At 50.2% G+C, this 70255-nt stretch overlaps 4 protein-coding genes across 5 annotated transcripts in view; 2 read left to right on the top strand and 2 right to left on the bottom strand.

Moving 5' to 3' along the window:
• The window catches only part of TRIM40 (tripartite motif containing 40), a gene marked incomplete at both ends in the record, with an annotated part of 9283 nt that extends 2784 nt beyond the window's left edge, over positions 1-6499 (top strand). The window contains 4 exons of the mRNA XM_080710336.1: positions 3953-4045; positions 5086-5211; positions 6171-6193; positions 6475-6499. Coding sequence (XP_080566462.1) covers positions 3953-4045; positions 5086-5211; positions 6171-6193; positions 6475-6499 — 267 coding nt within the window. The remainder of the gene's footprint in view (positions 1-3952; positions 4046-5085; positions 5212-6170; positions 6194-6474) is intronic.
• A 4059-nt stretch (positions 6500-10558) lies between these two features.
• Positions 10559-22691, bottom strand: LOC308272915 (tripartite motif-containing protein 10-like; the record flags this gene model as incomplete). The annotated part of the gene is given in 8 exon segments (XM_080709954.1): positions 10559-10582; positions 10586-11100; positions 12369-12401; positions 16310-16425; positions 17407-17429; positions 18413-18643; positions 19947-20042; positions 22260-22691. Coding segments are annotated over 8 exon segments (1470 nt in total).
• A 651-nt stretch (positions 22692-23342) lies between these two features.
• TRIM15 (tripartite motif containing 15) lies at positions 23343-35153 on the top strand (the record flags this gene model as incomplete). Its single annotated transcript, XM_080710335.1, has 8 exons — positions 23343-23365; positions 26382-27015; positions 28443-28538; positions 29228-29458; positions 30769-30791; positions 32723-32838; positions 33452-33484; positions 35113-35153. 8 exons carry the CDS (start codon positions 23343-23345, stop codon positions 35151-35153), a joined length of 1197 nt encoding a protein of 398 aa, XP_080566461.1.
• Positions 35154-52060: 16907 nt separating this feature from the next.
• On the bottom strand, positions 52061-58925 carry LOC308272913 (tripartite motif-containing protein 26; the record flags this gene model as incomplete). Of its 2 annotated transcripts, XM_080709952.1 has the most annotated exons (8): positions 52061-52740; positions 53204-53236; positions 53636-53751; positions 54679-54701; positions 55828-55845; positions 56864-57094; positions 58290-58385; positions 58488-58925. In XM_080709952.1, 8 exons carry the CDS (start codon positions 58923-58925, stop codon positions 52061-52063), a joined length of 1635 nt encoding a protein of 544 aa, XP_080566078.1. The 2 variants fall into 2 exon arrangements, with proteins under 2 accessions (XP_080566078.1, XP_080566077.1); XM_080709951.1 differs by lacking the exon at positions 55828-55845.
• Positions 58926-70255: the final 11330 nt, after the last annotated feature.

Here is a 70255-nt window from a genome sequence, read left to right as displayed (position 1 = left end):
GGGTGACGGACAGAGGAGAATCAAAGGTGACCTCACGAGTTTCTGGCTTGAGAAACCGGAAGGGAGATGGGACAGATAAGCACTCGGGGAGAACAGGTTTGAATGAAACAGCACGAGTTTCACTTGGGACGTGTCGAGTCCAGGTTGAAACACAAAGAAGCAGGTTCTCAGAAGCCAGGCGCCATGGCACTCGCCTGCGATCCCAGTACTTGCAAGGCCGAGGCAGGAGGATCGCAGGTTTGAGGACAGCCTCAGCAACTTGGCGAGACCCTGTTTCCAAATAAATAAATATCCAGGCATGGTGGCTCACACCTGTAATCCCAGTACTTGGGAGGCCGAGACAGGAGGATCGCAGGTTCGCGGCCAGCCTCAGCTACTTAGTGAGGCCCTCCACAACTTACTGACACTCTGTTTCAAAATAAAAAATAAAAATATAGGACTAGGGGTATATCTCAGAGGTAGAATGCCCCTGGGTCCAATCCCCAGTTCCTCAAAAAAAGGGGCTCCCAGGTTCGATGCCAGTCTCTGCAACTATTAATGAGAACCTTATAGCAGCTGAGACCCTTTTTCAAAGTAAAAAATAAAGCAGGGTGTGGTGGTGCATGCCTTTAATCCCAGTACTTGGGAGGCTGAGATAGGGGCCACAGGTTCAAGGCTAGCCTTGGCATCTCAGTGAGGCCCTTAGCAATTTAACGAGATCCTGTTTCAAAACAAAAAATAAAAAGAGCTGCCCCCGGGCTTAATCTCCAGTATCAAAAACTTTTTTTAACTGAATAAAAATTTAAATGTATTTATTATTTATGGATTGAATCTGAGATTCTCCTATGTCAGCCTGCCAAGTATTAGGATTATAGGTATATACCCCCCATACCTGATCAAAAATTTTTTAATGTAAATATTAATAAGTAAGCATTTTTAAATTCAGAAAACCCTACCTTACCCATTCTGAGTATTGTAAAGGGTACGTTTGTATCACCTTCAGTCTTCCATTGTTTCCTACACTTATCTTTATTGCTATTATCTTTGCTTTTTTTCACTTACACAGTGTCAACAGTTGACTTTAAATGCTTTAATAAATTTTAAACTGCCAGAAGATAAGACACTGGCTTTTTGAACTGGACTTTAAGAATAGGCCAACCTGAGCTGGGCATGGTGATATACACCTATAATCCTAGTACTTGGGAGAAAGGCCAAGACAGGAAGATTGCAGGTTCAAGGCCAGCCTCAGCAACTTAGCTAAACCTTCAGCAATTTAGTGAGATCCCATTTTTTAAAATCCTTTTTAGAGCCAGGAGTGGTGGCGCACACTTATAATCCCAGCATTCAGGAGGCTGAAACCGGAGGATCGCGGTTCGCAGACAGCCTCAGCTACTTAGTGAGGTCCTTTGCAACTCAGTGAGACCTCTTTTCAAATAAAGAATAAAAAATAGGGATGGGGGTTTATTTTTCAAATAAAGAATAAAAAATAGGGATGGGGGTGTAGCTTGGAAGTAGAATGTCCCTAGGTTCCATCCCCAGTACCATAAAATAAAATAAAATAAAATAAAAATTCTTTTTAAAGGGCTGGAGTTGTAGCTTGGAGATAGAATGTCCCTGAGATCAACCCCCGGTAGCAGAAAGAAAAAAGAAAGAAAGAGAGAGAAAGGAAGGAAGTACAAGGAGAGAGAGAGAGAGAGGGAGAGAGAGAGAGAGAGAGAGAGAGAGAGAGAGAAAAGAGAAGAGAGAAAAGAGGGAAGAAAGAGAAAGAGAAAGAGAGTAAGCTGAAGACTCCAAACTGGAAAGCTAAGGAAATAGTCTGAGATAGAGGTTAAGGAGCCAGCCTGTAGGACTAGGTTCCTTTTTTATGGGAGAAATGTAGAATCAGCAATAGTGGTGGTGGGAGCAGGCAGGAAGGCCAGGGCTGGGCACGAGAGGAGAGTTACAGCCACAAAGAGGGGCCCTGAGAAGCCCCAGACTCGTCCCTGGACTTCCGGGCCGCCTTGGAGAGAGGCGTTCCCAGGTGCAGGGAGAAGCCGGGCCGTGGCTGAGGGCTGAGGTCGGTCAGGACTCAGGACCAGGAGGACAGACTGCGTCCTGACATTGCATGAGAGGACAGAAGACAGGCGATGGAAGAGAAATGGGGGCTGGCTCAGCCCCACAGCCCGCCCAGCCCGCCCATTGCCTGCCGCCCACTCCTTTGAGTTCTTAAACTTCTCTGCAGCTTGAGTGAGACCAGAGCAAACTAAAGGATGTGTCTGTGGCCAGGGGTTTGTGACGCCGCCACGCTTAGTCATGTGTGATAAACCCTGCTAAGTGAATATTAGATGATCCGGGGGCGAGATACTTAGCCTTTTTAATTATCATTTGCATTGTCTCTAAGATCATGATAATAGTATTTACTTTGCAGGTCTCTTGTGAAGGTATTATGAAATAGTTTATTAAAAAGATACTTGCCGCCGGGCGTCGTGGCGCACGCTTGTAATCCTAGCATTTGGGAGGCTGAGACAGGAGGATCGCGGTTTGCAGATGGCCTCAGCTACTTAGTGAGGCCCTTTGAGACCCTGTTTCAAAATAAAGAATAAAAGCCGGGCGTGGTGGCGCACGCTTGCAATCCCCGCGCTTGGGAGGCAGATACAGGAGGAGCGCGCAGGTTCGAAGCCAGCCGCGCGCACTGACTTAGGAGAACCTGTTTCCAAATAAAAATATAAAATAGGTCTGGGAGTGTTGCCCGGAGGTAGAAGGGCTACCAGGAACCCCAGTACCACCAAAAAAAAAAAAAAAAAAAAGAAGAATAAAAAATAGGGCTGGATGGAACTCAGAGGTAGCATGCACCTGGGTTTCATCGTCAGTACCAGACACACACACACAAAAACCTAAGTCAGTATCTAGAATCTTCTAAACGTTAGCTTCTTTTTTCTGTCTTTTTTTTTGTACTAGGAATTGAACCCAGGGCATTCTACCTCCAAGCCCTACCCCCACCAGGCCTTTTTTAAAATTTTTGAAACATGTTCTCCCACAGTTGCCAAGGGTCTCACTAAGCTGGTGAGGCTGGCCTTGAACCTCCGCTCTTCCTGGGTCTGCAATGATAGTCATGGTGAGTTTTGGTGTGATACAGACGCGCCCACGCGCAGCTCTGCTGATCTTCTCCCCACGCCCTCCCCCGTCTACCCCGCCCTCCCCCCTTCTACCCCGCCCCCCCCCCCCCCGCACCTGCTAATAAGACCAAGAGTAAGACCTTTATGTATCGTCAAGCCGGTCTCAGGAGGTCAGGGCTCATATGTTTTCTCTCGTATGTGAAAGCTAGAAAGAAAAATAGGAAATAAAAAGGACCGCAGATGAATGAGGAGAAGGAGTTGGAGGAGGGCGATGGAGGAGGAAGACGGAAAAAGGAAATAGTTTATATAACGTTAGGTCCATAAACAAAAGCATGGCTCCCCATCTCAGTGGCGCGCGTGAGGAGGAAGGGGTGCCGAGGGACTCACCACAGGAACTGTGCACGTCTGAATGCAGCGCACGCTCTCTCTCCCTCTCTCTCTCTCCCTCTCTCTCTCTCTCTCTCTCTCTCTCTCTCTCTCTCTCTCTCTTCCTCTTTCTCTCTCTCCTGTCTCCTCTCCCCTCTCCCCTCTCCCCTCTCCCCTCTCCCCTCTCCCCTCTCCCCTCTCCTCTCTCTCTCTCTCGTACTGGGGATGGAACCCAGGGGCATTCTACCTCTGAGCTGCACACCCAGCCCCCTTTTTTAAATCTCTATTTTGAAACAGGGTCTCACTAAGTTGCTGAGGGCCTCCTGTAATGGCTGAGGCTGACCTTGAACCTGCATCCTCCAGTCTCAGCCTCCCCAAGTACTGGGGTTACAGGTGTGCAGCACCACACTAGCCTCAGGCTGGAATCAGGGCCCCACCACGCCCCACGGAGCTTCCTCCGGTGGGTGCCGCCTCGCCCCCAGTCTGACCAGCAGATGCACCTGTCTCTTCAGGAAAGACTCAACCGCCGGAGCCGGAAGCTCCGGAAGGACCTTGGAGAACTTCAGCGGCTCAAGGCTCGGGAGGAGGAGCGGCAGGCCGTGCAGGTGGGGTGGTCAGAGTCGGCGGAAGGACTGCGTTGGGGTGTCCGCGGGGGGTCTCCTTTTGTTCTGGACATCTGCCTGTCTCCTGAACAAGCTGACGTGGAGGGAGGGTCACGGAGGCTGGTCCCTGGGTCCCTGGGTCTTGAGCGTGGCTAGGGCTCGCTAGTTGAGGGACCTGGGGCATGTTAAACCTGCTGACCTTCACGTGACTTATTTGTTAAAGTGGGATATAAAACCAATATCCCACTTTCCTTGGCTCATGTGACAATTAAAAGAGACAATTGAGCCAGACACAGCGGCCCAGGCTTGTAATCCCAGTATTTAGGAGGCAGAGACAGGAGGATCGCATGTTCGAGGCTCGCCTCAGCATCTTACTGACACCATGTTTTGAATTAAAAAGGGCTGGGGGTGTAGCTCAAAGGTAGAATGCCTCTGGGTTCAATCTTTTGTAGCAAAAAGAAATAGATAGATGATAGATAGATAGATAGATAAAGTCTCATCAACAGAAAATCACTAGACAAATTGACAATCCAGAGTGCCCATCTCTGTCCCTGACAGTCTACCTTTTTATTTCTCTTGCCCATTCGGGTGAACTCCTCTTCACCTGTGACCTGAAGGGAGTTAAAGCAGGCAGTGAAGGTCGAGGGTGGGGGCACACACACATCTGTAGTCCCAGTACTGGGGAGGCTGAGACAGGAGGACCGCAGGTTCAAGTGTGTGTGTGTGTATCTCTGTGTGTTACTGGGGACTGAACTCATGAGCGTCCTATCCCTGAGCTCCACTCCAGCCCTTTTTTATTTGAAAACAGGGTGGTCTCACTGATTCTCCCCCGAACTTGCACGCATCCCTGTGTGCTCCCACCACGGTGACTTGACACGTGCAGATGTGCGCAGGGGTGCGAGGTGGGAGGGGGAGGCGCCTCTGCCTTTAGACCCTGAGTCTTAGGGAGCCCTTTTCTACAGTTTCAGGTCGACCAGTTGGAGGCTGGGCTGCAGAGCCAGCGCCGAGCCAGGGCACAGCTGGCCGCCCTCCTTCCTCCGCAGCTGGACGGGCTGGAGGGCTGGCCAGCAGAGGCGGCCCAAAGCCTTGGCAAGGACATAGCGCAGCGCCTCATGCTGGCCGCTGACCTGGAGAATTTGGCCAAGGACCTGGACGCCAACACACTGAAGGTGCCTATCCAGGGGCTGCTCCCAGATGGTATTATTTATTTATTTATTTTTGGTGGTACTGGGGATGGAACCAAGGGCGTTCTCCAGGCTACACTCCCAGACCTATTTTTTATTTGGAAACAGAGTCTCTTAAGCCAGCAAGGCTGGCTTCGAACCTGCGTGATCCTCCTGTCTCCACCTCCCAAGTGCGGGGATTACGAGCGTGCACCACCACACCCGGCAAGATGCTGGGGTTCTTAGTGGATAGCGGGGAGCCCCCCTGCAGCGCCCCCGTGGGAAATACAAAGGAAGATGCTCGCGGGACATTTATGTGGTGGCGGCTTGTCTAAGCCACACGATGCCATAGCTGCAGAATGAGGTGCAGAAGAAGGGCGCTGTCCCTCCATTTCCCCAGGTGGCATCCCAGATGTCCCTTCAAGAACCGTGCCAGGCGTGGTGGCGCATGCTTGTAATCCCAGCATTTGGGAGGCTAAGACAGGAGGATTGTGGTTCAAAGACAGCCTCAGCTACTACTTAGTGAGGCCCTTTGCAACTCAATGAGACTCTGTTTCAAAATAAAATAAATAAAAAATAGGGCTAGAGGTAGAATGCCCCTGGGTTCCATCCATAGTACCAAAAAAAAAAAAAAAAAAAAGAAAAGAAAAAAAGAAAACCCACCAACAACAACAAACAAGTGAATTGGTGCTGGACACAGTGGCGCACTCCTGTAATCCCAGTACTTAGGAAGCTGAGACAGGAGGATTGCAGGTTCAAGGACAGCCTCAGCCATGTAGTGAGACTTTCAGCTACCTAATAAGACTCTTTCAAAATAAAATAATAATAAAATACAACTGGGAGTGTAGCTCAGAGACAGAACGTCCCTGGGTTCGATCCCCAGCACCCCACCCCCACAGAGTCGGGAAGGGACTTTGGAGGTGACGGCACCCGGGGGGCTCACTGTCATCTCTCTCTCTCCCCAGGAGGCTGCTGACTTATTAGAAAGGTACGAGCCTTCTCCCTCCCCTCACGTGCAGACATACAAACCCGCACCACATAGATGTGGCCTGGCTTCATCAAGCCGCCCCATACTGCTTGGCCGGTGGAAGATACGCTGTTGAGGACACGGGTATCCATGAATTTATGGAGGGTTTCTTTGTTTCTAGGAGTGCGCCACAGAAATTAGGCAGACTTCTCTCTGTCCTTCCTCCAACCGATCCAGATAGGTCTACCTGGTCTTCAGGCCTGCTGTCCCCTGAACACGCCCTTGTGACCTCATCCCCACAGCGGGGACCTGATTGATGATGCCTGACCCCTGGACGCAGTCTCCTTCCCGAACCGGGCTCATGCTGTGGCTCCCGCTGGGGCGGTCAGATCCAATCTGTCCAGGACCATTTGCACACTGTCCATTTGCCTATGAGCAGATGGAAGTGCCCACCACTCACAAGCTTGCACTAAAATAGGTGCATTCAGCTGGTCGTGGTGGCGCACGCTTGTAATCCCAGCATTTGGGAGGCTGAGACAGGAGGTTCACGGTTCAGGGACAGCCTCAGCTACTTAGTGAGGCCTGCGGCAACTCAGTGAGACCCTGTTTCAAAATAAAGAATAAAAAATTGGGCAAAGAGTGTCACTCAGAGGTATAGTGTCCCTGGGTTCCATCCTCAGTAACACACACACACACACACACACACACACACACACACACACACAAGGTATATTCACATGCATCGGGTGGCAGGAGCTCCCAGTGGTCATACAACCTCAGCACCTGGAGCCCCTAGGTCTGTGGGAGGAATATTCCTTCTGAGCCCCCCAGGACCTGGTGTCGATGCTACCCCATTGGCACCTAGTCATTATTGTTGTGGCAGACAGACTCACTAAGTTGTCAGGGTCTCTTTACAGGCCTGAGCCACCCTGTGCGGCTTCCATTAAATGGAGGCATGGGAGAATTCATAGAAAGTAGAACTTTATCCCCACATTATTGGCAACACAAAAGCGTTCAGAGGTGAAATAATTGAATTATAAGGGATATAATCAGCTGGGCGCGGTGGCGCACGCTGGTAATTCCTGCACTTGGGAGGCTGAGACAGGAGGATCGCACAGCTTCGAAGCCAGCCTCAGCTACTTAGTGAGGCTCTCAGCAACTTAGTGAGACCCTGTTTTCAAATAAAATATAAAATAGGTCTGGTAGTGTAGCCCAGAGGTAGAAAGCCCCTGGGTTCCACCCCCAGTACCACACACACACACAAAAAAAAAAAACCCAAAAAACAACAACAACAAAAACAAATAAGGGATATAATCTCATCCATACATAAATCTATGGGCAGATTAATCATTTGAGTGGGTTTATTGGGTGGTAACACTGGAAAGTGGGGTATGGCTGGAGGGGGCAGCCCTTGGTGACATGGTTTTGGGGATCATACGTGTGTGTGTGTGTGTCTGTCTGTCTGTATCTCCTTGGGCCACCTCTGGCTCCATCCCTCCCTCCCTCCCTCCTTCCAGTCTCCGTGATGGAAAAGCACCATCTCTCCACATACTCCGCTGCCACCACGGCCACTTATGCTGTGGGGCCGACCCGCTGACCCTACGGGCTGAAACCACTGAAACCATGAACACACTGAATCTTCCTTCCTCCAGGTGCTGTGCGGCAGGTATTGCCATGCTGCGCTGAGAACGCTGATGGGAACCGTCACATGATGACACTTTTTTTTTTTTTTTTTTTGGTGGTACTGGGGTTCCTGGAAGCCCTTCTACCTCCGGGCTACACTCCCAGACCTATTTTATTTTTGGAAACAGGGTCTCCTAACCAGCGCGGCTGGCTTCGAACCTGCGCGATCCTCCTGTCTCTGCCTCCCAAGCGTGGGGATTACAAGCGTGCGCCACCACGCCCGGCTGATGACACGTTTTATATGAAGCACTGAACACTCCCAGGGAAAGCCACTCCGTCCCCTCCAGTCCCGTCCTCCCCACCTGCTGAGCTGAGGACGAGCAAAGGACCCTTCCAGGGGAGGCCGAGCAGAGCCTGCTCGTGGTGCCCTTCCTCTGAGGCTGCGCCCTGGGCGTTCGGATCCATCCAGCCACCGGGAAGGGAGGTGTCAGAACATCATAGTTTATGTCCGAGCAGAGTAAACAGATCATGTGAAATAGACTATCCGCAGAGGTCACGTCTAAGCAGGATAAAACACAACACGAATAAGAACTAGAAAATAAGTCGCAATCACTCTTGGTGTAGTTCAGAAAATGCTTTTATTATGCATAGGAATTTCAATCCCACGCTGGGGGTGGTGAGGGAAATAATTTCCCAAGCCCTAGGCGGCCACGTGTGGGTGCCCATATCTGTCCCAGGATCAGTACCAGGCAGGGACATTTCTGGAATGACCAGACCCAGCTTCCCCGCACACCTGCCTGGCTCCACCCACACAGCTCTCCGCTCCTACTTGGGAGGCCAAGACAGGAGGCTCACGGGTCAGAAGGCAGCCCCAGCAATTGAGCAAGACCCTATTTCAAAAGGAAAAAAAAAAGAGCTGAGAGGGTAGCTTGGAGGTAGAATGTCCCTGGGTTCAATCCCCAGTATTTTAAAAAGAAAAAAAAAAAACAGGAAAAAGAAAAGAAACAAGGTAATGGAAGAGAATGGGCCAGAAAGAGCCCACCTATGGGAGCAGAAATAGTGCTCGGGTTACAAAGGTACACCACCACCACACTCGGTTTTTATTTATTTTTTGTTGTGGGTTTTTTTTTTTTTTTTTTTGGTACTGGGGATTGAATCCAGGGTCATTCTACCTCTGAGTGACACCCCCAGCCTTATTTATTTTTTTTATTTATTTATTTATTTATTTATTTATTTATTTATTTATTGGTACTGGGGGTGGAACCCAGGGGCTTTCTACCTCCAGGCTATATCCCCAGACCTATTTTATACTTTATTTGGAAACAGGGTCTCACTAAGTTGCTGAGAGCCTCACTAAGTAGCGGAGGCTGGCTTTGAACCTGTGTGATCCTCCTGTCTAAGCCTCTCGAATGCTGGGATTGCAAGTGTGCACCACCACACCCGGCTCCTTTTTTTATTTTTTATTTTTTATTTTTTATTTTTTTTTTTAGTGGTACTGGGGTTTCTGGAAACCCTACTAGCTCCCAGATCTATTTTTATACTTTTTTTTTTTTTTTGAAACAGGTTCTCTTAAGCCAGCGGGGCTGGCTTCAAACCTGCGTGATCCTCCTGTTTCTGTCTCCCAAGCATGGGGATTACAAGCGTGCGCCACCACGCCCAGCTCCTTATTTATTTTTTTAAAGTAGGGTCTCACTAAGTTGCTGGCCTTGAACCTGCAATCCTCCTGTCTCGACCTCCCAAGTACCGGAATCCCGGGGTGAGTCATGGCGCCATGGCATGGGGTGTGGTCTTTGGGTTAAGGTTTGTGGCTAAGCCTCCCCTGCCCCCTTCTTCCTAAGGCCCTGCACCTTCCTCTGTCAGAAGCCACATCACCAGGAAGAGAGGCAGTGAACGGTGTTGGGTGGGTGGCACTCGGGGGACATAGAGATGACCCCGTGTCCTGGGTCACCGGCCATCGCCTAGTTCTCTGCTAGGCCCTGTCTTCCTGAGCCCCGCTTCCCCTCTGTGCCTCAGGACAAGCATCCTTCAGACCCAGCCCCGCTTGCCCTCTCCCTCCAGACAGGGCCATGGCCCCTCCTAGGGCCTCCAGAAAGCCCAGGTGGAGCACTGTGCCAAAACATCCTTTTTATGCCTCAGTGTGTTCCCAGAGCTCCGCCAGATACAGGATGAGCTGGGTGTTTGTTTTGTTTTGTTTTGTTTGTTTGTTTCAAAGCACCAGTGGCTACCACACTGCTTGTTCATAGTTAGGGCACAATAAATATTCCTTGAGAACATGCATAAACCAACTTTAACATTTTTGTAAGAGGACATAGGGAGGGAGGCGCGGCTTCCTCCTGCAATCACACAATTGGTGGGTGGCGAGGCTTGGTCTAGAACCCAGGTGTTCGGCTCCAAATCCTCTCTCCTCTCCGCAGCTCCTTCGTGCAGAGGGGCGGTGGTGGCAAAGGCCGCTGGCAGCCACCGGGTCCCAGGTGCCCCGGGTCCCCTGACATCCCCTGGTGGGGGGAGCTTCCATCAGAGCACCGAAGGACATCTCGCCTTGTCCCTTACCAGCAGGCGCCATCATATCTTCTAAAGAAGTCTTTTTCTTTGGGGAGTAGAGTACTGTCGCCCTAGCTCTATTTTGAAACAAGGCTTGCTAAATCGCTGAGGCCGGACTCGAACCTGCAGCCCTCCTATCTCAGGATTACGGGGGTCTAGGGGACCCAGCCAGGGGGTAAGGGGGATCAAGTCCACACGGGGCCCTGGATCTGAGTCTGGTACTCAGAGGAGGGTAACCGCACCCTCTCAGTAGCTCAGGGAGAAACTGGACCCTCGGCCCCAGAGCCCGAAGAAGGGAAAGACCTCCTGCGCGAAGGACGCGGTGAAGGTGTAGATGTGCTCCTGCGTGGCGGCGTTGGCGAAGGTCACCCAGCCCACCTCGTAGTCCAGACACACCCGCACCTGCCGGGGCTGCTCCCTGAGCGCCAGGCGCGTGGGGAAGGAGCCCAGCGCCGAGACGAAGCCCCAGGCCAGGCGCACGGCCCACACGCCCTCCTCGGGGCGCAGCCGCAGCTCCCCCTTGCGCCGCACGCCCGCCGCCGCCACGCCCAGGGTGCAGCTGCCGCCGGGCGCCAGGTCCACGCGCACCAGCCAGGAGCGCCGGCCGCCCGCGCAGCCCGGCCGCGCCAGCACGCAGGTGGCCCGCTCGAAGCGCTCGGGGCTGTCCGGGGACGTCTGCCATTTGTAGGAGAAGCGAGCCCGCTGCTGGTCCTCGGACAGGAGGAGCTTGGGGTGGGCAGTCTGGGGGTCTAGAGTGACGCGGGCTGCGGGGCAGAAGCAAAGGAGACCAAGATGTCAGCAGACGGGTAACGACCTCCAAGGGCATCGCTTGGGGCCTCGCTAGAAATACGGACTCCTGCATCCGAGCCCGATGCCCAGGGGACGCGTGCTCTCCTTAAAGCCCCAGACGTCTGCCTGGGAGGGTCCACGGCCCTCGTTTGCTCCCTGCTGTTCGCTGGAACTCTGTTCTGCGCCCAGCGGGTGGCTGCTAGCGCCCCCATGGTGGTCCACGCAGCCTCCCCCACACCGCCTCCCACCCTCCAGTCTCTCCAGGAGTTAGGGACTCATTCTCCCCTGCTTTCCCCCAGGGCATAGTGCGCAGCCTTTGCTCCTGGCAGGCTCTCTGGCTCTCCCTCGGGTTACTTACTCAGCCCCAGTAATTTTTGGCACTGGGTAATTTTGAGACTGGCTGACTCTATTTTTTTTTTTTTTTTTTTTTGGTACTGGGGATTGAATCCAAAGGCTTTCTACATCTAAGATACACCTCCAGCCCTGTTTATTTTTTTAAATTTTTGGAACAGGATCTTGCTAGGTTGCTGAGAGTTTTGCTAAATTACTGAGGCTGGCCTTGAACCTGTGATCCTCCTGTATCAATCTCTCAAGTACTGGGATTACAGGAGTGAGCCACTGCGCCCTGTGCCCATTTAAACCATGTGCTCAAAACATACGGATCAGACAATGAGCTTCATGGGGGGGGGCTTTTCTTCATGGCTCTCCCTGGTGTCTTACAAAGACAGTTACACACACACACACACACACACACACACACACACACACACACACACCATCCCTAGTTATCAGTAGGGGATTGGTTCTAGAACCCCTATAGAGACCCAAATCTGCAAATACAACTTCCTGGACCTGTTAAGTCACCTCTAGATAACTTATAAATCATCTCTAGACTAGACAACTTGTAATACCTAATACAAAGTAAGTAATCATTATACTATATTGTTTAGGGAACAATGACAAAAAATAGTTCTGGCCATGTTTAGTCCAGGTACAATTGTTTTCCGAATATGTCCTTTCTGATTGTTGGTTGAATCCAGGGATACAAAGCCTGTGGATACTGAGGGCAAACTGTGTGTGTATACACACACACATGTATATAAGACATACATACACATATCTGTATGTGATGTGTGTGCGTGTGTATGTATGATCGCTGTAGTGCCCAGTGCAGACCCCTGCAAAATCGCCTCTCCTTTGCAGAGACGCCTCCCTCTCTCCCACCCTGATGTAGGCCGCTTACCTGGCTCATAGTCCAACTCAAAGCAGACTTTTTCTGTAAAAAAGAGAATAAAACAAAACGAGATATTTCATTAGTCTCACAACTAGAGAAGAGCCGGTGAGGAGGAGACTGAGGCCCAGAAGACAGAGGGGACAGAGGAGCTGAAAGCTGGATCCTCCAGCCGGAGCTCCTGACCCTGAGCTGCGGCCTCCGAATCGCCAGGGGGTTTGCGAACACACCTGCTTTCAGAGTCAGGTGCTTCTGGATGGGGCTGCAAACTGGCTTTTTGGTGAGGCCCGGGTCCCTCGAGCTGTTTGACAAGGCCCCAGAGAGAGGAGGGCTCCTTGCAGGAGGATAACGAATACTCACATTGACCTTGGTTTGTATTCTGAGTTCTGATTGGATTATTAATCAGTCACAAGATCTGGGTGGTCTCAGTGAGACATGCTGGTTTTTTTTTTTTGTTTTTTTTTTTTTTTTTTTAGTGCTGGGGATGGAACTCAGAGGCTTTCTACCTCTGGGCTGTACTCCTCATAGACCTATTTTATTTGGAAACAGGGTCTCACTAAGTTGCTGAGGAGCCTCACTAAGTAGCTGAGGCTGGCTTCAAACATGTGCGACCCTCTTGTCTCAGCCTCCCAAGTACTGGGATTACAAGCGTGCGCTACCACGCCCGGCAGACATGCTGTTCTTTGCATATGAAGGTGTTACAGGAAAAGGGGTATTAAGAGACCTGGGAATTGCTCAGAAATTCATAGTCTCAAATAGTAAGAACCTGGCTGGCTAGTAGAAACAGAAACAATTACAGTTGATTATAGATGCTGAGTCTTTTGAGGAAAAGCCTGACGTGGTCCCTGCAAAATTTATTGGGCCAGCTTATCTGATCAAAGAGCGTCCATGGCTGCCACTTCAGGGGGCCAGAGCTAATCAATACACGCCCCCCCCCTTTACAGGGATAATAAGGATGGAGAATGGATAGGAAGGGTTAAGGGAAGGGGGCTTGACGTCAGGACTCTGCCGTTCCTACAGAGGGTTGGGCAGGCAGGGACCCCCTTGGTGCCTGCTCTCCAAAGCACGCAAGGGTTCTCTTGGTAAACAACTTAATAGGTATTATAGAAAATTAGGTGTAGGCGTTGTATTTTGGAGAAATAGAATAAGTTCAGTGTGGGTTTGGTGGTTGAGTCAGAATAAGTTAATAGAATACCTAGTGGTCAAAATGGCAGATAAAATTAGCAGTTCATTGTAGAAGTGGTGATAGTAAGTTTAGCAGTTAAGAGAGAGGATAGGATAAAATTCAGTTAAAGTTTATCATGTGTGACGTAGAGCAGTAGTAAGTTTTGTAGGTCACCTCATTAAAAATTAATAAAAAACAAAACCAAAAATAACAGGCAGTCTCAACATATGCCTGCTACGTAGAATTCAGTTTAATGAAAAACAATGTACGTATAATATGGTTTTGAAAAACTAAATGAAAAACAAAATCCATATGATGTGGCTTGCTGTAATTTGTCAGATTCATGTATAAATAAAGTATATTCTAGGCACAGGCAGAGATGCCTTCCTCCTGCTACTAAGCACGGCGTCTCTCATTCCTCAATTTCGCCGACCTACATCTCCTTCAAGACCCCTGGACTGGCCAGTGCTGGGCCCCAGCAGCTTTTTTTTTTTTTTTTTTTTTTTTTCAGTTCTTGGGATAGAACCCAGGGACATTCTACCTCTGCGCGACACCCCAAGCCCTATTTTATATTTTATTTATTTATTTTTGCGGAACTGAAGATGGAACCCAGGAGCATTCTACCTCTGAGCTACACCTCCAGCCCTATTTTTTATTCTTTTATTTTGAAACAGGGTCACACTGAGTTGCAAAGGGCCTCACTATGGTAGCTGAGGCTGGCCACAAACCTGTGATCCTCCTGTCTGAGCCTCAAAAGAGCTGGGACTACAAGTGTGCACCACCGCACCCCACTTATATTTTATTTTCCAGACAGGGTCTCACTGGGTTGCTGAGGGCCTCAGGAAGTGGCGGAGGCTGGCCGCGAACCCGTGACCCTCCTGATGCTGCTGATCTCGAGCCTCGCACTGAGACCCGGTACCCCTGGTCTAAGCGGGCAGGGACCATGTCTGCTCTGCTTATCTCTGTGTCTGCAGAGCCCAGAATATAGTAGCTCCTCAGTAAATACCCGTTTAATGACTAGACAAGTGGGTTCATTTATTTACTGTCTGCTTAGAGATAGTTTTGGGGAAGTGAAACGTCAGTGTTTGATTAAATTTCCTTATGGCCAGTTCCTGGGGAGTATTGATAAGGAGAGGACTTATGAGAAAAGGCCTTCTAGGGAGACGCTTTTGCTGATGAGTCATTGGGAAACAGATGGCTTCGTCCATGATGTCATAGTTGGGGGGGCAGAAAACAACATTTCCTTCTTGACTTCCATTTTATTTACTTATTTATTTATTTGTGGTACTGGGGATGGAACCCAGGGGCATTCTACCTCTGAGCTATATACTCAGCCCTATTTTTTATTCTTTATTTTGAAACAGGGTCTCACTGAGCTGCAAAGGGCCTCACTAAGTAGCTGAGGCTGTCTGTGAACCGCCATCCTCCTGTCTCAGCCTCCCAGATGCTGGGATGACATTGACTCTCATTTTAAACTCTCCTCACCCTCCCCTACCACCACTCCTGTTCCAGAAAAGGGTGGGAACTGTTCCTACCAGGGAAGCCCAGCCAGAGAGCCACACCCACGGAGGGAGGCTGAGTCAGCGGGAGGGAAAAGGGTAAGTGCTGGCGCTGATGAGCAAGGGCCGCAGCGGAAACTGGCCATATATTACACACGCTGCTGCGAAGGTTCCGGTCATTGAGAATGAGGGTTGTCATTAGCCATTTCTCTTTTGGAGTGCTTAATGCCAACTGATCAAATCTGTATACTTAATTTTCAAATCAGTTGAAATTTTTCAGGAATTTTATTTTTATTTTTTAATATTTTTATTGGTGCATGCAGTCATACATCTTAATGGGATGCAAGATGGTGGGGACATCCGTGCACTCATCACCCAGTGGGCAATCTTCACTTTGAATCTCTCTATCTCTCTTCCTTGTCACATCAGAGGCGTAGACCTTCCTCCCTCCCTCCCTTCCTTCTTTCCTTTTCTTCCCTTCTCTTCCCTTCCTTTCCTCTCTTTCTTTCTTCCTTTCTTTCACTGTGGTCGAACCCAGGGGCCTTCTACTTCTAGGCTCTACCCACAGCCCTTTTAAAATTTTATTTATTTATTTATTTATTTATTTATTTATTTACTTACTTTTGTGGCTCTGGGGATGGAACCCAGTGCCATTCTACCTCCGAGCTACACCCCCAGCCCTATTTTTTCTTCTTTATTTTGAACAGGGTCTCACTGGGCTCACTAAGTAGCTGAGGCTGTCCAGGACCCGCGATCCTCCTGTCTCAGCCTCCCAAGTACTGGGATTACAAGCGTGCACCACCATGTTCGGCTCTCATTTTTTTAAAATCTGAAACAGTGTCTCACGAAGTTGCTGAAAGTCTTGCTAAGTTGTTGAGGCCGCCTCCAACCTGCAATCCTCCTGTCCCAGCTGCCCAAGTACTGGGATTTCAGGCATGGGCCACCCTCGGCCAAATTTTCTAAAGAGCTGCAAACCAGGCTTGGTGGATCATGTTTGGGAGACTGAGACAAGAGGATCACAGGTCCACAGCCAGCCTTAAGACCCTGTTTCAAAAAAAAAAAAAAAAATAGAATAGGGCTGGAGGTGTAGCTCAGAGGTAGAAGGTGTACACGCATGCGCGTGTGTGTACACGCACATGCACACACACGTCTGCAAATAAGAAAGTCAAGGCACTGAAAAGGCATAAGCCTCATCAAAATTCACTGCTGTTTTGGGAGTGGGGTGTGGGGCCACTGCTAAACCCAGGCTTCATGCCCACCTCTGCCGTGGAGGCCCCGAGCCCTCTTACCCAGAAACGTCTTCATCTCCCTCTGCAGCGGGAGGGCCTGCTGGGGGAAGTCGCGAATCCTCTGGCCCAGCTCTGGGGACACAGCCTCTGGTTTGCGGCACTTTCTGGTCTCGCATCTAGGGACACAGAAACGGTGGGGCCTGGGGATTCCCACGGACATACGTCATCTAGCACATACGTCATCTAGCGGGGAACCGCTCAGATACGCGAGGGTGTGTGTCTACAGCTGCCCGTGGGTACGTGCAAGTTTACAGTGAATGTTTTCCGTGTGTGTGTGTGTGTGTGTGTGTGTGTGTGTGTTACTAGGGATTGAACCCAAAAGTGTTATACCTCTGAGCTACAATCCCAGCCTTATTTTTTTATTATTATTATTATTATTATTAGTAGTAGTAGTAGTAGTAGTAGTTGTTGTTGTTGTTGTTGTTGTTTTTGTTGAAGTGGAGATGGAACCCAGGGGCATTCTACCTCTGGGCTACACCCAGCCCTACTTTTTTATTCTTTTTTTTTTTTTTTTTTTTTTACGGTGGTACTGGGTTCCTGGAAGCCCTTCTACCTCCAGGCTACACTCCCAGACCTATTTTATATTTTTTGAAACAGGGTCTCTTAAACCAGCGTGGCTGGCTAAGAACCAGCGCGATCCTCCTGTCTCAGCCTCCCAAGCGCAGGGATTATAAGCGTGCGCCACCACGCCCGGCTTATTCTTTATTTTGAAACAGCTTTTCACTGAGTTGCAAAGGACCTCACTAAGTAGCTGAGTCTGTCTGCAATCCCGGATTCTCCTCTCTCAGCCTCCCAGATGCTGGGATTACAAGCATACGCCACCACGCCCCGCTATCCCAGCCTTATTCTATGTTTTATTTTGAAACAGAGTCTCACTAAGTTGTGGAGGGCCTCGCTAAGTTGCTGGGGCTGGCCTTGAACCTGTGATCCTCCTGTCTCCGCCTCCCAAATACTGGGATCACAGGTGTGCGCCATGACACCTGGCTTTGATATATTCCTTATTGTGAGACTGTTGTATATTTTATGGCAATAACTAGGCATGCGGTGCATGTATAGGTGTTTATGTGGAAAAAGAGAAGAGAAGCGATACTGCTTACCTTATCAGAGTGCTTCTGATATCCTAGGAGAGAGAGAGAGAGAGAGAGAGAGAGAGAGAGAGAGAGAGAGAGAGAGAGGGAGAGAGAGAGAGCGGGGATTCAGCCTCCAGTTTTTCTTATTCAGCCTCCTTATTTCCTTATAACTACAAAAGACAAAATGTCACATTCCTAGCTCTGTACAGAAAAAGGCCACCAGACTCAGAGGCGCAGAGTGTTGGGGTTTACCAGGCTTTGGGGGTCAGAGCCCGAGGCCTTTATGTTATAGACCTAGATGGTGAAATGACCCGTCCCTGCTGGCCAGAGACAATGATGTGTACGTTGCACAGAAAGATCTGATTCTCAGCCCCCAAAGCAGGCTGCCTTCCTGATGTTTGATTGGAATCCCAATATCTTTTCTTTTGTTCAAGGAAGTGAAATAAACCAGGAAGAACCTTCTGGCTGATGGGAGGGGCATTCAGGTTATAATGAATGGTTTTGCCATGCATGGCGCCACATGCCTGGAATCCCGGGACTTGGGAGACTAAGACAGCGGGATTGTAGGTTGCAGGCTAGCCTCTGCAGCTTGGTGGGACCCTGTTTAAAAAAAAAAAAAAAAAAAAAAAAAAAAAAAAGCCAGGCGTGGTGGCACATGCTTGTAATCCCAGCATTTGGGAGGCTGAGACAGGGGGATGGTGGTTCGTGAACAGCCTCAGCTACTTAGTGAGGCCCTCTGCAACTCAGTGAGACCCTGTTTTAAAATAAAGAATAAAAAATAGGGCTGGAGATGTAGCTGGAGGTAGAATGCCCCTGGGTTCCATCCCCAATACAAATAAATAAATAAATAAATAAATTCTGGGGGTGTAGCTTGGATACAGAATGCCTCTGTGTTCAGTCTTGGTATAAAAAATAAAGAATGGTTTGCACTGGAAACAGCACCTGGCATTTGCATTTGTCTGCAGAGTCTCCATGCTTTTAATTAATAATTAATTAATTAATTAATTAAATTTGTTTATTTTTCGGGCCTCACCGTCAGGAGCTCCCTCGCCGGCCTCTCGTACTTCTCCTCCAGCTCTTCGATCAGGGCGCTAAACCGGCAGATCTCTCCAGCAACCAGGGAATCGAACTCTTCCTGTTGCTTCAAGATGTCCCCGTCCAGCCGCTCCAGTTGCTCCAGGAGGAGGCTCTGCTGTCCCTCCAGGAACTGGCTCAGATGCGCAAACTCGGAAATCACCTGTTGTCTCTTTGTGGCCACCTGGGTCTGCGGAGGCAGGACGAGAACCAAGGAGGGTGGGCTCCTCCTCCCTTCCCCCCTCCTTCTCCTTTCTTTCTCTCTCTCTCTCTCTCTCTCTCTTTTTTTTCCATCCCATCTCTCTCTTGGCCTGAATCCACACCCTCCAAGGCTTGGTGGTAAAATCATAACCCGGCCCCTGCAGCCCTGCCACCTCCCTGGTCCCCGAGACAGACTCCTTTCTGTCTGCCATCCTATTTCTGGGAGCTGGACCGCCCTGCCCTGCCTCGACACCGTCTGCTGGAACTCTGGAAGGCTCGGGGCTCAGAAGAGGCAGTAGGGACCCCTGGCCCCATCGTGTGTGTGTGTGTGTGTGTGTGTGTGTGTGTGTGTGTGTGTGTGAGTGTGTGTGTGGTGCTGGAGATGGAACCCAGGGTCATTCTACCTCTGAGCTACAGCCTTATTTTTTATTCTTTTTTTTTTTTCGGTAGTACTGGGGTTCCTGGAAACCCTTCTACCTCTGGGCCACACTCCCAGACACCTATTATATATATTATTTGGAAACAGGGTCTCTTAAGCCAGCGCGGCTGGCTTCGAACCTGCGTGATCCTCCTGTCTCTGCCTCCCAAGCACGGGGATTACAAGTGTGTGACACCACGCCCGGCTTCTTTCCTTCCTTCCTTCCTTCTTCCTTCCTTCCTTCCTTCCTTCCTTCCTTCCTTCCTTCCTTTCTTTTTTTAAATTTTTTTGCGAGTCTGGGGATGGATTCAACCTCCGAGCTGCAGCCTCCACCCTGTTTTTTCTTCTTTATTTTGAAACCAGGTCTCACTGAGTTGCAGAGGGCCTCACTAAGTAGCTGAGGCTGTCTGCGAACCGCGATCCTCTGGTCTCAGTTTCCCACATGCTGGGATGACAAGCGTGAGCCATCACACCCAGCTATTCTTTATTTTTGAAACAGAGTCTCGCTGAGTTGTGGAGGGCCTCACTAAGTAGCTGAGGCCTTCCGCGAACCCCGATCCTCCGGTCTCAGCCTCCTGCCGCCACACCGGCTTTAGCCTCCCTCTGACAGGAAGCGCGCGGTGGTGCCAGCACTGAACCACTCTGCGAACGCGAGCTCACCGCGTCTGTGCAGCAATTCCGGGGGGGGGGGCTTTTTCATCTTCATTTTACAGAAAGGAAGCCCAAGTCAGAGAGTTGCTGCGGTCGTGCAGTTAGTCAGCGCCAGGATTCAAACTCAGAGCCGCTTCAAAGCCCTGTGCTGTGTTGCCCTGGTTTTGGGGGAGACGCTGGACTCTGAGGAAGGGGAGAGGCCTGGGGACGGGTGAGCACCTACCAGGAGGACTTGTATCCTTTTATTTTCTCTTGACTGGATCTCTTGAATCTCTTCTCTCTCTTTTCTTAGACACGTGAGACACTTCTGTATTTGTTCCTGAAGCGAAGCATAAAGTACTACGATGGAAAATGTGGCTTATTAATCCCCACCCAACCCTCTGCCCCCAGGAATGAGGCGCCCCAGGAGAGGAGTCTGCTCTTGGCTGGCGTGCCCGAGCCTCCGGCACCCACTGCTCACTCTCTTTGGGTCTTGTTCCTCTTGCTCTGCGCAAGAGGCAATGGGGTGGAGCCCAGGGGCATTCTACCTCCAAGCTGTACTCCCAGCCCTATTTTTTATTCTTTACTTTGAAACCGGGTCTCACTGAGTTTCAAAGGGCCTCACTAAGTAGCTGAGGCTGTCCTCGAACCCTGATCCTCCTGTCTCAGCCTCCCAACTATTTTCTCCCCTGCATCTGATAAGCAGCCTCTAGGATCTCTCCTGATGTGCTTCAAACTTGACCTGCCATTCACTAAAATGATTCCAGAGTTTTGACACATGCCAGAGGGAACACGCACAAATAACAGCCCTCTCTTTTTATTGGACTTTGTTATCTACATAGGATTCCAGCGAGGAGAAAAAATTGGGGTAATGCAGAAAAAAATTGATGAATTGTTTTAAATATTGTTTGTTCTAGAACAGAGTTAGGAACAGGTTTACACACACATGTCCATATATTTATGTTAAAATACATTAAAAGAGTTGGGGTATAACTGCAGGTACATTTTTTTTATGTTTTTTTCTGTACTGGGGGTGGAACCCAGAGGTTTTCTACCTCCGGGCTATACTCCCAGACCTATTTTATATTTTATTTGGAAACAGGTCTCACTAAATTGCTAAGAGCCTCACTAAGTAGCTGAGGCTGGCTTTGAACCTGTGTGATCCTCCTGTCTCAGCCTCCCAAGCGTGGGGATTACAAACGTGCGCCACCACGCCCAGCTGCAGGTACATTTTAATGCAATGTAAAAACTACATTAAAAGAGTTGGAGGTGAGCCGGGTGTGGTGGCACACACTTGTAATCTCAGCATTTGGGAGGCTGAGACAGGAGGATCATGGTTCTTGGACAGCCTCAGTTATTTAGTGGGGCCCTCTGCAACTCAGTGAAACCTTGTTTCAAAATAAAGAATAAGAGCTGGGCTTGACTGTGCATGCTTGTAATCCCAGCATTTGGGAGGCTGAGAACAGAGGATCGGGATTTGCCCAAGCCTCAGCTACTTAATGAGGCCCTGTTTCAAAATAAAGAATAAAAAATAGGGCAGGGGATGTAGCTTGGAGATCAAATGCCCCTGGGTTCCATCCCCAAAACCGCAAAAAAAAAAAAAAAAAAAAAAACAACAACCCCACAAAAAAAAAAAAAAAGAATAAAAAATTGGGCTGTGGGTGTTGCTCAGAGGTAGAATACCTCTGGGTTCCATCCCCAGGATCGCAAAAAAAAAAAAAAAAAAAAAAAAAAAAAAAAAAAGAAGTAGAATGCTGAATGCCCCTGGGTTCAATCCCTACTACCAAAATTAATGATGATGATGATGATGATGATGATGAGGAGGAGGAGGAGGAGGAGGAGAAGAAGAAGAAGAAGAAGAAGAAGAAGGAGAAGGAGAAGGAGAAGGAGAAGGAGAAGGAGAAGGAGAAGGAGAAGGAGAAGGAGAAGGAGAAGGAGAAGGAGAAGAAGAAGAAGGAGAAGGAAGGAGAAGAAAAAAAACAGGGCTGGGAATGATGCCCCTGGGTTCAATTTCCAGTACTACACACTAAAAGATAAAGAACTCTCACCACTAACTAACTAAGACATCCATATCCACAAATACACACTTGTACTAAAACATCAACAACTAAACCCAGCACCTCCCATTTAAGACAGATAAAATTGCATACCACATATAATGACCCAACGTGTATAAATGTAAACGAATTCATTCACAAACACAGAAAGTTCCACTTACACACTCCCAGGCCTACTCAGACCCCCACCCGACGTCACCCTGTAAACACGCAGACATCAACACACGTGCACACTGTCTGTACAGTTATCCCGTCAAACGCCAGCCTCTCACACACCTGACCACGACGTGGCAGCCCTCACCTTGCCCAGCTCCTAGTAGCCGTGCTCCGCAAGTCAACAACCCAGAACATCCATCCGCTAAGTCACAAACCTCTGCTTTCCCCGGGGCCTGGGCACATCAGTAGGGAGAGAGAACTTGCCCGGGGGTGGCCCCGTCGCCCTCACCTCTGCTGACTCCTCTTGTCCCATCCTGCCCGGCCTGGGCCGCCCCCTCTCCTACCCTGTAGGGCCCCGCGGCATCCTCCAGGAAGCGGATGGTGTGCGCCCCGTGGGCCCCGGCCTCCCGGCACACCACACACAGCTGCGCCTCGTCGTCCTCACAGAAGAAGTAGACCTTCTCGCCGTGCTCCCCGCAGACGTCCTCCTCCTCGGGGCCGCGCGTGGCCACCAGCTTGAGGCGCTCGATGTTCTCCACCACGTTGGCCAGCTGCCAGTTGGGCCTGAAGCTCCCGGGGCGGAAGGGCTCCTTGCAGAGCGGGCAGGCCAGGGCCTCCTCGGCCTCGGGGCCCGGGACCTCGCAGTAGCGCGTGAGGCAGCCGCGACAGAAGTTGTGGCCGCAGTCGATGGTGACCGGCTCCCTCAGGGTGCCCTGGCAGATGGGGCAGTTGACCTCGTCCACCAGGCTGGTCACAGAGGCCGCGGCGGCGGCCATGCTCGGTGCTGCTGGGCCGGGTCACCCGGAGAGCGATGTCTGAGACTCACAACATACACTCACACACCACGTGTGCGCAGGGCCGCACACACGCATGGTTGCACACGCTCGGCTAGGCCCCCGTGAGCATCTTTGCTGTGGGATCCCTCTCTCCTGCTCTCTCAGGAGTAGCCATGCACCTGCCGTCAGCAGAGATGCAGAAATGGCAGTGCAGAGGGCCCGAGGGGCTCGCAGCTCTGCAGAGACAGCCTCAGGCCTCTAGACCAGCGCCCACGGCCCCGGCTCCCGTTCCTTCCCATCCACCCAGAGACACTCTCCCTAGAGGGAGAGCGCGGGCATCTCAGCCGCCCACTGGCGAAAGAGATGCGTCTTCTCTGGGGGGTGCAGGAGGGAGACCAGGTCCCCGGGCGGTGATGTTACCTCAGCCTCTGTGTGCGACCGGCTGTCTCCAGGGAGATTGGAGGTATCAGCCAGCCCAGGGCTGCCAGTCTGCGGGCGGGGAGCGTGGGGACCCAGATAAGGTCCTTGTGCTTGGGTGTACGCGGCACAGGCGGCTTCACTGGCAATGCCTCAACCGCCTGCCACAGGCTTCAGAATCTACTCTGCGTGGGGGAGGGGGAAGGAAAACAGGCAGGCCTGCGCGGCTTTAGGATGACTCTACATCTCACACTGATGTAAGCACTTGAAACAGACACAGCGTCGTATTTATTCCACCTGTCTGCTACCTGTGCAGGTAGGCTCTCCCCTTTGTAAAGCAGAAAGCTGGGGCTGAGCCTGGTTCCCTCGGCTTGTAGCAAGGCCACGGTTTGTAGTCAGCGGTGTGGTTTCCAAGCAATGCTGTCCAACAGAAATACAATGCAATGGCTGGCCGTGGAGCACACACCAAATCCCAGTACTTAGGAGGCCGAGACAGGAGGATTGCAGGTTAGGGAGGCAATTTAGGGAGGTCCTTTGCAACTTAGGGAGACCCTGTTTCAAAATAAAAAAAATTAAATAGGGCTGGGGGCGTAGCTCAGCGGTGGAAGGTCCCTGGGTTCTATCTCCAGTGCCCCCCCCACATACATAAAATTAAAAAATTAAAAATAGCCGGGCGTGGTGGCGCACGCTTGTAATCCCCCGCGCTTGGGAGGCAGAGACAGGAGGATCGCGCAGGTTCAAAGCCAGCCGCGCACGCTGGCTTAGGAGATGCTGTTTCCAAATAAAAAGGTAAAAATAGGTCTGGGAGTGTAGCCCGGAGGTAGAAGGGCTTCCAGGAACCCCAGTACCACCAAAAAAAATAATAATAATAAAAATAAAATCAAGCTAGGAGTATAGCTTGGAAGTAGAATGCCCCTGGGTACAATCTCAAGCACCACAAAATAAATAAATAAATAAATAAATAAATAAATAAATAAATAAAAAGCTTCAGGTGTAGCTTGGAGATAGAATGCCCTTGGGTTCAGTCCCTAGTACAAAATAGAAAAGAAATACAATGCATGCCATGCACGCAATTTAAAACTTTCTAGTGCTCATTTAAAAAGTAAACAGAGTGGGGCGTGGTGGTGCATGCCTGTAATCCCAGCACTTGGGAGGCTGAGATAGGAGGATAGCAGGTTCGCAGCCAGCCTCAGCAACTTAGTGAGACTCTCAGCAACCTGGTGAGACCCCGTTTCCAAATAAGAAATAAAATCGGGCTAGAGATGTAGCTCAGAGATAGAATGCCTCTGGATTCAATCCCCAGTTCCAAAAAAAGTAAACAGAAACATAAAATTAATTTCTGTGTGTAGGGGGCTGAGGATTGAATCTAGGGGCATTTTACCTCCAAGCTACACCCCAGCCCTTTTTATCTTTTATTTGAAAACAGGGTCTCAGATGCTGAAAGTCTCACCAGAATGCTGAAGTTACCGTCAAATCTGCAATCCTGTCTCAGCCTCCCAAGTGCTAGGATTGCAGGCGTGTGCTTTGGCCATGAAATTACTTTTTTTTTTTTTTTTTTTTGGTGGTGGTACTGGAAGCCCTTCTACCTCCCCCCAGACCTATTTTATCCTTTTTTTTTTTTTCTGAAACAGGGTCTCTAAAGCCAGTGAGGCTAGCTTCGAACCTGTGTTATCCTCCTGTCTCTGCCTCCCAAGCGCAGGGATTACAAGCGTGTGCCACCATGCCCGGCATGAAATTACTTTTAATGACATGTCTTATTTAGCCCAATATGTCCCAAATATCATGATTTCAATATGTCATCAGTACAACGCACTGGTAATGAGATAGCTTGCATTTCTTTTATTTACACTAAGTCTTTGAAACCCAAACCCAGGATGCATTTGGCTCACCCAGCAATCTCCATGCTCTTGGGTGCTTGGTAGCCACAGGTGGCCGGCAGCTCAAGTACTGGACAGGGCGGCTCCAGGGCTGCGCTCCTCCGAGCAAGGTGTGCAGGCGGGGGAGGGGAGGGGATGTACAAAGTAGCAGGGGTGGGAAAGGAGCGAACAAGGGTGCTGGGGGCCCATTCAGTGGGAGAATGGAAGAGGGCCTGGTTTAATCCTCAGATGCAGGAAAGTGGGGACACTCAGCTGGCTGCTTGAGCATTTTTTTTTTTTTTTCAGTAATGGGGATGGAACCCAGGGGCTTTGTACCTCCGAGCTACACTCCCAGCCCTAGTTTTTAGTATTTTTTTTTTTTTGAAATAGGTCTCACTGAGTTCTGAAAGGCCTCGCTAAGTAGCTGAGGCTGTCTGTGAACCACGATCCTCCGGTCTCAGCCTCCCAAATGCTGGGATTACAAGCCTGAGCCACCACGCCCGGGGCTTCGCTGCTTGATCTTTGTGTTGACTTAGAATGCAGAAAGAGCAGGACTTAGAGCCTGGAGACTGGGCCTGGAGGCTGTCACTGTTACCTTCCTGTTTTATCTCCTCTGAAAATGAAAGTAACAAGCCCTGTCCCAAAGGGTTGTTATCTGAAAAATCAGTCGACCTGACTCTTAATAATAGGAAAATAGTCAAACCTAGGCGAATGTGGCAAAATCTGCTTCTCTCTTTGACTCATTGAGTTTTCTAGTTTGTGTATCAATCAATCATTTATATTTCAGTTTCCTGCCTTTTCCCACTGGCAGTGAAAATCAAGGCAGCCCAGGCCTGTACAAATCCCAGTACTTGGAGGTTGAGACAGGAGGATTCAAGGTTTGCAGCCAGCCTCAGCAACTGAGCAAGGCTGGCAACTTATTGAGAGCCTGTTTCAAATTAATAAATAAATAAATTAAATAAATAAATATAGAAATAAACTTAAATACCCGGCTGTGGTGGTGCATGCTTGTAACCCCAGTACTTAGGAGGCTGAGACAGGAGGATTGCAGGATCACAGTTAGGCTCAGCTACTTAGTGAGGTTCTGTTTCAAAATAAAGAATAAAAAATAAAAAATAGGGCTGAGGGGTAGCTCAGAGGTAGAATGCCCCTGGGTACCATCTCCAGTACGGGGAAAAAAAAAAAAATCCAGTGCTATCCACACTCCGGGGGGCTGGTGGTGCTCAGTGGTGGGGGATTCAGGGGTACAGGACACAGCAGCGGCAGATGAGCTGCAGACAGGCGCGGGAGGGGAGCCGGGAGTGGGCCTGCGGCCTGAGCAGAGTCCCCGGAGTCTGGGGAGTCGGTCACCTCCCGTCCCAGCCTGGACTTTGCCGCCTCAGGGCACAGGTTTATGGCCCACCTGTTCCTCCGCCAGGAAGCGGCTCCTCCCAGCTCTCCCCGCCCTGCAGGTGGATTCCGGGAACCGCATCTCCCGTGGCCTCCGGGTGCGCTCTGCTCCCACCCCGGCGCAGGTGCTGCAGCCAGGCCGCTGGAGTTTGGACCCGCTTCGCCGCTGGGCTGGGAGCAGGAGGCGGGCCAGGTGCTTCCCTTGTCGCCGGACATTCCTGCCTTCTCTCTCAGCCTTCCTCTCCCTGGGTGAGGCCTTTAAAAGCGACCCTCGCGTGGGCAGAGGCCGAGGCCAGCGCGTGATGCCCGCCACCCCCTGCCCGCCCTGTCCCGCCTGCCAGGGGCCCCCGCGGGATGCGGTGACCGCCGCCTGCGGACACGCCTGCTGCCGGCCCTGCCTCCCCCGGCCTGCGCACATGGGGGCCCGGTCCTCGGGCAGGGTGCTGCTGTGCCCGATGTGCCAGGAGGAGCCGCAGGCCTCGGGCCCCCCGGCCCCGGTGCCCCTGGGCCCCCTGGGGGAGACCTACTGCCAGGAGCACGGCGAGAAGGTCTACTACCTGTGCCAGAAGGACGCCGAGCTGCTCTGCGTGTTCTGCCGCGAGGGACCCGTCCACCAGGCGCACACTGTGGGCATCCTGGACGAGGCCCTCCGGCCCTACCGGGTAAGGAGCGCGCAGGGCCTGTAATCCCAGCACTTGGGAGGCTGAGACAGGAGGATGGTGGGTCACGGACAGCCTCAGCTACTTAGTGAGGCCCTTTGCAGCTCAGTGAGACCCTGTTTCAAAATAAAGAATAAAAAATAAGGCTGGGGGTGTCACTCAAAGGTAGAATGCCCCTGGGTTCCATCCCCAGTACCACACACACAAAAATTTTTTTTTAAGGGCTGGGGTGCAGGGCATGGTAGCTCACGCTTGTAATCCCAGTGCTTGGGAGGCTGAGACAGGAGGATCCCAAGTTCAAAGCCAGCCTCAGCATCTTAGCGAGGCTTTCAGCAACCTAGTGAGACCCTGTTTCCAAATAAGAAATAAAATTGGGCCAGGCATGCTGGCGCATGCTCGTAGTCCCAGAGCTTGGGAGGCTGAGACAGGAGGATGGCAGGCTTGAGGCCAAACTCAGCTCCTTAGTGGGGTCCTTGCAACTTAGTGAGACCCTGTTGCAAAATAAGGAATAGAAAATAAGGCTGGGGGTGTAGCTTGGAGGTAGAATGCCTCTGGGTTTCATCCCCAGTACCACACACAAAAAATTAAGTTGTGCTGGGGAGGTCAATTTCCAGTACTAAATATATCTATGTATAAATATATATGAATATATAAATATATATGCATACATATGAATGTATATGCACTAGAGTAAAAATGTCCCATTGATAGTGAAGGCAAAAGGAAAAAATATATAATTGTCTTACAATTTGAAAGGCCATTATTGCCGGGCGTGGTGGCACATGCTTGTAATCTCAGCATTCAAGAGACTGAAACAGGAGGATCGCAGGTTCACAGACAGCCTCAGCTACTTAGTGAGGCCCTTTGCAACTCAGTGAGACCCTGTTTCAAAATAAGGAATAAAAAATAGGGCTGGGGGTGTAGCTCGGAGGTAGAATGCTCCTGGGTTCCATCCCCAGTACCACAATAAATAAGAAAATAGCCATTATAGCTGGGCGCAGTGGCGCACGCCTTTAATCCCAGTATTTCAGAGGCTGAGACAGGAGGATCACAGATTCCAGGAAAGCCTAAACAATTTAATGAGACTCTGTTTCAAAAAAAAAAAAAAATTAGGCTGGGGGTGTAGCTGAGAGGTAGAGTGCCCTGGGCTCCAATCCCAGGTCTACAAAGCAAGTCAGTACAGCCTCCTGCGGCAGAGCCCTCTCCAATCTCCAAAAGCCCACGCCACTACTGCATTGTCTACCTTCTAATCGCTGGGGACGGACTCCTGCCCTACATGGCCATCTCTTTAGGGACAAGGACCGAGCCTCTGTCACCGCCGAGTCCCCTCAGCATCAGCACTGTGCCGGGGACGTGCGCGGCTGGCGATATTTGTGAGCTGAATTGTTATTGATCGAGCCACTTCCTTCTGCCCCTTCTCCTCCGTACAGGATCGTCTCAAAAGTCGGCTGGAAGCTCTGAGCTCGGAGAGGGACAAGATGGAAGATGACAAGTGTCGAGAAGACCAGAAGCTCCAGGTGCTTCTGGTAAAGCCACTCCCCTCCCCACGGCCACCGGCTTCTCTTTTTCTTCCTTCTTTCTTTTCCTTCTCCTCCTCCTCCTCCTCCTCCTCCTCCTCCTCCTCCTCCTCCTCCTCCTCTTCTTCTTCCTCTTCTTCTTCTTCTTCTTCTTCTCCTCCTCCTCCTCCTCCTCCTCCTCCTCCTCCTCCTCCTCCTCCTTTTTTTCCTCTTTTCGTGGTACTGGGGATGGAACCCAGGGACATTCGACCTCCAAGCTACACCCCAGCCCTATTTTTTATTCTTTATTTTGAAACAGGGTCTCACTAAGTTGCAGAGGGCCTCACTGAGTGGCTGAGGCTGGCTGTGAATCCAGATCCTCCTGTCTCAGCCTTTCAAATGCTGGGATTACAAGCAAGAGCTGCCATGCCCAGCTAACCCCAGGCCTTTGTTTTGAAACAGAATCTCACTAAGTTGCTGAGGCTGGCCTCAAACCTATAACCCGCCTGTTTCAGCCTCCCAAGTACTGGGATTACAAGCCTGTGCCACCATACCCATGTCAGACCTCTCTGCCTCCATCATCCTATAATTGGAGGGAGAAGTCCTGGAACTGCTTACTCTCTATTTCTCTCAATCTATTATAAATACATGGACGATCCTTCTGGAAGCCAGCTCGGAGATCCACGCCCTAATCCCATCCATCTTTCTATCCCTGGCAGACGCAGATTGAAACCAAGAAACAACAGGTAGACACGGCCTTCGAGAGGCTCCAGCAAGTGCTGGGGGAGCAGCGGCATCTCCTGCTGGCCAGGCTGGGGGAGCTGGAGCAGCAGGTCTGGACGGAGAGGGACAAATACATCAGCAAGGTCTCCGAGGAGGTCGCCCGGCTGGGAGTCCAGGTCGCGGAGCTGCAGGAGAAGTGTGGGCAGCCGGCAAGTGAGCTTCTGCAAGTGAGAGCTGCAGAAGGGGCGCCATGTCGTGGGCGGGAGATGCAGGAGAGAGACAGGAAAGGGAAGCGGACGTTATCTCTTAACGGAGGGGGGTGTCTGGTCCCCTAGTCCAGAGGCTGGGACAATTTAGTGAGACCCTCAGCAACTTATCAAGACCCTGTTTAAAAAAAAATAAAAATAGAAAGGTCAGGGAGTGTAGCTCGGAGGTAGAATGCCCCTGGGTTCAATCTGCAGTACCAAGAGAAAAAAGAAAAAAGGGCTGGGAATGTAACTTGGCGGTAGAATATGCCTGGGTTCAATCCCTAGTACCAAAGAGATTTTAGGGTCAGATAGTCTTGGGTTTGCTTGTTGGTACTTTTAATTTTATCATTTGAGCAAGTCTCTTAACCTTTCTATGCCTGGGTATAAATGGTAGCACTTCCTCCACGGGGCTGTTGCAAACATGATAAGAAACAATCCCTGTGGAAGGCCCAGGATGGGCCCTGGCTCACAGGGAGAGCTCTGGAAACGGTGTTTGTTGTGGTTATCAAGGCCCTGTTTCATTATAAGGACCAGCTGGGAACTGGAGGCTGGCCCCTGCTCCTCTGTATCCTCTGTATCTACTCCTATCTCTCCCCCTCTCCACCCGGGGCATTCTGCCTCTGAGCTACACCCCCAGCCCTACTTTTATTTTGAACAGGCTGGTCCCTGCTCTCTGCCATTCCTCTCTCTCTCTCTCTCTCTCTCTCTCTCTCTCTCTCTCTCTCTCTCTCTCTCTCTCTCTCTCTGGATTGAACCCAGGGGCATTCTACCTCCAAGCTACACTTCCATCCCCCCTTTTTTCCCCTGCGGTATTGAGGCTGTCAGCAAACCACGATCCTCTGGTCTCAGCCTCCCGAATGCTGTGATTACAAGTGTGGGCCAGCACGCCTGGCTCTCCATGCCTATTTTTATTTTGTAACAGGGTCTCACTAGGTTGCTGAGGCTGTCCTTGAACCTTTGATCCTCCTGTCTCAGCCTCTTGGGTACTGGGATTACAGGCCTGCGCCACCACCTCCGGCTTCTCCACTGTCTCTTAATCTTTGGAGGCAGAACTCACCCTCAGGATGAGGTGGAGACAGAACAATTAGCACAGAAGGCTTGACAACAAAGTCCACATTAGCAAAGAAACATGATGTAACAGGACAGTTTAATGAGTAGGTAATTAAGGAGATACCCCTCTCTGGGGGAGGAGCGTTTGAGCGGATATTTTAAAGCAGAAAGGACATACAGAATCTCTGGGGGGGAGCACAGGTGGAAACTAAGAGCATGTTCTTGTCTTTCTCTTGTAGGATGCCAGAGGCAGCCCCAGCAGGTAGGACCCGCTGCCTCCTTTGTGTGCGTCTCCAGACACTGCCGCCACCTCCCCCTGGTGGACAGCCCCCCCCCCCAGCAAAAGCTCGACAAATGCAAGCACTATTCACGCACTGACAGCCCCAACTCACTAAAGGATCACCTTTGGCCAGGCATGGTGGCACACACCTGTAATCCCAGTACCTGGGAGGTGGAGACAGGAGGATTGCAGGTTCAAGGCCAGCCTCAGCAATTTAGTGAGACCCTTTTTCCAAATAAAATATAAAATAGGTCCAGGAGTGTAGCCTGAAGATAGAAGGTCCCAGGGTTCCACCCCCAGTACCACAAAAATAAAATAAAATAAAATAAAATAAAATAAAATAAAAATAAAACAACAACAACAAAAAGGGCTGCGGGTAGCATAGCACCCCTGGGTTCAATAGAAAGAGAGAGAGAGAAAAGAGAGAAGAAAGGAGGGAGGGAGGGAAAAGGAAGGGAGAAAAAAGAAAAGGAAAGAAAGGTTCACACACACACATATATGTATATATGTATATATGTGTATATATGTATATATATGTTATATATACACACATATTATATATATATATATATATATATATATATATATATATATATATATATTTTTTTTTTTTTTTTTCTTGCGGTACTGGGGATGGAACCCAGGGACATTCTATCTCCGAGCTACACACCCAGCCCTATATTTTATTCTTTATTTTGAAACAGGGCCTCACTAAGTAGCTGAGGCTGGCCGGGAACCACGATCCTCCTGTCTCAGCCTCCCGAATGCTGGCATTACTAGCTGCGCCCCGCTCCGGCTCTGTATGAGCCTTTCTTCCCCCCTGCCCCTGCATCAGCAATCTCTGCTCAGAGAAGCGGGGCCTTGCTGACCAGGGGACGCCTGTCACTTGCCGCGTGCGCCTGCACCGGGGCAGAGGCGATGACCCAGGTGCCCACGAGTCAGGCAGAGTCTCCAGACACACTTCGCAGCCTGTCAGAGACGGGTCCCAAGGGCCTCGGAGCGGCTGAGGCCCAGCGAGGGCAGGGCTCGCACAAGGTCGCACAGCCAGTGGCTGACTAGCCGGACTGCGCTGGGACCAGAATATATCTTTCCTTCCATCTCCCGTCTTCTTTCCTCCTAACCTCTTTCCCTTTATTTTTTATTATTTTTTGATGCCACTTCTTTATTGATTAAAGCGGGAGCCCTTTTCCCTTGATAAAGGATCAGTACACAGTTTATGGCCGGTTTTCAGATGGCACCGCACTGCCCTCTAGAGGCCAATAGGGGTAATGATCCCTCCTGTTTCAGCCCTGACATCCCCCAGTCTCGCTACTCTTCTCTTCTCCTCTCTTCTCTCTCTTCTCTTCTCCTCTCCTCCCTTCCCTTTCCTTCCCTTCTCTTCCCTCTCTCCCCCTTGCTCCAGGTACTTAGTGAGGCCCTTTGCAACTCACTGAGACCCTGTTTCAAAATAAAAAAAAATAATAAAAATAGTGCTGGGGTGTAACTCGGAGGTAGAATGCCCCTGGGTTCATTCCCTGCTACCTCGAAACAAACAAACAAATAAATAAACAAGGTCTCACTAAGTTGCTGAGGCCACCCTCAAACCTGAGATTCTCCTGTCCCAGCCTCCCCAGTACTGAGATTAAAAGCCTGTGCCACGACCCCCCCCACACACACACATTCTCTTAAAGAGCCACCTCTCCCATTCCGGAGAAGCAGTTACCATGATTAGCTCCGTTAGGCCTGACTGAAAGGCCGCGGCTTTGGTAATGATACATTTCGAGCCAAGGGGAAGAAGTGATGCTAAACCCAATTATTCAACAGAGGCAGGAAGACCGTCCTGCCGTCCTGCCGCGTGATTGGCGGTCCCCCTTGATTAGCCTCACACCAGCCCTTTTGGAATTTGGACCTAACCTGTTGCAACCTGTCTGCAGGTGTGAGCCGAGGCCTTTCGGGAGCCCAGAGGTCATTTCTCCTGACCTTGCCAAGAAGATCCGCGACCTTCACAGGAAAATACTCCCCCTCCCAGAGATGATGAGGACGTTTTCAGGTGAAAGGGGAGGGGCTGTGACACGGCCTCCCCGCTAGTTGCCCTTCTGCTTCCCCCCAAACTCCATCTTTCCCACCTCCAAAACCTGGCTCAGGCCGGGCATGGTGGCATAGGCCTGTCATCCCAGTACTTGGGAGGCTGGGACAGGAGGCTCACAGGCTCGAGGCCAGCCTCAGCAACTTAGTGAGACCCCCCACAACCTAGTGAGACCCTGTTTTAAGATAAAAAGTAAAATAGGGCTAGGGGTTTGGCTCAGAGGTAGAATGCCCCTGGGTTCAATTTCCAGTACAGAGAGAGAGAGAGAGAGAAGGGGAGAGAGAGAGAGAGAAGGGGAGAGAGAGCACGTGAGCACACACGCCAGCGGGCTCAAGGTCTTCCTTCCCCACACCTTCCCGTGGTGACCCCAGCCCACCCCCGGGGCCTCCCGATCTCTCCTCCCCTCCCCGAGGCCGGGCACTGGCCTGAAGGCCGAGGAGTGCGCCCATCTCTCCCACTGGACCCCCGCAGAAGCCCGTCTTCTGACCCTGTCCCCACCAAGCAGCCAGGCCGCCCTGCCCTTGGGTGCCTGTAAGAAACACTGAGTCACGGATCTTCCTGTCTCTGCTTCCTGCAGAAAACTTGGTGCTTCACCTGGAAACCGATTCAGGTAACGTCTAGAGGCTGGGGACGGGTCCGCTCCTGTTCCTCACTCCCTCCATGGCCGCACACAGAGCGAGCCTCCTGCAGCCCGGTTGCTGGGCTTCTCTGGTCTCGCTCTTGGCTAGGGGACACTGGACAGGTTATAATGAAGCCTCCTCACCCCACAGTCTCTTCATCTATAAAATGGAAATAATACTGATAATACCTTAAAAACAATGTAAGTAGCTTGTGGATTAAGTAACTGAATCCAGAGAACTTAGTTTAGTACCTGGTACATAGTAAATATCCAATTAATGTTACTTGTACAGATATTATTCATTCAAAACTATTTATCAAGTTGTTGGTTTTTGTGGGGCATTTGTTAGAGTCTCTGTAGATTTAAACACTATTGTACAATCTTCAAAAGATATCATTTACGTGTGTGTGTGTGTGTGTGTGTGTGTGCGTTACTAGAGATTGAGGTGAGGGGCATTCTATATCCAAGCTACTTGCCCAGCCCCCCTTATTTTTTGCAGTACTGGGGATGCAACCCAGGGCCATTCGACCTCCAAGCTACACCCCCAGCCCTATTTTTATTCTTTATTTTGAAACCGGGTTTCACTGAGTTGCAAAGATCCTCACTAAGTAGCTGAGGCTGTCTGTGAACCGAGGTCCTCCTGCCTCAGCCTCCCAAGTGCTGGGATGACAAGCGTGCCCACCACGCCCGGCTTTGTTTTTTGATTTTGAAACAAGGAAGGCCTCACTAGGAGAGTCTCGCTCCATTGCTGAGGCTGATCCTCCTGTCACAGCCTTCCAAGGACTGGGATTACAGGTGTGGCGGGTGCGTTTATTCATTAAGTTGATGCTTAATTTAGAAATGGTCTCTGCAAGCATCACCTCATTATAGATTGGTGTTTCTTAATAAGAATTGATCACTGCACAATAATAATAATTAATGTGTAGAGAGATCACCCAAGGATATTTTTTAAAATGCAAATTTTGAAGCCGGGCATGGTGGCGCACGCTTGTAATCCCTGCGCTTGAAAGGCTGAGACAGGAGGATCGCACAGGTTCGAAGCCAGCCTCGGCTACTAAGTGAGACCCTGTTTTCAAATAAAATATATTTAAAAAAATAGGTCTGGGAGTATAGCCTGGAGGTAGAAAGTCTCTGGGTTCCACCCCCAGTACCACCAAAGCAAACAAACAAACAAACAAACAAACCTGCAATTTTTGGCTTAGTTAGCATGGGATGGGGCCCAAGGTACCGTTTCTAACAAGCTCCAGGCAATGCTACTGCTACCCAGGGAACAGCTGTGAAATTTAGAGAAGCGAGCACTGCCCTTCAGCAGGTAGAGGACCTGCCTTGATCTGTGCTCATGGAGCAGAAGGGGGACTGAGGTTGACAGAGGTTGGCTAATGGCAGGCCGTTATTCTGCCTTCAGCCCTGTTGATTTCCGTACTCCATTTATCTCTCTATCTCTAACTATCTATCATCTGTCTCTGTACTGGGGATTGAACCCTTTTGTACCTCTGAGCCGCACCCCATCCCTATTTTATATTTTATTTTTTGAAACAGGATCTCCCTAAATTGCGAAGGCTGGCCTCGAACCTGCGATCTTCCCGTCTCAGCCTCCCCATGCGCTCTCCTTCCTCTAGGACTGGTCACTCTGGACCCTCAGACAGCCAGCGGGAGCTGATGCTTTCGGAGGCCAGGAGGTCAGTGAGGTTCAGGCGGAAGAAGCGGCCCAGGAGGCGATGTGGAGGAGCTTGGCCTGAGCCCCGGGAGGGTCTGGCCGCGATCCTGTCGGCAGCAGTGCTGGGCCAGCACCTGCCCGGACACCGCCCTGTGACCAGCCAGACCCTGCACCCTGGACCACGAGGCGGGTGGGCCACCCTCCTGGACGCAGACACTGTCTTCACCTTCTCCAGCAGGGTCTTCCCTTTGTGGTGTGGAAAAAAGGTTCCTGCCTTAACTTTGAAAGGCTGAGGTGGAGCCACCCAGCTCTGGCTGCACATCTGCAGTCTAGAACCGTGGCCGGTCGCTGTCCTCATCCTCCCTCCGGATGGAGAATCGGAGGCAGGCTCCATTGTCCTAGGACAGACAGCCAAGCCAAGTGTGTGTGTGTGTGTGTGTGTGTGTGTGTGTGTGTGTGTGTGTGTGTGTGTTAAACCCAGGGGCGTTCTACCTCCAAACTGCACCCCCAGCCCTTTTTATTTTATGTTTTTATCTGGAAACAGGGTCTCACTAAGTTGCTGAGGGTCTTAACTAAGTTGCTGGGAGAACCTGTGATCCTCCTGTCTCAGCTTCCCAAATCCTGGAATTGCAGGCACGCACCGCTGTGCCCATTGAAGTCAAATTTTAAAAGGTTCAAAACAATTGTCGTGGGAAAGCCAGGACTTCATCTGGCCTGCAGTAATCTCTGCAGCGGGCTTCTTATTTCGACACACATCTCGAGATGCCTCCGCCCTCAGAGCTCGGCCCCTCTTCAGCGGCCCTGGGCGGCCGAGGCCCTTCACTCCAGCTCCCTCCTCTTGACCTGTAGAGGACGTTTGAATAAAGCCTGAGACCCACAGACTCGCACTTCCTGCGTCTGATCTGTGGGTGGGGCTGGGGAGGGGTCCACAGTTTGGGTGGTGACTGCCCCCAAAGGCTCATGTCTTATAGGTGTGGTCCCCACCGTGGTACCACTGGTAGGTGCTGAAACCTTTAGGAAGCGGCCCGGTGGGTGTCTTCAGGTCATGGGGCGCCTTGGGAGGGGAAGGGGGTGTGCGATCCTTCCACCTGAGGGGCAGCGAGGGTCCTGCTTCCCCACATGAACCGACAACTGGTGCGACAACTGGTGCTATGGAACTCGCAATTGCTGAGAGCCTGATGACTATAAAGTGATGCGGGCTACCGTTTGATTGTTGCCATTTTCTCATTGCCTTCTCTTCTGGAATTTTCTATTGATAACGTTGGCCCACTTTTTAGTCTTCTGTCTGCCTCTCACTGGCTTCTAAGAATTTCTTTCATACCATAGACCCTTTATTTTAGACTTGAAAATATTTATTAACATTGACTATGATGTTATTCATCAAACAGAAATCTTGAATTTTTATAATTTAATGAAATTTTCACTTCATTATTTATGTATTTATGTATGTATTTGTATATGTATGTATTTATTTATTTTGCATTACTGGGGATGGAACCCAGGGGCATTCTACCTCTGAGCAATACCCCCAGCCCTATTTTTGATTCTTTCTTTTGAGACAAGGTCTCACTAAGTTGCGGAGGGTCTCACTAAGTAGCTGAGGCTGGCCTCGAACCTGTGATCCTCCTGTCTCAGCTTGTCAAGTATTCGAATTACACACATGCTCCACCTCCCTCAGCCCAGAGCCACTTCTTTTTTTTTTTTTTTTTGGTGGTACTGGTGTTCCTGGAAGCCCTTCTACCTCCGGGCTACACTCCCAGACCTATTTTATATATCTGAAACAGGGTCTCTTAACGCCAGCGAGGCTGGCTTCGAACCTGCGCGATCCTCCTGTCTCCGCCTCCCAAGCGCGGGGATTACAAGCGTGGGGATTACAAGCGTGCGCCACCACGCCCGGCAAGAGCCACTTCTAATCCATCAAATCCTTGCGAATTCAGGAGCTGTTTCCGAGGTTTCTATTCTCTTGATTTCCATCCTTCCTGAACCAGGATGTCTTGTCTGAATTGCTGCAACTGGGTAGTTCACCTTAATGTCCAATAGGGCTTTTCCCTTTTTTGCTTCTTTTTAAAAATTTATCACAGCTGTTCGTAAACCTTTGTGCTTCCATATACATTTAAAATCAATTTGCCAGTCTGTCTAAAAACCTTGCCGCTCTTTTAACCAAAATGTTGACATTGGCAGAAGTTTTATTGCATTTGGGAAGGGCTGGAGGAAATTAGTTTGGAGAATGTGGACGTTATCATCTTATCCATAAAAGTCTTTTTCTCTTTTTCTCAATCTAGTTTTATGTACTTTAATTTTGAAATTTGAACATAAAATATTTAAAAATTTTTTTTAATTTTAGCCGGGCATGGTGGCGCACGCTTGTAATCCCTGTGCTTGGGAGGCTGAGACAGGAGAATCACACAGGTTCGAAGCCAGCCTCAGCTACTTAGTGAGGCTCTCAGCAACTTAGTGAGACCCTGTTTCCAAATAAAATATAAAAAAAAAGGTCTGGGAGTATAGCCTGGAGGTAGAAAGCCTCTGGGTTCCACCCCCAGTACCACCAAAAAAAAATAATAATAATTTTGAAAATATGAAAATATTTTCTTCATAGAACAATTTGGCCATATCTAGCAAGATGCAAATCCTCTGGCCCAGTAATTCTTCCTCTGGAGGATGCCCACACGTGTGTGCAGTGAGACACGTTGAAAACAGTTCGTGGTCACAGAGCTCCAGCTACAGGATGGATGATAAATGGTAGCGTATCCGTAAACACTACTGTGCAACACCTGAAAGAATGCATCACAGCTACAGGAAGCTGCATAAATTTTAAAACTTACGCAACTTGTACAACCATAAAGGCAAGTTAAAATATGGATTCATAAGCCAGGCATGGTGGCGCACACTTGTAATCCCAGCATTTGGGAGGCTGAGACAGGAGGATCACGGTTCACAGACAGCCTCAGCTAGTGCCTGGAGGTAGAAAAGTCCCTGGGTCCCATTCCCAGTACTGAAAAAAAAATTTATGTATTTATATATTTTTATTTTTAAAGTTTTACTTTTTGGTGGTACTAGGGGTGGAACCCAGGGGCTTTCTATATCTGGGCTAAACTCCCAGACCTATTTTCCTATTTTACATTTTATTTGGAAACAGGGTCTCACTAAGTTGCTGAGAGCCTCACTAAGTAGCTGAGGCTGGCTGGCTTCGAAACTGTGCGATCCTCCTGTCTCAGCCTCCCAAGTACTGAGATTAAAAGCGTGCACCGCCACGCTCGACTCGTGTTCTTTCTCTCTCTCTCTCTCTCTCTCTCTCTCTCTCTCTCTCTCTCTCTCTCTATATATATATATATATATATATATATATAATTTTTTTTTCTTTTTGTGTGGTACTGGGGTTTCTGGAAACCCTTCTACCTCTAGGCTACACTCCCAGACCTATTTTATACTTTTTATTTGGAAACAGGGTCTCTTAAGCCAGTGCGGCGGGTTTTGAACCTGCGCCATCCTCCTGTCTCCTCTTCATATATTTTTAAAAGTTTGAAAGCATTCAGCCAGGCACAGTGGCACACGTCTGTAATCCCAGAACTTGGGAGGCTGAGTCAGAGGATCGCAGGTTCAGGACCAGCCTTAGCAATTTAGCGAGATTCTCAGCAATCTAGTGAGACTCTGTTTCAAAAAAAAAAAGGCTGCCAGAATACCTCTGGGTTCAATCTCCAACAGCATGCTTGTGCACGCGCGCGCGCGCGCGCACACACACACACACACACACACACACACACACACACACACCATTCTTGGGTGATGCTGGTGGCGCTGACGTTGGACCATACTCTAGCAACGCTCACCCTCAGCTCCCACTCTGCAGCTCCAAAGTCCAAGTTCCCAAGAAAGGCTTTTTCCAGAATGCAAGTCATGGCAAGAGCGTGGGGAAGGCCGCGATAAGCTGTCTCCTCGGGCCAATCGGCGTGGCCCGTGCACCTGTGTGACGGGCCCCGCCCATCAGCCAGTAAGTCCGAGAGCTAAGATGGCGCTGAGCGGAAATCTTCCCCAGAGCACTTAGGTGGTAAACAGCTTTCAGGAAGTGACGACAAGAGCATGAGATACACGGGAACACCGCATGCCATAGGGCAACAGCCAATGGACTGGCTGTTGCCATGAGTTGTGCACGTGAACAGTCTGCTGATTGGCTGTTGGGCTCTATATAAGGGGAAGATTTCTGGGGGGAAAGAGAGAGAAGAGAAGATTTACGGGAAGAAGATTTGCGGGAACTGTACAAGAACCTGGGGTAATAAAACTGCTTGAGGAAGATCGTGTAAGAGTCGTCACTGCGCGCGACAAGTGGTTGGCCCGTACGGGGACCTTCGCTTTGATCAGAACCTCGGCAGTCCAGGGCAGCCGGCTGGTAAGTACTCCTTGACTCCGAAAAGGGAGGAGGAGGCTCCGTTTACGGAGGGTTATTTTCCCCGATCAAAGGGGGCTCCATTAAGGAGGATATTTAGTAAATAAGGCTCGCGGATAAGCGAGGCTCGCGGAAAAGCGAGGAACAGCGCTGTATTTTCCCCGATCAAAGGGGGCTCCATTAAGGAGGATATTTTTTAGTGTAAGTAAGTTAGAGAATCGGGCTGGTCCTGATTCGACAAGATGGGAAATAGTCCATCTCACCCATTGCATAAAGCATTGAAAGCTTTGTTGAAAAGTAGAGGCCTAAAGCTTAGGGACAAGACAATACAAGATTTTCTCGAACAAATAGATAGGGTAGCGCCATGGTTTACAGTATCAGGGAATCTTTCTTTAGCAAGCTGGGATAAATTGGGAAGAGACGTAGAACGCGCCGAAGAACAAGGTATTGTCACAGGAGGGACTCGGCCGCTTTGTCGGCTGATTCGTGCCTGTTTGGAAGAAAGGCGCTTTAGAAGATTTGTGCAGGAGGGCCAGGCAGCTTTAGACGGTGTAAAAGAGGAACGTTCAACTTCCTCTAAAGTGGCCAGTGAGGAGGATTCAGAGTCAGAGGGGGAAGATGACTCTGAGGAGGAATTAGAGGCCATTGGTAAACAAGTGAAAGCTTTTGAACTGATTAAAGAGGAAATTTCGCCTCCTCCGTATAACCCTTCTGCGCCCGGAGCAGGAGAAGGTGTCTCTTTTAGTAGTCAGATGTGGAGAGATGCGGGAATTTTTCTAGCAAATCAAGCTTTCCCAGTTTTCCAGCTGCAGGAGGGGGGAAATCGTTATCATGAGCCTTTGGACTTTAAAATAGTTAAGCATCTCGCAGAGTCAGTTCGCACATATGGGTCGTCAGCTGCTTTCACTATAGCAATAATAGAGAGTTTACATCGCTATGCCATGACCCCAGGAGACTGGCAAAATTTAGTTAGGGCCACCTTAAATCCTGGCCAATACTTGGATTGGAAAGCTTATTATATAGAATATGCCACTGAACAAGCTGCATGTAATCGAGCAGCAGGAAATTCAGCCTGGGATATAGACATGCTGATGGGCCAAGGACGATTTGCTAATCAACAGCTTGGGTATCCACAACAGGTGTATGAACAAATCAACAGACTCGCTACCCAGGCCTGGAAGGCCCTCCCTAACAAAGGAGAGGTATCTGGTAACCTTACAAAGATTACTCAAGGATTGACTGAACCCTTTTCAGACTTCGTTGCCCGTCTAGTAGAGGCTGCGGGAAGAATTTTTGGGGATTCTGACGCGGCCATGCCGCTCATTAAACAATTGGTCTATGAGCAATGCACTAAAGAATGCAGACAGGCCATCACTCCTTACAAACATAAAGGCCTAGAGGTGTGGATGAAGGTGTGCAGGGAACTCGGAGGACCCTTAACCAATTCAGGACTTGCTGCAGCCATTATACAGGCCTCCGGACAACAAAGTAAGAATAGTACCAAAAATGGCAATTGTTTTTCCTGTGGAGCGACAGGACACTTAAAACGAGATTGTCCTAAGTGTAGGGCGTCCCAATCTTATCCTTCTCCTCCTGAGTATTGTCGTCGATGTAGAAAAGGAAGGCATCCTACTTTTGAGTGCCGTTCGGTTAAAGATATCGATGGCAACCCCTTGCCCTATACTGGAAAGCAATCATCAAATACTCAGACAAAAAACGGGAGGGCGGGCCCTCGTTCCCAGGGCCCACAAAAATATGGGAACCCTCAGGTGTATGGGGCCATGGAGACACAGCCACCTCAGTGGCCCAATTTACAGCCTCCGGAACAGTCCGGCGAGCCACTCCAGGTTCGGCAGGATTGGACCTCTGTGCCACCTCCAGGCTGGTATTAACGCCACAAATGGGGGTTCAAATTATTGAAACAGATTTTCAAGGTCCTCTGCCACCTAATTCTGTTGGCTTACTTTTTGGAAGGTCTTCCTCTACCATGAAAGGACTTGTAGTCCATCCGGGGGTTATAGATGAGGATTATACCGGTATCATCAAAGTGATGGTTTCAGCGCCCCGGGGTATCGTTGCCATTTCCCCTGGGGATAGAGTGGCACAGTTACTTTTGCTTCCCAGTCTACATGGTATGTTTCCTTCAGCAGAGGGACGACGCGGTATTGGTGGGTTCGGTTCTTCAGGAAATGAGTTAATATCTCTTGCCTTTGATATGGGAACTCGTCCCTTGATAACCTTGGACGTGGAAGGCAAGCAAATCCTAGGACTTTTAGATACTGGGGCAGATAAAAGTGTCATCGCCTGTAAAGATTGGTCATCTTCATGGCCCACTCAAAAGGCTACCGGAGAACTTAGAGGTTTGGGTTATGCTAAAACCCCTGACCTCAGTGCTAGGGCTTTACATTGGAAAGATCAGGAGGGACGTAAGGGGCAGTTTGAACCCTATGTGCTGGAGCTGCCAGTTTCCCTCTGGGGAAGAGATTTATTAGTGGACATGGGATATTCCTTACAAAATACATCTTATTTCCCCCAAGCCCATAATATTCTCCTTCGCCAGGGCTACCACCCTTCCTACGGGCTGGGAAAACACCTCCAGGGACGTAAAAGCCCAATTCCTACTAAAGAAAAGAGTGGTCGCGAGGAACTGGGTTTTGTGCAGTAGCCACTGAGGAGGCAATTCCCATTACCTGGAAGACGGGAGATCCAGTATGGGTTCCTCAGTGGCCTCTCTCCCGTGAAAAGCTTGAAGTAACAAGGAAATTAGTACAAGAGCAATTACAGTTAGGCCATATCCGGCCATCCACCTCTCCTTGGAATACCCCGATTTTTGTGATAAAGAAAAAATCTGGAAAATGGAGGTTATTACACGACCTCCGAGCCATAAATAGCCAAATGCAGATTATGGGGCCAGTCCAACGAGGGCTTCCACTCCTCTCTGCTATTCCGAAGGAGTGGCCACTTATCAGCATAGATATAAAAGATTGTTTTTTCTCCATCCCTTTAAATCCTGCGGATACTCCTCGTTTTGCTTTTACTGTTCCCTCTATTAATCAAGAGGAAATTGACAGTAGATATGAATGGGTGGTCCTCCCACAAGGAATGGCCAATAGCCCTACCCTCTGTCAATTATATGTAAATAGTGCTCTTGAGCCCGTAAAAACCAAATTTCCAGAAATTCGGTGTATTCATTACATGGATGACATTTTGTTAACCACAAAAAATCCCTCCATACTTGAGGAGGCTTATTGTCACCTTGTAAAGATTTTGGAAACTCATCAATTATTCATCGCCTCAGAAAAGGTACAAAGAGGAGAAAATATACACTTTCTTGGCAACATTGTTCTCCCCCATGCAGTCCTGCCTCAAAAATTAATCATCCGCACTGATCAATTAAAAACCCTCAATGATTTCCAAAAACTGTTGGGAGACATTAATTGGGTTCGACCCTTTTTACAAATTCCTAACCATGCCTTGAAACCTTTATGTAATCTGCTCGTAGGCAATCCTCAATTAGATTCTCCTCGCGTCCTTACCGATGAGGCCCGCCATGCGTTACAATTAGTAGAACAAGCACTTACGAAAGCGTCTCTCCGTCGAGTGACCCCTGGACAGCCATTATGGGCTTGTATCCTGGCCACTGAAAAACAGCCTACTAGTGTTCTTTGGCAACAAGGACCCCTTCTTTGGATTCACCCCAAAGTCTCCCCTCAAAAGGTAGTTGAATATTATCCCACCAGTGTAGCAAGCCTTGCCCTTAAAGCCATTCAGCAGTGCATCCAACACTTTGGCAGAATGCCCGATAAGTTGGTGGTACCGTACACTGCTCTGCAAGTACAAACGCTGGTAGCCACTATTGATGATTGGGCTATACTTATGTGCTCTTTCAGTGGTGAAATAGACAATCATCTTCCCAAAGATCCATTGTTACATTTTGTTCTGGAACATCCTCTCATTTTCCCATTGGTCACTAAAAACAAACCTGTAGCTAATGCAATTAACATTTTTACTGATGGATCCAAAACTGGTGTGGGGGCCTACCTAATAGAGGGAAGCGATCCTGTTGTCATCCAATATTCACATACCTCTCCACAACTGGTTGAATTAAATATTGTTTTAGAAATTTTTAAGAGAGTTTCTTCTCCTTTCAATTTATTATCAGATTCACAATATGTGGTTAATCTGGTTAGATCGCTTGAATGCGCGGGTCAACTCTCTTTACATACTCCTATTCATTCTATGGCTAGCCAAATCCAGATTTATATACATTTAAGAAAGACACCATTCTTTATCCAGCACGTTAGGGCACATACTGGATTACCTGGCCCTATTACATATGGAAATGATCTAGTAGATAAACTCACCAAGATACATATGATTTTTTCTCTTACTCAAATGCAACAGGCACAGGCATTTCACCGTCAATATCATGTAAATTCTAAAACATTACAACAGCGATTTAAAATCCCTCGACATCAGGCTCGGGAAATTGTAAAAACCTGTAATGCCTGTGCCCCTTTTTTACACCCCTCACATGTGGGCATTTGCCCACGAGGCTTGCTCCCTCTACATCTCTGGCAAATGGATGTAACTCACATATCTGAATTTGGAAAATTGAAATATATCCATGTTTCCATAGATACTGTCTCTGGAATTATTCATGCATCTGCTCATGCCGGGGAAAAGGCACATGATGTCGTCAATCATTGCCTTGAGGCCTGGGCAGCATGGAATATGCCTAAAGAAATAAAAACTGATAATGGCCCGGCTTATACTTCCCAAAAATTCACATCTTTTTGTTCACAGATGGGAATAACTCTAAAGCATGGCCTTCCGTACAACCCTCAGGGACAGGGTATTGTGGAACGCGCCCATCGTACTCTTAAAGAATGCTTGATAAAACAAAAAGAGGGAATTGGAACCAATATGAAACCGAAGCAGCGCCTATCCTTAGCCCTTTTTACTTTGAATTTTTTGCAATTAGATGTCAATGGCAAGACTGCTGCCGATCGTCATTTTGCCCCCTCGGGTACGAGCCAGGGTTTCGTGCGTTGGAAGGATGCCCTCACAGGGCAATGGAGGGGACCTGACCCAGTGCTCACATGGGCCAGAGGCTCTGTTTGTGTGTTTCCACAGAACGGCGCCGATCCTGTCTGGGTTCCAGAGCGGCTGACTCGTCTGGTGAAACAAAAGGATGATGAGCCATCGACTGATTCTTTTGGGGACCATGATACTGTGGAATTCCAAGGATAGGAAGTGATCCACAATGGGGGCTTTTGACTGCTTTTTCTTTTCTATTGCCTTTGAGTCATTCTGCTCAAGTTCTTCCCCGCTTAATCCTTTTACCTTTTCCCCTTAAAATTGGCACAGGAGCAAATTCTACTTTTGCAGGTTATAATTTTACTTATTAGAGCCTGACCATGGCCTTTCATTCTAACCTATTTGATCTGTGGCTTCTTTGTGGGATAAATGGCAGTTGCACGGATTTAGCTCCCCTTGTCATGATTAATGATAATGCGTTTATTGCCGCTAATCTTTCTTGCGAGCTTTCTGCATATCCTACAGATAACCGGTCATCGAAATTTGACAATTTGACAAGACGGTTGCGGTTGGAGATCATCAAAACCAATACTACTCAAGTTGACCCGGTGATGGCCCGCACCTTGATGTCCTGGATCCAACAAGCAGCTCGTCATTTAAAAGAGTGGGCTGGACTGGGTGCTCTTGGTCTTTGTCTGGTCTTACTGTGTATCTTATGTCTCTACTGTCTTAGAAAACTAATCCGTCAGCGCGCTACAGATCAAGTGCTCATAGCTCAGGCATTTGCAGCCATGGAGTTGGGACAATCCCCTCAAATATGGCTTGCGGCGATGGGAAAGTCTTAATGACAGGATGCCAGCTAGGACTGCACTCGGGACCCCGGGAGGGTGCATCCCGAGGAGGGCATGCTCAACTGCATACGGGTTGCCACTGATTCTTGTCCCGTCCCTGGCAAAAGGTGGTGGGCCTAGAAGCCCCTTCCAAACATACAGGGGTTGAGTCCTCTGTCCTCTCCTGTCTGAAAAAACAAAAAAGGGGGAACTGTGACGGGCCCCGCCCATCAGCCAGTAAGTCCGAGAGCTAAGATGGCGCTGAGCGGAAATCTTCCCCAGAGCACTTAGGTGGTAAACAGCTTTCAGGAAGTGACGACAAGAGCATGAGATACACGGGAACACCGCATGCCATAGGGCAACAGCCAATGGACTGGCTGTTGCCATGAGTTGTGCACGTGAACAGTCTGCTGATTGGCTGTTGGGCTCTATATAAGGGGAAGATTTCTGGGGGGAAAGAGAGAGAAGAGAAGATTTACGGGAAGAAGATTTGCGGGAACTGTACAAGAACCTGGGGTAATAAAACTGCTTGAGGAAGATCGTGTAAGAGTCGTCACTGCGCGCGACACACCTGCCACAGGTCATAGCCCTTTGCCTTGGTTAATAAAAGCCCAAACTGCAGCTCTGTCAGAGGCAGGTTGCTTAATGCCTTTGACGTTTGGTCTTCTCCTGTGAAAGACATAGGAAGTGCCTGCTCTGTGGGATCATATGAGACTTAAGTGGGTTAGTACAGTGACAGGCTGGACGTGGTGCTTGGCATTTGGCAAGCGCCATGCTGGTGTGTAGTAACCGTGCTGGAGGCGGGCAGGCTTTCTAAGCCTATTCTGTCCCGTCATTCCAGATGTGGAACACCTCCAAATACTTAAACGTATTATATGCGGGCAGGCTTTCTAAGCCTATTCTGTCCCGTCATTCCAGATGTGGAACACCTCCAAATACTTAAACGTATTATATGTAATTATATAGTAAGGTGAGTATATTATAGTGTGATAATCATAACATATTTATATAATATATATAACTTTTTTTTTTTGGTGGTACTGGGGTTCCTAGAAGCCCTTCTACCTCCGGGCTACACTCCCAGACCTATTTTTTATACTTTTTTATTTGGAAACAGGGTCTCATAAGCCAGCGCGCGCGGCTGGCTTCGAACCTGCGCGATCCTCCTGTCTCTGCCTCCCAAGCGCGGGGATTACAAGCGTGCGCCACCACGCCCGGCATAATATATATAACTTTAGATTATTATTTTCAACCTATTTTAAATGCACCCATGTCAATTTGGTTGAAGTATTCAAGGAACTGAAGCCTTGGGATTATTTATTTATTTGTTTGTTTTCCCCCTACTGGGGATGGAACCCAGGGTCATTCTACCTCCGAGCTACACCCCCAGGCCTATTTTTTTTATTATTTATTTTGAAACAGAGTCTCTCTGGATTGCAAAAGGCCTCACTAAGTAGCTAAAGCTGTCTGCGACCAGCGATCCTCCTTTCTCAGCCTCCCAAATGCTGGGATTACAAGGGTGCGCCACCATGCCCAGCATGCCTTGGGATTTAACGGGTTAAATGAGACCATGGCAGGAGGCTCAGCAGTTGGCATCTCTCTTGTGCTTGGTGTACAGAGACTGAATGGAACGGGTGTGAGCCACGTGTGTGGGCGCCAACTAGAACCTAGCTAGGAGCACAACGATCCTCGCCCGTCCATTCTTTTTTTTATCTATTTATTTATAATTTATTTTTCTGGTGATAGAGATCAAACCCAGGGGCATCCTACCTCCAAGCTACACCCTCAGTCCTATTTTATTTTGAAACAGGATCTTGCTAAGTTGCTGACACTCTACGTGTTGAGGCTGACCTCAAACCTGTGATTCTCCTGTCCCCGCCTCCCAAGTACTGGGATTACAGGTGTGTATCACCATGCTAAACTTATAACTATTCATTAAAAATCAAATTAGTCATGTGTAGTGGTTTTAGTACTTGGGAGGCTGAGACAGGGGAAATGCAGATTCATGGCCAGCCTCAGCAACTGAGTGAGACCTTGTTTCAAAATAGAAAATTTAAAAAATAGAGCTAGGGGTGTAGTCTGGAGATAGAATGACCCTGGGTTCAATCTCCAGCACCAAAAAAGTAAATAAATAAAATCAGAGCTGGGCATGGTTGTACAATCTCAGTATTAGGGAGGCCAAGAGATAGAATGCCCTTAGGCTTGATCCTCAGTAGCACAAAGAAAAAGAATTTTTTTGTGGTACTGGGCATTGAACCCAAAGTGATATTCTATCTTCAAACTACACCCCCAGACCAATTTTATTTTTATTTTTTGTGGTACTGGGGACTGAACCCAGGGACATTCTACCTCTGAGCTACATCCCCTGCACTATTTTTAATTTTTATTTAGAAACGGTCTCACTAAATTGCGGATTGCCTCACTAAGGAGCTGAGGCTGCCCTCGGACCTGCAATCATCTTGTCTCAGCCTCCCATTAGAATTACAAGCATGCGCCACCACGCCTGGCTTTTATTTTATTTTTAATTAATTTATTTTTTTGTGTGGTACCAGTGTTGGAACCCAGAGGCTTTCTACCTCCGGGCTATACTCCCAGACCTATTTTTCTCTTTTATTTGGAAACAGGGTCTTACTAAGTTGCTGAGATCCTCACTAAGTAGCTGTGGCTGGCTTCGAACCTGTGCAATCCTCCTGTCTCAGCCTCCCAAGTGCGAGGATTACAAGCGTGCGCCACCAGGCCCAGCCTGATTTTATTTTTTATTTTGAAACAGGGTCTCTCACTAGGTTGATGAGAGTTTCACTACTTGTTAAGGCTGTCTTTGAACCTGAAATCCTAATGGGATTATAGGCAAGTGCCACTGCACCCAGCTAGGAATATTATTGTTGTTATTATTATTATTGTTATTATTACTTGTGGTACTGGGGGTGGAACCCAGGAGTTTTTCTACCTCCAGGATATACTCTCAGACCTTTTTTAAAAAAATATATAAATATATTTTATTTGGAAACAGGGTCTCACTAAGTTGCTGAGAGCCTCACTCAGTAGCTGCAGCTGGCTTTGAACCTGTGCGATCCTCCTGTCTCAGCCTCCCAAGAGCGGGGATTACCACCATGCCCGGCTTAGGAAAATTATTTTCAATCAAGAAAGCTATACTCAGCGAATTCTTCCTAAGTGTGAAAGTGGGATAAAGGTATTTCCAGATATTCAAGATTTTAAAAATCCAGCTTCCATCGCCATTTCTCAGGAAGCTACTGGACGCTGCTTCCCTGAAGTGATGTTAGGATGGGAAACAAGACAGGGAACCAAGCCGGCCCGCCGTGGTGTGGGAAGCTGTGCAGCCAGCGGCTTCAGAGCCGAGGCCCAGAGGCTCAGCAGACACAGCAGGACAGTATCGCTAAGCGCACCCGCTGGTGAGCGTCTTGGTTTTGGAGAGGTGGGAAAGGGCTTGGGGTTCAATTAGTAATAATACTGTAAGAAATGAAAGAACAAAAGAATTGAAAGGGCAGTTATTAACTCCAGGAAAGACAAACAGTTGTGCCGGAACCCCAGGGCAAACGGCTTTTACACAGAAAAACGGACCCACTACTCAGCCTCCACTTACTTTTCCGATGTTAAGACCACATTGAAGGGTGAGGACAGGTGGGGAGTGCGTATGTGCTGAGGGACAGGGACAGCAGTGGAAAATCCTCCTTAAGATGTGAAACCAGGAATGCCACCTCAAACTCAAGTTATTTAGAAAAAGTGAACAAAAACACCCAGCATCTGCTAAAAAGGATGGGTAGTGTTTCCTGAGGGGAATGAAGCAGGGAGGGCAATGCTCTTTTTGTGATAAACACTGCAGAAATAGTTGGCTATATGTGCAGGGGTAGTTCATTAAAAGTAAAATTATAAACATTAAAAACAAAAAAGGGGCTAGGCGTGGTGATACATACCTGTAATCCTAGTACTTGAGAGGCTGAGACAGGAGGATCCCGACCAAGTTCAGACTCAGCAACATAGCAAGACCTTGTTTTAAAACAAAAAGGGGGCCGGGCATGGTGGCGCACGCTTGTAATCCCCGTGCTTGGGAGGTGGAGACAGGAAGATAACGCAGGTTCGAAGCCAGCCGCGTTGTCTTTAAGAGACCCTGTTTCCAAAAATAAAATAGGTGAACCACAGTACCACAAAAAAGGGGGGGCTGGGACTGTAGATTAGAGGTAGAATGTTTCTGGGTTTAATCTCCAGTAAGTACCAAGTAAATAAAAAAAAGTAAAAATAAAAAACAAGAAGGATAAATTTGAGTTCACTAAAGGGAGTTCAGAGAGAAAATATGCCCTTTGTCACCAGTGTAGAGGTAGTTAAGAGATAATCCTCCCCTTTTCCATCTTTTAATTTTTGGTACTAGAAATAAAATCTAAGGGCATTCTACCTCCAAGGTATACCTTCAGACCTTTTTATTTTGAAACAGGGTCTTGCTAAGTAGCTGAGGGTCTTGCTAAATTATTGAGGCTGGTCTCAAGCCTGTGATCCTCCTGTCTTAGGCTGCCTGTGTTGGGACTACAGGCATGCATTACCATGCCCAGCTCTCTTTCCCAAATGGCAATTTTTAAAGTCAGAACAGGTGCGTGCAGTGGCGCATACTTGTAATCTCAGTACTGGGGAGGCTGAGATGGGAAGATCACAGGTTCCATACCAGACTCAGCAACTTAGCAAGACTGTTTCAATATTAAAAACAAAAAGGGCTGGGGGTATAGAAGGCTGCTGAGGTCCATCCTAAGTACCACCAAATAATTTTTAAAAACCCAGAACAGACGAGATGGTTAAGCAGTTGGCTGTGTTAGGAGACAAGACTGGAATGTCGGGAGATGACATTTCCTCTGGGGCACAGGTGTGTCTACTGGGATTGAGCCCAGGGGCATTCGCCTCCAAACTACACCCCAGCCCTGTTTTTTTTTTTTTTTAATTTTGAAACTGGGTCTTGTAAGGTTGATGAGTCTCACTCTTTGTTGAGGCTTTCCTTGAACCTACAATCCTCCTGTTTCAGCCTCCCAAGTACCTGATTACAAAGGTGCGCCGCCACGCTCGGCTGGCGCATGGCTTGTTTCCCAGGGAAGGCACAGGGCACGCCCGCTGCTGACACCGTTCTCAGCAGGTCATCATCGCTTCTCAGGTGCTGAACAAAGTGGGGCCACAGTGGCAGCTAACCCACGTGCATGGGGAGCTCTTCCTGGGGACTTCCAGAAAGGGCAGCATGCTGCCAAGAGAACACAGAAGCAGTCAGAACCCTAGACAGGCAAACCCTGGGCTACAGGGACCAAGGGACGCTCTCTGCTGCCAGACTGAGGCCTGGTGACACCCAAGTTACAATAAAGACATCTCCAGGCAGTTCATTCAACAAGTCTTTATTGAGCACCTCTTTGTGCCCAGCACTGCACTAGGTGCCACAGAGAATATAAGTATTAAGAGACGGTATCTGCCCTCCAAGAGCTTACAAAACTAGGGGCAGAATTAACATGTACGTGTGACGCAGGCAGCAGGTGATATATACAAAGTGGGCAACTCTGGGACAACGCGCTGGCTAAGGGACCACTCAGAACGAGCGTGGCTGGCAGCTGTCCCACAGGAGTCGACACCTGGATAAGCAAAGGACGGGCAGGACGAAAACAAGGACATTGCTTTGGCTGGAGCTGGGAGTGCATGTCAAACTGTGGGCACCGAGGTGCCGGGGTCCGGGTGGGCCACAGGCAGTGAGACACCCCTGTCTCTCTCCCGATGTGAAGACCTGGGGTGCACCCCTCAGTCTTTCTTCCTGGGAAATGAGGCTGGACACTGAGGAAGGTCAGGCACACAAGCCTAATATCTCCTGCAGAGGTTGGCAAGAGTCCCTGTGGCAGGGGCTTTGCTCTCCTGGGCACTTGCCCTGGTGTTTTTAGATGCATGGACCAAGAGCAAGGCATTCTGGGTTAAGAACTCCCCTCAACAAGGACCAATTCACAGAGGCCCACCGATTGCTGATCGCAGTTGTTACCTCAGTAATGTGCCCAGATGCCTCGCTCGACCACAGGTGGCTCTGGGGGCCACCTTCCCAGGTGTGGGAGCCTCTTCTGTTCAGCCCTGATTTAGGAGCAGCACAGGCTCCGCGCTGAACTTGAGGAGGAAATGCCCACCTGCACCCCGGCGGCCGACCTGGAAGCCACATGGGCTTTGATGACGCACACTTCCAGCATCTAATGTGTTTAACTCTGAGCCGGGGTGGAGCAGGTCTGTTTAAGATGTCAGGGTGGGTGACTGGCAGAGTGAACTGGGGAAATGGGAACTCATGAGGGATGAGGACAAGTGAATGTCTCAGGTGTAATTGGCGATCTTCCCCAACCCCAGCTGGCATAGGTGGCCACATTGGCCTCAGCCCCTTATTCAACAAAGAACACAGAGTTGGGGCAAGGGTGGACGAACACGAAGGGACCCTGGTCCTCAGGTCAGGAGATGCCACAGGGAACCAGCAAGGGGCGGGACAGGAGCCGCTGGGGCGGTACGGGTAGAGACAGAGCCGAGGTCTTGGGGGCCGCTGCGGCAGGGAGGCAAGTGGCAGTGGGGTGGGCCCTTCCTGTTCCAGGGGCTCTGCCCAGCACCCTCCCATCACAGAGTCCTGAATCCAGAGGTGAAGCATCATGGGCGCGGGCTCAGGGTCGTAGCAGGAGGCGCGTGCCAGGCCACTTGAGCCACAGGAAGGGGACCAGGCGGCCCGTGAAGGAGGTGGAGAAGGTGTAGATGAGTTCCTGCGACTCTGCGTTGGTGAAAGTCACGGTGCCCCCTTCATAATCCAGGGCGATGCCCACTTTGCGCGGCCGCAGTGATGGGAAGAGCTCGGTCTCGGGGCTGGTGTTGGCCCAGATGCTGGAGGAGGAGAGGCGCAGCGCCCACACCCCGTCCTCCGGCTGCAGGGAGAGGTCTCCCTTCCTCTTCACAGAGTCCCGGGCCAGGCCCACCATGCAGCTTTCCAGAACCTCCTCCTCTTCCTCCTCCTCTTCTTCCTCATCCCCCAGCGACTCCTCGTCCTCGTCCGTTTCCCAGTCGTACCCATCCCCGTAGCCCACCGCCTCCTCCTCCTCTTCCTCCTCTTCTCCCTCCTCCTCCTCTTCCCCCTCCTCCTCCTCCTCAGACCAGCCTTCCCTCTCCACCTCTACCTCCCAGTACACCTTGCCCCAGGTGAAGCCCTTGCTGCCCAGCACCCCCGGCTCACAGTCGAACTGCTGGGGGTGCAGGTAGGCGCACTGGTACAGGTTGGTGTAGGTCACACACTTCCAGTCCTCTGACAGCTGCAGGTACCCACTGGCCGACTGCGGGTCCAGAGTGACACTGACTGTGGGGACAGGGAAGGAGAACAGGGTCACGGTTGGGCCAGAGAGGGGCCGCAGGCTCCATGGTAGGGCTGCCACGCTGCACAACCCAGGGGCTGCCCACAGTATGCTCTACGAGAGCTGTGTCCTTGGAGGGGCCTGGGGCGCCTGGCAGCAGGGCTGAAAGGGCAGCAGTGGCCTGGGCTGCCAGTGGCTGCTGTCTGCTCCAGATGCTGAGGCACATGGTGAGGCTGATGGGGAGGCTCAGCCACCAGGAGAGGACGGTGGGGAGACCCGCTTACAAAGTAACAAACTCCAGAAGACAAGGGCCCTCCATCAAGCAGGGCCTGTACCCAGACACGAGGGGAGATCATCAGAAAACACAAGGAGGGCAGGGCTACCCGGGACACTAGGAGGGTCCAAACTTCTATCACGGGAGTTTTCTTTACTTCAGGTAAATCTGGGAACAAGGCTCTCTACACTTACCTGTCTTATATTCCAGGTCTCTCAGCAGCTTCCCTGGGGAGATAGAAAGGACAGTAGTGACCTTTAAGCCCAGCAAATTATGGACCCATTTCTTACTTGGGTAGCATTATGTGATGGGCTCCATGCCCAGGAGGAAAGCCAGGTATAGTGGCGCACACCTGTAATCCCAGTATGTGGGAGGCTGAAACAGGATTCCAGGTTTGAGGCCAGCCTCAGCAACTTAGCAAGACCCTCCTTCAAAATAAAAACTAAAAAGGGCTGGGGGTGTAGATGGGGGTAGAATGCCCCTGAAATCAAATCTCAGTACCAAAAAAAGAAAAAAGCAAATAGGGGCTGCTCAGGGATACGAGGCTGAAGAGTATGGCGAGAACCAGGGGACCCCTACCAAGTGCTGGCCTCCTTACTCCTACCTGGTGCTCTCCCCAACCTTACCTTGGAACTGCCTCAGGCCTCGCTGTAGAGAGAGGAGTTTATCTGAAAATTCTCCAGTTTTTCTTTTAACCACGTGAGAGATGGGCTTCCCACTCCAGAACTTCTTCCGTGGGTATCTGAGAGGACGGCGACACAATGAGCTGTTACTACGCTCTTCTTGCTTTTCCTTCATTGATTTTTGTTTGTTTTTGGTGTTTTGTTTGGTAGTAGGGTTGAACTCACGGACGTTTCTACCTCTGAGCTACACTTTCAACCCTATTGTTTTTTATTTTGAAAACAGGGTTTTGCTAAGTTGTTGAGAATCTCACTAAGTTGCTGAGGCTGGCTTTGAACCCTCGATCCTCCTGTGTCAGCCTCCCAAGTACTGGGATTCCAGGCATGTGCCCCCAGACCCAGCTAAGTTTCTCTCAATCTTCATGACAATTAAGAAGGGAGCAACAAAGTTTTGATTATCCCCAAGCAAAAGACCAAAGCCAGGCATGATGGCACACGCCTGCGATACCAGTATTTGGGAGGCTGAGACAAAAGGCAGGGGGATGCAGGAAGACAGCCTTAGTAATATAAAAGGACTCTCAGTAACCTAGTAAGACCCTGTCGCAAAACAAAAATAGAGGTGGGAGTATAGCTTGGAGGTAGAATGCCCTTGGTTCAATCCTCAGTATAACCAAAAGAAAAAAAAAAAAAAAAAGAAAAAGAAAAAAAAAAGAAAAGGAAAAGAAAAGAAAAGAAAAAGCCAAAATGAAGACATCAAATGGGAAATGGGGCCAGAGATAGCAGCAGAGCAGGCGTGTGGCATCAGCAGAGTCCAGGTGCCAGGGCCTCCGCTGCTCAGTGGGTTCCACCCGACCCCCACCGCCTCACTCAGCCCAGGCGGGGTTGTGGGAGGCAAGGAGCTGGGGGTTGTCTCCAAGCCCCAGGGACCCATGAATGTGCTCCTGCTTCCCAGACGCCCACCACTCCCCGCTGGCTCGCGTGGACGTGGAGGAGGAAGAGAGGAGGGGACAGAGGCCCAGGGCAATGAGGGCGGTGGAAGGTCAATTTACCTGTTCACGAAGTCTCTGGTGTCCTGGAAGGGAAAAAGCACAGGAATCAGTGTGAACGGAATCAGGCTCCATTCCCACGTGCCCAACGCTAGCAGAGGCGGGGACACATCTGTGAGCCCTTCCGTAAGGGGCTGACATTCCAGTGGGGTACTCGATACAACAAGAAAACAAAATCATCACGACAGAAGCAAACCGGGGTGGTGCACAACAAGGCCAACCGCTACAAGGAGACGCTTGAGATCAAGTTTGAGGAATGAGGGAGCATTGGCGGTGGAGACTGTACAGGGACAGGAAAGGCCTTGGAGAAGGCCGGCCAGGTCACGGGGCTGGTATGGACGGCGGGATTTGTGTTGTCCCATGCACAGTGGAAAGCCGCCCAGGGGTTTGAGCAGAGGAACGCCGTGCCTGATCTGCTCTACCTTAGACTGCCAAGTACTCTCCAGGAACCATCGCCCCTTCTTCATTCTAATAACACAACTGCTGGAGCTACAGATTGGCACAGGACCATCCAGGAAACTACATTTACCAGATTTCCTGCAACCAGGCCAGACTAATTTGAAGCTACTGAGATGTGAAAAAAAGCAATGACTATAATTTCTGGATGTTGTCATTAATTTAAATTAACATACTAATTGTGTGTGTGTGGTGCTAGGACATGGTACCGCGTGGACATCTCTAGACCCTCCACCTCTGAGCTGCTACTGAGACACAGATGAACCTCTGTGCAGCACTAGCCAGATCCCTAAGTGCCCTTTCCCTGGCTGCCCGTGAGAACGGAGTCAGGAGGCGCTGCGAGCGCGGGAGGCCAGCATGAAGGCAGCAAACACAGGACAGAAGCCACACGTCCTGGAATGCTCTGGAGACAGACTCAAGTGGACACACTGGCCAAGGACCAGGAGGACAGGGCCATGGCGTGAACAGAGGGGCCGGGGGCGCAGTGGGTGTGAGGGAGCACAGGCAGGCCGAGGCGGTGAGCCGGACGGGCTCCTGTGAGATGCTCTTGGCTCCTCTCAGCGCCCCCCGGGCTGTGCTAACTGATGCTGCCTTCCCTTCACTCATTCCACAAACCTCTCTTAAGTGCTTCCTGTGTACCGGGCACAGACCGCGAAGCTGGGGAAGCAGCAGTAGAAGAAAAAGACAAATTCCTACCTGGGTGGAGTTCACATCCTAGCGGGGGAAGCAGACAACAAACAATCAACACAAATATAAAGTCAAATTATGTTGCCAAGTGATGAGCAAAGAGAAGAGCCCGGAGCAGGGGCGGGAGGGGCAGACCGGCTTCGAGGGCAGCGCGTCCCGGTCCACAAAGCGCACTGAGCGCCTCCGGGTGCAGACCGCGTGCCGGGAGGGCAGAGCGCACGCCTGCTCTCTGCAAGGCGCCGAGGGCCAGCTGGGGACGGCGCTGGGGTCTCCTTGGGGCCCTCGTCCCTGATCCCTCACCATCTTCTTGATGTCCTCCGCCCAGAGGCCTCTCATTCCCATTCCATCCTCTTTACTTCTGTACTAGGGACTGAACCCAGGGGCATTCTACTTCCAAGCTACATCCCCAGCCTTTTTTACTTTTTTAAAATTTCAGTACTGGGGACTGAACTCAGGGGCATTCTATCTCCAACCTACACTCCTAGCCCTTTTTTTAATTTATTTATTTTTTGGTAGTACTGGGGCTAGAACCCAGGGACTTTCTACCTCGAGCTATACCCCCAGCCTTATTTTTTTATTCTTTATTTTGAAACAGGGTCTCACTAAGTTGGGAGAGGACCTAAGTAGCTGAAGCTGGCCATGAACCTGTGATTCTCCTGTCTCAGCCTCCCAAATGCTGGAATTACAAGCATGCGCCCCATACCTGGCTCCTTTTTTAAATTTTGAAGCAGGGTCTGAAGCAGGGTCTCACTAAGTTGCAATCCTACTGCCTCAGTCTCCCAAGTATTGGGAGTACATGCACGCAGCACCAAACCTGGATGCTCTTTTTTAAAATGCTTTCTGCAGAAAACTGCTTTGTGAAGGAAGACCATTTCAGGTACCTCGGTTTATACTCTGTAACCCTTGGGATTAAGCAGGCTGAGTCAGACTATCGCCTCCTTATTTCGGATGGGAAAAACAGGGTGCAAGAGAAAGCGGCTCACAAGAGGTCCAGGGGGAGTGGCGGCCGGGCCCACCGTGTCTCGCTCCGCCGTCCAGGTCTCACCTGCATGAGCTCCGTCGCCGGCTGCTGCGCCTTGCCCTCCAGCTCAGAGATGACCAGCGCCAGCCGGGCGAGCTCGCCCACGCCCCGCGTCTTGAACTTCTCCCTGTCGGACGTGAGCAGCTGCTCCAGGGTGGCCAGCTGGTCCAGCAGATGCTGCTCCCGCTTCTTCAGGAACTGGTGGCCCTGTTTGAACTCTGCCACGATGTACTGCCTCTGCTCCTGCAGCTTCTTCTGCAGGGACAGGAAGGGGGTGGCACTTGCATCTCGGGACACAGGAGGCCCCGGGACTGGCTTTACAGGCGCGGGCTGACTCTCCCCTCCTACTCTCCACTTGTGAATTCTACAGCCTGGTGGAAGGAGCTAAGGGGTGCTCTGGGTCCACTCTCCTGTTCCCAAAGAGGACCTGGCTAGTCAGTCAGTTCACTGCTTCTGTGACCAGAACAGACTCTGCCTGGCGAATCAGCCACCATCTGTTCTGGGCCCTTGGGGAATCCTGTGTGTCTCACTCGTGAGCTGACATGCTGTTCCCTCCTGGACAAAATTCCCATGTCACCTCTTCCAGAAAGCCTTGTTTGATGAAAGTCATCCATGCCTGCTCAATCCTTCCTTCAGAAACCCATGACATACGAAGAATCTGGGGGCACCTATCCCTGACTCAATGAAACTGAGGCGTGTGACTCAGGGCCATGTCCTTTGCTGCCGAGGCCAGGATGGGGCCTGGCGAGTCCCCGGTGTCCCTCTTGGCTGACGCTGGGGGCAGGCGTCCACGCACACCGAGGCCGCAGGCACTCTTGGACACGGGCTAGCTCAGCTTTCCTCTCCCAGCACCGCGTCACAGGCTGCCGGGCCTGGCCCATAGCCTGTTGTCCCTTTCCCAGCACACACGCTCCCCAATCTTTTCAGCTTTTTCACTGCCATCTCCTCTCTGATCAGACACACCACAGGTGCCTGGTTTCTACCTACTGTCACCACAGCCCGGGCCTGGCTGCAGCACGGAGCATGGCCCGAGCCTCGAAGCCTTCCTCATCCTTCCCTCTAAGCCCCTTGCCGCGGCCCGCTCCTCCTTCCAAATCCCTGGCTGCCCTCCACTGGGGAAGTCGTTTCTTTCCCCCACTCTGTGAAGGGAGAGAAGCCAGGCCTTCCCTGGCCCTCTGGAGGAAGGTCACGGCTGCTAGACACCAGTATGTAACTCAGGGGAGTCGCAGAGAAGGGAAGGGACCGGGCAAGCGCCTCTGCCAGCCGCCCACCTGTCAGCTGAGAAGCAGGCAGAGCCTGAAGCACACAGCTGGCTCACAGGACGGGCTTGGGCTAAGACCCAGGCCTGCTGCAGCCGGCCCAACGCCCTCCACCCTGAGCATCCTGCCGCCTCCCTGGCTCTCCCTGCCCAGCAGAGGTGACCACCTCCAGCTCCCTGTCGGCCTCTTACCAGCGCGGCCAGGATGTCAGCTTCACCCTTCACCTGAAAGCCCTGAATCTTGTCTCTGTCTCTCCTCAGGGTACTCAGGTGGTTCAGGATTTTTTCCTGTGGGGAGACAAGCGTGGGGACACGTGGAGGCTCTGGCTGGGCAGGAGGAGGGCCGAGCCCTCGGCCTGAGGGCTGCGCAGGGGTGTGGCCAGGGCTTACCCGGTGCGGCTGTGCGGCCTTCTCCACCAGCACAGCCGTGTGCGGCCGGTGCTCGCGGGACTCACGGCACATGACGCACAGCAGCTTCCCGTCGTCCTCGCAGTAGTAGTGCAGCTTCTCCCGGTGCCGCTCGCACAGCTTCGTGTCCTGCTGCTCCCGGGCCGCCTCGCCCGGCTGCCGGCCCTTGTCCACCTTCAGCCGCTCGATGTTCTCCACCAGGCTGGCCAGCTGCCACACGGGCCGGATGTTCTCCTTCTTGAAGGGCCTCTTACAGAGCGGGCAGACCGGGCGGCCCCCCGCGCCGGGGCGGACGTCGGCGGTGCAGCTGCGGCAGAAGACGTGGCCGCAGTCGATGGTCACGGGGTCCCGCAGGTAGTCCAGGCAGATGGAGCAGGTCACCTCCTCCTCCAGGCTGCGCAGTGGGGCCGAAGTGGCCATGCTGCCCTCAGCTCAGTGGTCTGCGTTCACCGCGGGCTCCTCCCTGGGAAGGAGAAGCGGGGTCAGGGCAGGCACAGCGGGAAAGGGCGGCCGCCTTAGGTGGGCGCCAGCTCCAGCACTCGGCCATCCACACCACCAGCTCCAAGACCACGATGGCAGAGCAAAGGGGACTCGCCAATCTCATCTAACCTCTCATTTTACACCCAAGGAAACAGGCCCAAAGCCTGGTAGAGGGAAGAGCACGGTGGATACTAGCCCACGCCTTACTGTTGGGAAACTGCACTAATGCACCAACCACACAACAGCGATCGTTTCACGCTGGAAAACGGTCAGTATAAAAAGTGACAATGTCTACCATGTCCACAGTGTCCCCCCTCCAGTTGTGCCATGGACAAGCTGCGCCCCCACCTGCGGGGACCTGACACAGTCAACAGACCCTCTTGATTGATCCTCTGGGTCTCAGCTGTGAAGGTTAGGAGCGCAGAGGTTCTTTACCCAATTCAAGAACCGTGGGAGGCACCAAGAGTCGGTGCTGAAGGGGGCCTTTCTCTTTGCTGTTCTGTGGCCTGGGTCTGCTTCACTGCCCCCCAGGAAGCTGGGCTCTGTCTAAGCTCAGCCAGCCAGCAGAGCCAGGCTGGCCACGCAGCCAAGATGCACCCTCAGCTGTGACCCCCACCCCACCCAATCGAGTGCCTGGCTGCTCCACTGCTAACAAGAGCGGACAGGGAGGATGATGACTCGGTGGGGAGGAGTCCTCAGGGGAAGGATGGCCCTTCAAGTAGCACAGAAGTCTGGACCACAGCAGCCTGTGACCATGGCAGCCCGGTCTGGTGCCCATGTGTGGTTATGACCCAACAGCTGCCTCCACCTCTGTGAAAGGGAGAAGTCATCTACAACTCAGGGCCTCAGGGTCCCCATCTGTAAAATGGGGAGGGCACTACTTCCCACCAAGGGTCTCTATGCATCATGTTGAAAAGTACTAAGCCTGGACATTGAGAAAGCCGGAGCCTTGGCCCCCAAATCCAGTGAGCTTTCAAATCTCAAAGAGAGACGGCTGAAGTGAGATGGCAGCGAGAGAGTGAGCAGCGCCGGCTGCGGAGCACTAGCCGCAGCACACAAGGGGCGGGGAGGGAGGCTCTACTGGGGGTGCCCGGGAAGACAGCCCTGCAGGACAGAAGCATGCGAGGCAGCAGCCAGAGCCACCAGCAGAGTGCTGCCACCCGCAGGTACAACGGAGGCCCGTTCAGGGGTCTCTGTCAAAGTGACGTTGGTGGAACAAAAATAAGGCCCTCGATCCATAACATTAAAAGAGAAAACAAAACAGGAAGATAATGTCTATTCCTGTCTATTTTCCTGTCACCACATCTCAACTACACTCCCTTCCGCCATGATGCTGGACTTCACGTGAGCCCAGAACAGTGGCAGCGGCCAGCCATGAAGCGCCACCTCCGGAACCCTGAGCCAAAAGGAGCCTCTCCACTGCCGAGGTGTTTTCTCGGGCACCTACTGGGTCACAGCAACAAGTGTTTTGGTACTGGAGGTTGAACTCAGGGCTGTATGTCACTAACAGGGTATGGTATTCAAGGTTTGACCCCGGAAGATGGAGAAACCAGGAGAGAAGGGGCAGCTGCCTCTGAGAAAGTAGTTGTGGTGGAATAAATTTTAACGTGAAGACCACTCCTTCCCTTTAGCTTTGAACCTAGGTATGCACCCATAAGCAGTAGTTTATTTTGTCTGGTTCTGAGCCTCAAACAATTGGAATCACATTGCACTAATTACTTTTGGCCAGCAATATCATGCTGACGAGATGTATCCACATGAGCTGATCTTGTTCATTCATGGCTCAATGATTATACCATTCTTTGTTTTTTGGGTACTAGGTATTGAACCCAGGGACATTCTACCTTAAGCTATACCCTCATCCCCTTTTATTTTTATTTTGAAAGAAATCTTGCTACGTTGCTGAGGCTGGCCACAAACCTATGATCCTCCTATTTCAGCTTCCCAACTGCTAGGACTACAGGCACTCACAACCACACCTGGTTTACACAATTCTTTAATGCATCTACTTCTGGCCATCTGGGTTATTTCCAGCACTGTTCTTGGCCGGACGTGGTGGCGCACACTTGTAATACCAGCACGCAGGAGGCTGAGACCAGAGGATCGCGGTTCGCAGACAGCCTCAGTTACTTAGTGTGGCCCTCCGCAACTTAGTGAGACCCTGTTCCAAAATAAAGAATAAAAAATAGGGCAGGGGGTGTAGCTCGGAGGTTGAATGCCCCTAGGTTCCATCCCCAGACCCGCAAAACAAACAAACAAACAAAAAACAAAACAAAACACCGTTCTTGTGAACACGTGTCCTAGAATGCAGGCATATGGACGCATCCCCAGCTTGGCTGAGACAGGCCAAACTCTCCAGTGTGACACCCCACCAATACCCTTCGAGCCCTGGAGTGCTTACAGCCCCTCTAACGCCTGGCACCGTCAGCTTCAAATGTTTGCTGGTCTAGTGGATGGGAAACACAATCTCACCATGTATGTGTTTAACAGTAAAACAATCTGGGCATGGTGGCACACCCCTGTAATCCCAGTACTTGGGAGGCTGAGAGAGAAGGATCGCAGACTCAAGGCCAACCCCAGCAATCTGGCGAGACCATTTCAAAAGAAAAGTGTAGATGGTTGGGGTTTAGTGAGGATCTCCACAACTTAGTGAGATCCTGTTTCAAAATAAAGAATAAAAAATAGGGTTAGAGGTGTAGCTCGGAGGTAGAATGCTCCTGGGTTCAATCCCCAGTTTAAAAAAAAAAAAAGTCTTAAGTTTGTTAGGGACACAGACCCCAGCTCACCCCAGCTGGTTTTAGGGGAAAACATGACTCTTATATAGTTAGTCACATGGAGAGAGACTAGCAGGTGGCAGGGGAGTTATTGTGGTTTCTTGGGAACTTTCAAGAGGTGAGGTCACTCGGCTGGAAGCTACTAAGGCAATCCTGCGAGCCAGGTGTGTCAGTCTGCCTGACGGAACTTCTCAGTACCACGAACCAGTAAGCTCTCTTCTTTCTCTTGGCCTTGATGTCACGTAAGAAAAAAGAATCCTGACTGAGGCAGCAAAGAAAGTAGCTGAGGGCTGTTAGGCTGAAATATACAAATAACATGTTAAAGAAACATCAGCCAATTTAGAGGTTCAAGGCAGAGGTGCTGCAACAAAGGCAGACCCTTAGCGGTCTCTCCTCAGCTCACAGGCTGAATACTCACTGCCAGGACACGGCGGACTCTAACCTGCTCGCAGCCATCACGCTCCTCCTCACAACACCTGGGAATTCTGAGATAAAACAGAATTTTCTTTCACCCTCAGCTGTCACTCTAACCCAGGCTTGCAGTAGAGTCCTCAATTGTCATGCACCTGTGATCACAGGACTTCAGAAGATGAGGCAGGGGGATCTCAGTTTGAGGCCAGCCTCAACAATTTAGCAAGACCCTGTTTCATATAAAAAATAAAAAGGACTGAGGGTGTAACTCAGAGGTAGAAAGCCCCTGGGTTCAATTCTTAGAACCAGAAACAGAGGTGGAAAAACAAAACAAAACAAAAAAGAAGTCCTAGATTAAGGCTAAAACATCTGTAACATCTGTATTTTTACACAGCCTCAACTACTCTGCTATGCAGCCCAAAGCGAAAATGTTCACCTTTCTGGGCCTCAGTATCACCATGAACAACAACAAGAAGTGCTAGTGGAGAAAATATACAGGCCATTCACAGGACAAACTGAAATAATGGTGTGGCAGGTACACCACGGTATTTAGTGTGTTACATAAACTGTCACTGCTGTTATCAAAAGCAACCAAAGAATAAGGAGAGCTGAGATCTCTGGGTCATAAATCCCTGATATTTTTGACAATTTGGACATCAGGCAGGAAAAAACCAGTTGATCAAATTTGGTGTTTTCAAAATCGCGAAAGGAGCCAGTGAACTCAATGCATGTGGGTTAGTGAGGTGGGGGATTCATACACATTCACACCCAGGGGGAAGGCATCTAAACCAGCAACAAGAAGTTACTATTTTTCAAGATCTGAAACACCCTTGCCTTCACATCTTAGCGCCTCTCAAATGTGATCAACTGCACCTCATAATTTAAGTGGCAAAATATTTTTCCAGTTAAGGGCATGTATGAGGCCCATACACAGGCATATAACTGATGGAGCTGGGTGTGGCGGTGCACACCTCTAATCCTAGTACCTAGGAGGCTGACACAGGAGCATCACAGGTTTGAGGCCAGCCTCAGCAATGTAGTGAGAGCTCAGTAACTTAGCCAGGTCCTGTTTCAAAACAAAAAAAGTAGCTGGGTGTGGCAGCCCATGCTTGTAATCCCAGTACTTGGGAGGCTGAGAAAGAAAGATCACAGGCTCAAGGACAGCCTCAGCAAGTAGTGGGACCCTCATCAACCTAGTGAGACCCTGTTTCAAAATAAAAATAAAATAGGGCTGGGGTGTAGCTGAGGTAGAATGCTACCGAGTTCAATCCTCAGTACCTCAGTACCAAAAAAAAAAAAAAGTAAAAAGGCTGGTGATGTAATCCCTTAGGTTCAATCCCCAGTATTATTAATAATAATAATGACGATAATAGTGACGATAATAATATAACTGATGGCATCTCAAATTTGGTCAGATGTAGCCTAACTCCTAGATGGCTGCCAGAATCATCCTTCTAATACAGGGACCTCACCTGTTATTCCTGCTTCCAAACACCTTGCTGAGGTCAAAACTGCACAGCAGGGCCTTCCACAATCTGGCTCCAATTTATGCACCCAGCTCCAAATCCTGCCTCCAGGTGCCTGATGTTCCCTGTTCCCGCCACAATGTATACAAGGCAGCCCCCTGCCAGCCTCCCAGCCCTCCTCCCCAGCCTTGAAGAGGATCTGTGAGGTCCTTCCTGTGACCCTCCTCCAGTCAGCTCCTGCAGCTCTGGATAAGCTGTATTTCTTTAACAGTATCACACTGTCTCATAATTGATAGTTTTGCCTGTCTTCTCACCCAACCAGAACACAACCTAAGGACCCTGCTTTGCTGATCTTTTTATTTTCAGTACATGGCACAAAGCAGGGGGTCTGTAAATGTTTGTCAATTGTCATCCCTGATTCTGACCACCCCCCCTCTTCTCCATTCTCCCTTCCCCCACTTACAAACCTGCTTCAGCAGCATGTGCTCAGCTTCTCCCTAGATTAGCCATGCTTCTTCTTTTTTTATACTGGGATTGAACTCAGAGGCTTTCTTCCTTCAAGCAATACCCTCAGCCCTTCTAATTTTTTATTTTGAAACAGTCTCACTAACATTTTTTTTTTTTTTTTTTTTTTTTTTTTTTTTGCAGGTCTGGGGATGGAATCCAGGGGCATTCAACCTCCGAGCTACAACCCTGCCCTATTTTTTTTTTTTTTTGTATTCTTTATTATGAAACTGGGTCTCACTGAGTTGCAGGGGGCCTCACTAATAACTTTTTAAGACTGGCCTCAATCCTGCGATCCTGTCTCGGCATTCCAAGTACTGGGGTTACTGGCATGCACCACCACACTGGTCTAGATTAGGCACTCTTGGCCATAAACAGCTTGCCCCTGAACTTCTCCCTCCCTCCCCTCCCCCACACAGGGTCAACATTCGATTTCTGTCAAGTTGGCAAGTTCTAATTCACCCTGGATGCCAGCCAAATCAAACCTTTGTTTTCCAAAATTTCTTCCCCTTTTTTCGTGTATTTTCTATTCTGATCTGGGGAGTCCAAGTTTGAAGTCACCTCAAGAAGCCTCAATTCTGAGCTCCTCTGAGGTTTGCAGTGTCATCTATGGTGATATGATCCAGTCCGGGTCCAGCCTGTTACCCCTTGCAGGAAGTGCCACCTAAGAAGTCACTCACAACCCTGGGCCTCAGCTTCCTCACCTATTTTTTTTTTGGGGGGGGGTGGTATTGGGAGTGGAACCCAGGGGCTTTTCTATACTCCCAGAACTATTTTGTACTTTTTTTGGAAACGGGGTCTCACTAAGTTGCTGAGAACCTCACTAAGTAGCTGAGGCTGGCTTCGAACCTGTGTGATCCTCCTGTCTCAGCCTCCCAAGCACGGGGATTACACGCGTGCGCCACCACGCCCAGCAGCTTTCTCACCTATTATGAAGGACAAATGGTTTACTAAGTTCATGAAGTTGTTTCAAAAGAGAAGTCACATAGCAAAAAAAGAAAAAAAAAAAGGAAAAAAGAAAAAGAGAAAAAATTTTAAAAGGGCACTATTAAAACAGAAGGAGCAATCCCACTTGGGAGGCTGTTAATAGGAGGATCGCAGGTTCAAAGCCAGCCTCAGCAACTTAGTGAGGCCTCTATAACATAGTGAGACCCTGTTTCAAAATTTAAAAAATAAATAAAATAGGGCTGGGGGTGTAGTTCAGAAGTAGAATGGCCCTGAGTTCAATCCCCAATACGGTAAACAACAACAAGAAAAAAACAACAAACTAGAAGGTACAGAGGCGCCAACATGAAAGCATTTCCAGTGGCCAAAGATGAAATAATTTGAGCAATGAAACTAAGTGGTATTGGATTATAACTCAAAGTATAAAGTATACATCCGTGAATCCACACTGATATAAACGATGAGTAAATTAATAAATAGGGGAGAAGAGACAAATGTACCATGAGGAAAAATTCAAATACTATATGGAGATACTTTCCCTTAAGGACAGGGAGTACAACTCTTACTCCTTGGGTGTGAGGTACACAAGATTCCTTCCAAGAATATACAATTTAAGGGGGTAAGGGGGATAGAGAATGTACCTTTACAGTGGAGAAACCTAACAAATACTTTCAGCCAGGCAATCAAGACCAAGATCAAGTCATACATCTCGATGGTAGCATGAAACACTTGATAAGTATGGCAACCTACTTCTGTGGTTTTCTTCACAGTAACCCATAAGCCCAGTCTTAGGAGAAAAACATCAGGCAAATCCCCACATAGGGGCACCCTACAATATACATGACCAGTTGCTATAGTCTGGATCTTAAGTACACCTTGTTCCCTCTCTTGGCACTGTTGGGAAGTGGTGGAGGCAGGGCCTACAGTGGGGAGGTCTTTAGTTCATGAGGACAGGGGTATTTAAGACACGGATTATGGGACCCCAGTCTCTTCCTCCCTCTTTTTTATGCTCTGGCCAAAAGGGAGTAGTTCTGTTCCACCATGTGTATTCACCATCACAAGCCCAAACCAACTGGGTCATCAATCATGGCTGAAACATCCAAAACTCTGGGCCAAAATAAACTTTTTCTCTTGATAAGTTAAATATCTCAGGTACTTTGTAACAGTGAAGGAAAACTGACTAAAATACCAATATTCCTCTGAACTGTCAAGGTCATCAAAATAAAGTCTGAGAAAATGCCATAACCATGAGAAGAATAAGGAGATGGGACAACTAAATGTAAGATGGGAACCTAGGTAGGATTATGAAACAGAAAAGTACTCAGGTAAAAGTGTTCATGTAAAAGCAAATCTCAGTATATTGTGGACTCTGGTCTATAATAATGTAACAAAACTCTCCTTCATTACCTGCAGCAAATGTACCAGGCATTTGCTGGTAAGATGTTACTAAGAAGGAAAACAGGTTAAGGTATATAAGAACTCTGGCCCATCTTTTTCATTTTCCTGTCAATTAAAAACTGTTCTAAAAATAAAATCTGTTCAAAAGTTGCAACTTTGGGAATGTCTTAAGTGTTTACTTTTAGAAAAGGCGTTTTGTTTTTTTTTAAATTAAGGGAAAAAAACATAGTAAGGGTGGTTTCTACTAACAGTTAAAGGAAATTTAAGAGCTGCGTGCGGTGGCGGGCTCCTGTAATCCCAGTATCTGGAAGGCTGAGACAGAAAGACCACAGGTTCGATGCCAGTGTCGGCAATTTGGTGATGCCGTCTGCAACTTGGTGAGACTCCATTTCAAAATAAAAAATAAACTAGGGCCAGGAGTATATAGCTCAGGGTTAGCTCGCCCCTGGGTTCCATCCCCAGTACCGCACACCATCATGAAGTCAGGGCCTGCAGGAAGCCAGTGTCACCGTTCCTTCTTTTGAGGCACGCAAAAACCAATGGTTGTGGCGTCGACACCTAGAAGGCACTGGGAATTCTGAAGTGATTCCCTCCCATTGGGTCCACAGGGCTGAAATCCGCACTTTCTGCCGAGGCCAAACAGGAAGAAAACATCGGAAGGGGAGCACGGGGCTCCAGGTCTGTGCGGCCGAACCGGTTTGCACTGAGCCAAGAAGAAAGGGAAGGAAACCCAAGTTTGCTCGGGCCCGGCGGCTCCGCCGGCCGTCATCCGGGTCCCGCGCCCTGTGGCCCTGCGGCCGGCGGGGCTCGTCCGCGCTGGACACGGAGGGCGAGGGGCGCCCTCGAGAGGGGCGAGGGGCGCCGCGCCGGCGGAGGGCTCCGTCCGTCCGTCAGTCCGTCCGTCCGTCCGTCCGTCCGTGGGGACGCGGCCGCCGACCCTCCCCTCCGCCCGCCCGCCCGCCCGCCGGCGGCCTGGCCGGCTCTGCCCCGCCGCGGGCGCCCCGTGAGGCTGCAGCTCCGCCGCGGCTTCCCTCGGACGCCCCCTACTCACCGGGCCCGGGCTCCAGGCCGCGAGGCGGGCCCGGGTCGCCGTCTCGGGCGCGGGCTGTTCCGGCGCCGCTCCTCCCCGAGCGACCAGCGCCACAGCGCGTCCCCACCCCGTAATCTCCGGCGGGTCCGTGCCCTCCGCCGAGATTTCTCCCCACCCGCCCCGGGATTGGCTACTGCCCAACTCCGCCCGCCAATGGGAGCTCGAGTCTCCTCTACGTCACCGATCACTGGGCAAATCCCCAGCCAGCGCGGGGGGCGGGGCAGCGGGGCCGAGGAAAGGAAACTGAAATCGGAAAGGGCCGAGGCTGACCCGAGCCGCGGCCCGGCCCGGCGCCTCCCCGGCCGCCGCGGAGCCCGCGGGCGCCGACTCCCGAGGCCCGGGGCCGCCGTGTGGGACCCGGATGCAGGAATCTCTTCCCGGCCCGAGTCCCCCCACGTCCCCATTTCCTCGCGTTGCATCAGGGTCTCCGGGCGCTTTAAGATGAAGCGCAGCCCGCCAGGTATTCAACAGTAAATATGAGTCCCAGCCCCCAGCGTGGCCTAAATTTACTTCCAGGGCGACAGGATTTTTTTTTTTTCTTTTTCTTTTTTCTTTGCGGTACTGGGGATGGAACCCAGGGCATTGTGCTTCTGAGCTACACTCCTAGCCCTATTTTTTATTTATTTATTTTTTTTGTGGTGGTGGTACTGGAGGTGGAACCCAGAGGCTTTCTACCTCCGGGCTATACTCCCAGACCTTTTTTTTTTTTTTTTTTTTTTTGAAACAGGGCCTCACTGGGTTGCTGAAAGCCTCACTAAGTAGCTGAGGCTGGCTTTGAACCTGCGATCCTCCTGTCTCAGCCTCCCAAGCGCGGGGATTACAAGTGTGCGCCACCACACCCGGCCCCTAGCCCCATTTTTATATATTTGGAAACAGGGTCTCACTATGCTGCTGAGAGCCTCACTAAGTAGCTGAGGCTGGCTTCGAACATGTGCGATCCTACTGTCTCAGCCTCCCAAGCGCTGGGATTACAAGTGTGCGCCACCACGCCCGTTTTAGGGCGACAGGATCTTAACAAGCAAATATAAGTATTTGTTGTTGTTGTTGGTACTGAGGATTGAACCCAGGGGCATCCTACCTCAAAGCTACATCCTACTCCCTTTTTTTTTTCTTAAATTTTTTTTTTGAAACAGGCTCTCACTAGGTGGCTGAGTCCTGCTAAGTAGCTGAGACGGTCTTCGAACCTGCGACCTTTCTATTTCTGGGATTACAGGTGTGTGCTACCACGCCTGGCTTAAAATATTTTGTAATTTTATAAATATTAACTACCATCCGGGCGTGATGGCACACATTTGTAATCTCAGTACTTGGGAGGCTGAGCCAGGAGAATCGCAGGTTTGAGACCTGCTTCAGCCAGTAGTGAGACTGTCTTCAACCTAGTGAGGCCCTGTTTCAAAATTTAAAAAATAAAACAATAAAACAGGGCTGGATGTGTAGCTCAGAGGTGGAATGCCCCTGGTTTCCATCCTAGCACACACACACACACACACACACACACACACACGTTAACTACCATTTCCTAAGCGCCCACAAAGAGCAAGGTGCTTTGTGTAAAATATATTTGTCCATGGGAGGCATTGTTCCTATTGGACAGAAAGGAAAGCAGAGGTTCGGTAAGCGCAGGGGGCCTGGGCCCCAGTTTAGTGGGGCTGTTTTCGCTCCTGGCTGCTGAATTTAGAGCTGGCAGGGACTCGGGTTCCCAGGGTCTGGATGGTCAGGTTTCCAAGAGACTCCGGTCCCAGGCTGACCAGATGAAGCGTCGGGTCCCCAACCTGCGCAGCACGGGGTCCCCTGGAGAGGTTCTCCCTAAGCTGCCATCCCCACATCCCCATCAGTGCGGGTGAAAACACCCAGATTGCACTGCAGCGGGGAGGCCGCTGCTCTCTGCACCTGCCCGGAGCTGGGCCGTGCGATGGAAGGTTCTCAGGGTCCGAGAGTTCCCTGCTCCTGAGGATGGGATCCAGGCAGAGAGGGGCACAGGCCGCCCCGAGGGTGGGGAGGGGATGGATTGCAGGATAGGACAGGGAGTTGTCCTGACCTGGTGAGCTCAGGATCTTAAACCCTAAAGCCTCCTCTGCCTCCATCGGTCCAGGCCCCTGGCGGATTTTGCAGAGCTCCTGTGTGCTGGTGGAGGGGACGGGCACAACTTTTTTGGGGAGTAGCTTGGGCTCTGGATGTGGTACCAGAACATCCTGGACTCTCCTGCCGCCTGTTTTAGCTGGTGTGGTGGGAAGTCCTTCTGAAAGGCTCTTTAAAACCATGCCACCGAGCTGTCCTCTCCCAGGCCCCACCACGTACTTGCTCCACCTGCAGGCCATTCTGTGCAAGCTCTGGCCCCAAATCCGCTTACAATTCTCACTTAAAGGGCAGGGAAGGCCTGGGGAAGGGCCTGGGGCACCCAGCACCCCCATCTCTCTGATCTCTTGCCAGTTTTCTCTCAGGCCCTGTGCTTTAACCCCTCTGCTCTGCAGCCTCTGCCCCAGCTTCTGGCGCAGCTGCCCCTCTCTGTGGGGGAGCGGGAACCTGTAGAAGGGGGAGGGAAAGAGAGAGAGAGACCCACCCAGAAAGTGGCAGGGGAGGCACAGAGATTTAGTTAGAAAGGCAGAGAATACATAATCAAGGTGCACACCCGTCTCTAGAGCGAGAGGTGCATTTGGGGGACAGGACGTTCCCTGGCTGCTC

This window comes from Muscardinus avellanarius (genome assembly GCF_963383645.1).
Source record: "Muscardinus avellanarius genome assembly, chromosome: 14".
NCBI lineage: Eukaryota > Metazoa > Chordata > Mammalia > Rodentia > Gliridae > Muscardinus > Muscardinus avellanarius.
The sequence above is the reverse complement of the archived record's forward strand: the minus strand, read 5'-3'. Positions and strand labels throughout refer to the sequence as shown.